This window comes from Rousettus aegyptiacus, unplaced genomic scaffold (assembly GCF_014176215.1).
Source record: "Rousettus aegyptiacus isolate mRouAeg1 unplaced genomic scaffold, mRouAeg1.p scaffold_m13_p_13, whole genome shotgun sequence".
Classification (NCBI taxonomy): Eukaryota; Metazoa; Chordata; class Mammalia; order Chiroptera; family Pteropodidae; genus Rousettus; species Rousettus aegyptiacus.
The window spans coordinates 32,306,864-32,359,763 of record NW_023416288.1 but is presented as its reverse complement, the minus strand read 5'-3'; the positions used below and the strand labels follow the sequence as shown (position 1 = coordinate 32,359,763).

The 52,900-nt window shown below is 38.0% G+C and overlaps 1 protein-coding gene and 1 pseudogene across 3 annotated transcripts; both read right to left on the bottom strand.

Moving 5' to 3' along the window:
* Window positions 1–2,680: 2,680 nt before the first annotated feature.
* On the bottom strand, window positions 2,681–51,940 carry KLHL7 (kelch like family member 7). Of its 3 annotated transcripts, none has more exons than XM_016159582.2 (11): window positions 51,666–51,940; window positions 33,630–33,732; window positions 32,698–32,791; window positions 32,307–32,431; window positions 28,545–28,720; window positions 26,080–26,254; window positions 22,075–22,217; window positions 10,061–10,301; window positions 7,847–8,048; window positions 5,127–5,224; window positions 2,681–4,107 (listed from the first exon to the last, which is right to left on the bottom strand). In XM_016159582.2, exons 1-11 carry the CDS (start codon window positions 51,783–51,785, stop codon window positions 3,824–3,826), a joined length of 1,761 nt encoding a protein of 586 aa, XP_016015068.1. In that variant the 5' UTR covers window positions 51,786–51,940; the 3' UTR covers window positions 2,681–3,823. The 3 variants fall into 3 exon arrangements, with proteins under 3 accessions (XP_016015068.1, XP_016015070.1, XP_016015069.2); XM_016159584.2 differs by lacking the exon at window positions 51,666–51,940 and adding an exon at window positions 51,030–51,502; XM_016159583.2 differs by lacking the exon at window positions 51,666–51,940 and adding an exon at window positions 37,591–37,856.
* Window positions 12,393–12,510, bottom strand: LOC118611147 (annotated as a pseudogene).
* Window positions 51,941–52,900: the final 960 nt, after the last annotated feature.

Here is a 52,900-nt window from a genome sequence, read left to right as displayed (position 1 = left end):
CACCCCCATGCAAGGGGCAGGAGTTTGTCAGATTGTCTTCTAGAGAATCAAACATACTCCCCAAAATATCTATAGATCTCTCATGGATCCCCAACAAAAACCAGTGGTCATTCTCTCATCATATGAAAAAGCTCACTGATAATTAAGCCCACCTTTGTACACAAAAATTAACTTTTAAAAAATTAAGTTTATTGGGATGACATTTGTTAATACAATTATATAATTTTCAGGTGTACATTATCATTTGACATCTATATATTCTATTGTGTGATTATCACCCAAAGTCCAGTTTCCTTCAGCTATCATATATTTGATCCCATTTACCCACTTCACTCTCCCTCTGCCTCCCTATCAACTTTTTAATGTCTCATTTTAAATATAAATACAGCCAGGGATCAGATATTTGAGGAAAGACTCCAACAGGAAAGAGCAAACAGAAAAAGAAATCAGAGGACACAAACACACCAAGAATATTAACAAATGTTAAAAGAAACTAAAATATCCTTAGAGAACATAACATGAAACAAGAACATGCTATATAAAAGAACAATCATGAAAAGAAAATGTTCTTGGAGATTAAACATAAATGGTGGAAATAAATTCAGTAGAGGGTTGGAAGATAAAGTCAAGGAAGTCCCTTATAAGAATTGAGTAAAATCAGGTCTTGATCACCATTTTACAGCTTTGTTATGGGAGGAGGCTTAAAGCTCTAGAAAATAAAGAGCTTTCTAGTTACTAAGAATAACACTTCAGACAATTTCCCAGCATGGATCTTTTAAAAATTTCTTCCAAAGTAGTTGGAATCACCTTGGGAAGGAGAAAAGTTAGGAAGATGAAAGTAGACCCAAGCTTTTCAGTTTTTTGAGGCAATTAAGAGAAAGGAGAATATTCAGAAGGTTTTCAGTGTAAATGATGTAACCTGTAAAAATGTCCTTTCATATTACCAAATTACTGCGGCTTAGTGAGAGCTGGTTTGGTGCCATGTTGGAGTGGATTGAATTATTGATGTATTTTAATAGTATTACCTGTAAAAAGCAAAATTTCTTTCAAATCTGTCCTTTATCCTGGCATATGTAGCAAATCCAAACTTTTTGCTGTTAACAGTATGTAAGGCAAAAGGAATATAGACTGCTTGCTTAAATAATTGTTTATTAAATGGCTCGTTTTCATGATTTAGAATTTTCTGTGAGACTGTCAGGTTTTGGAAGGCTAGATCATAATTGTAATAAAGTAATTATTGTTTTTTAAAGGAACTTTTTTTTCAAAACATTTAACTTTTTCATGTTGCAAGTTTCAAAAGTATAAACTAAATTGCTCTGTCTCCAAAATGGTGTCATTGCAAAGAATGTAACATTAATATATCACGTATCTACTCAAAAGAACATAGAATACTTTATAGAAAATTTATTTTTGGGGGGGGAGTAATAGAAAAAATACTTGCCAATATATTGTATTTTTACTCATTATCTTGGTGACAATTTTGTAAAATATTTCCAAGTCAGAAAACAAACACTAATTATGAATTACTAAGATTACTAAGAAAAAACCCCATCATTATAACCTACCTCAAACCTGTCGATGTATTTATTATAATGTACTCTGAGTTGAAATAGCCTAAAGAAAAGGCTAGTCTATTTAAAATATCTTAAATAGTATTATATATTCCATATGGTATTGCATTAAATTAAGCAATATAACCAAACTGTAGTATAATAAATGGATATTCTGTTCTCAAAAAAATCAAATGGGACATTTTTTCAATGAAGTAAAAACTTCGAAATCCAACATAAAAATGTTCAGAAGAGGCATATCTAGAGACAAAGATTGATAATTGCCTATGGCTGGGTTGTTTGGAGGGATATAACTGGGTTGAATAATGTCCCCCTAAAGTTCATGTCAACCTAGCACTTCAGAATATGATGTTATTTGCAAATAGGGTCTTTGCAGACACCACTAGTTAGGATGAGGTCATATTGAATTGGGGGGAGGGTGGGCTAAATCCAATGATTGTTGTCCTTATAATACCACATGAAGCCACAGAGACACACAGGGAAGAAGGCCCTGTGAAGACAGGCAGTGATTGGAGTGAGGCAGTTACAAGCCAGAGAAGGCCAAGACTGTCAGCAACCACCAGGAGTGAGGGGAGAGGCATGGGCGGTTTCTGCCTCAGGCCTCCAGAAGGAAGTAACTCTGCTACCACCTTGATGTGAGACTTCTGGTCTTCTGAACTGTGAAAGAATAAAGTTCTGTTGTTTTAAGCCACCAAATTCATGGTAATTTGTTACAGGAGCCATAGGGAAATAGTATGTGGGGAAGATGGGAAGTGACTGCTAATGAGTATGGGGTTTCCTTTTGTGGTGGTAAAAATGTTCCAAAATTGTGATGACAGCTGCACAATTCTGTGAATATTTCAAAGACTACTGAATGGTACACTTTAAATGGTGAATTGTTGGATATGCGATTTATATCTTAATAAAGCTCTATGTACATAAAAACCCAATGTAAATAAAATACACCATTATGCTTTTAATAATTCATTTTTCATTTAAACATTTTTAGGGTTTAAGATTATAATTTCCATATAAAGAAAACAATGAAAATTAAAATAAAAACATTGCTTCACAAGTTTTAAAAACAACCATCACCTGACACATTTAAAATAACAAAACTTAGCACTCTATTTTAAGTTAAAAAATATTTAATATTACCAGATAAAAACACTGATGGTGACAGCTTTATATGGCTCGTTCCATACATTCCATAATGTAAAAGGGCAAGACCTTACGAGGAAAGAAATGAGTAGATGGTTTTGTAAAAGATTTATTGACCACATATAAGCAATTAATACAAGATGACAAATATTCGAATTATTACAAAACTTTTAGATACAATGGGGTCAAATAACTCTGATGTCTTCCTAAGAAAAAGAAATCATGTACCTTTTAATCCACGAGAAGTTCAATGTCAACATTGATATTGTATAACTATCAGTGCTATCCTAGTGGCCTATAAATTTGCTATAAATAGATTTATTTTTTGCTCGTCAATCACTCTTACTATGATTGGATTTTAACAGTGAGGCCTGAAGAGGCATAATCATTTTTTAAGCACTGGATAAAAACGGTGATATAAATTAATGATGGGTGTTAGGCTTGACATTTGGTGTTCATACGATGTAATATATTTAATTGGAGGACTTAGGTACATTTTTAAGTCCCAAAATGTGTTTATAAAATATCATGAGAGAATATGTGTATGCTTTGACTCACTCTGCCTTGCTTTTAAAATGGAATATATTTGGCACTAAATTGAACAAATGAAGACCAGCAAAATTTTGTGAGACTAAGCTGCCCCATCAGAGTTGCTCGTCCTGACTTATAATTCATATTACTTCTTAGTTCTTGACTGAGCCAAAACGAACAGACCTAACTACATAGTACTTGTGATGTATGAAAACAGAATCTTGAGCTAAGAAGAGACTGCTTCACTGATGAGCCAATACCCCACTCCCCACCCCCCCAATCATAGTTACAAATGTGACATTCATTTAAGAATTCATATTTTCACCAAATGCTTATTTTCAAGTTTTCTTGCTAGATATGTTCTTGGTTATGTGGCCAGCTAAAATATGGTATTTGAATTAAGGAAATTCATATAAAAACATCTATTTTATAGGGATCTTTCTTTACTTTAAATTTCTTCAAAAAAGAAAACAAAAACAAAAACCAAACGCCAAACTAAAACTTTGTAACGAAACTCTGGGAACAAAGCACTGGTGGCCATATTTTTGAGTCTCCAGTGAGGCTCGAAGTCCACTCATTTTTCAAGTTTCAAGAGTTTCTTCATTTGCTCCACAAGTATCAACAACACAAATTAAACAACTCGTTACTGGAAAAGCTCGAACTTTGGAGTTGGCAACCCATTTGTCTGTTTCGGTATTATATTCAAGGATGTGTCCTAATCGACCTACACCTTGAAAACCAGCCAAGACATAAACTATAGAGCCAACTGCTGCACACTTCACTGTTACGCCCTTCCAAGGCATCGGCGAGACCATCTTCCATTCATTTAATTTAATATCATAATATTCCACATTGTCCAGACCACCTTCAAAAAAATAAAACATGAACAACTATATGAATAATTTAAAGAAGACTTCTTAAAGTAATAATTCTTTGCATTTTCTCGATATTATTATGAAACATTTTCAAGCATGCAGAAAAGTTGTAAGAAATTCACAATGAATACCCACATATCTACCATTTAAATTCTTCTCACCTTAATATAATAAAAAGTTACTTTTTATGTGTTGTTTTAGAATCACAAATGTTTATATTCTACATAAAAACATTCTGCTGTTTTGGAGAAATAAAAAAATCAACTGATCTGTGGATTTTCCTTCTGATTAACTTTGATTGTAATTTTCAAATGCTCTTTTTTGGCCTTCTGCTATTTACCCTTCAGCATTTTACAGAAAATATCAATGAGTAGAGGCAGAAGGGAAAGAAGTTATTTGTTATACTTATGTAATGCTTAAAGTTTCTGATGAAAATGAGGTTTGTGGACTATCTATACATTCAGTCCAGTTCTCCATTATTTAAAGCAATTGTTTAAGATTAGTATATTATTTAAGAAAATAAAAAGGTCAAATTTACTAATTTCAAAAATAGTAATATTGATTATTTTTATGCAATGTTTAAAAATGTTTAGGAAACTGCCATTTAGAGCCTGGATACAAGTCCTAAAACTTATATTTAAAAAGTTTTAAAAGTTTTTTTAAGATTCGATCAAATGTTTCTTTTATTCAATAGTTCTTAAACTAGTGTGGTAACATTCCCTAGGTGCTATCTGTAAATTTATGGAAGCCATCAGAGATTGTCACAATGACAGATGGCCATTACCCACATTTCATGAACAGAGAAATACTCCAATTTCATAAACTATGTTTAACACACCCCAGTGTTCCATAAAATATATTAGTCCACAGAAACTATAAAAATAAGTGTAATGATGTATGTTATAAATGCTTGTATCTAGATTTTAAGAAACATTTCAATAATTTAAGATAAAAAACATCAGCAAACTCATTGAGAAAGTTGAACACTGAATTAACATCAGAGAGATACCTAAGCCATTCTGACCGCCCACAGCAAATATCTTGTCTTTTACAAACACTAGTCCATGATTCTTCCTGGCCTCAATCATTGGACACAACTCAGTCCATCTGAAAAAGAATAGAAAGTTTTTAGTGTACTTGTTCACGGGCAGTAAAAGGATTCATACTAATTTATAAGAAAGGTCTGTTATCCCAATTAAGTGCTCATTTACCACTAGCAAATGTGAACACACACACGCACACACACACGCACACGTCCTGAAAGCTAGAAAACAAAAGCATAACAGTGGTTTTGAGTAATTTATTTACAGGTCGGGTTTTATTTTCTTTAATTCCTATAGGACATAAGATATAGAGGATAGCTGGAGACTATTAACATGTCTTTGGAAGAAATCCACTTCCTGTAGTTCACATTAACTTGTAAAAATGGTAACAAAAAAGAAGGAAAAGATACATAGAATATAAAGCACTAACACTGTCACATGTGGCATTAGTTAAAGACTAGCACACAGCTGGGCGTGGGAGAGCTGGACTAGGCCTCCGCTGCCTCTCCACACAGCGAGCTTTACGGAGTGAGCTGTCAGAGGACACTGAACGAAGCATTTGACTGGGAAAAATTTAATCTCCATAGCTCTCTCTTCTCCCATTATGCCCATGATATAAAGAGCACATTTTTACGTGTATCTAAATCTCCTGAAGGTTTTGCAAAACGCACTTCTTTTTATAGTTTGCATGCGGAGATTGCACTAGGTCTTGCTCTCTCCAACGGGAAGTTTAGTGTTTAGAAGCTTTCCTCAAAATTCTGACTGCATAAGCTTCATTTCTTAGCTTCCAATTAAACTCGTTCTAGTCATAAAACACTTAAGAAAACTGTCAAAACTGGGAAGAAACATTCTTACAAACTTGGATGGACTGATCACATATTAGAAAAGAAACCATAGTAATATGTTACATAACTTATTTTTCATTTTGAGATGTTTAATTATATTCACGCGAGTTTTTTTTTTTTTTTTTTTTTACTCAGGAAAATTTAAGGGCATTGAAGAGAAATAGAGAATTCAAATTTAACACATTAGCTCAATATATACAAAACTAAAGAAATGCTAAGTTGTGTTTTAAAATATTCCCCAAACTGAATATATGTGGCTACTTTTAAAAAATAATGAGGTTGAAGAATTCCTTTAATATTTTCTCTCTGCTACTATGAACAGAATATATTTCAATATCTCAAAATTTAGAAGCCTGGAGTTTATGTGGTATGAGTTCTACTTTAAGTGATTTTTTTAGAAGTGAAAAAAGAATTAGGCAGCAGGATAAAATAGATTGCAGTTTTCCAACTAGTATTGTGTAATACTTTTTGAGTACAGGGTTTATAGGAGGTAGAGACTGACTCAGGAGGGAGGACAGTAATTATACGCCCCCTGCTGTGGTGGGGACAATATGGGGTGGGTAGTTGACCTGATGGATGATAGGATGAGGATAAGGGGTATTCCTAGTGTGCCCTGGCAAGTAAATTTTGAAAGTTGTTGTAAATTTGAAGATTTCAAGAGATTTCCTAGTCTCAACATTTTAACAAAAGACAAGTTTCAAGATAAGCTGCTTTCACTTCTACTCCTAACACTGGTAAACTAGTTGAGCAAAGTATGAGAAAAGAACCACTGTTAACTGCATTTTTGTTTGGGAAAGGAGTTATTGATTATGCTTCCTTAAATCCTTTAAAAATAGGTGAGAAGCGTAAATAAATGAACACGAATTAAAAAAGGGCAACAACTGGAGTGGAAGACTTCTATGTTTTGTTGGTTGGCAATATTTCCAAAACATAAAATTTGAGCCCAAGAGTTCTGGTGCCGCTCTTTGGCATAACATTTAAATTGAATGTACTTAATCACTTGTTCTGATAAAGGAAGAATAATCCTTTCAAAAAGCAAGTGACCTTACTTAATGTAGTTCTCTAGATGTTTTGAGTATCAACAAAAAGTCTGACGAAATCATCTGTGTTCATTTCCTCATTAGTTTCATGTCACTGTGCTTACCTCTGTCCCCAGTGTCTGGTGACTCAGCGCACTTCCTTTGGCTACATTAAATGGGTTCCATCGTTAATTACGAGGTCAGAAAAACTGGCTGTTTATTTCTTTAGCATCTTGCCGTTTAAAAAGCAATTATTTACTCCGCAGTTGATTTAAGAATGCTTTTGATTAATAAATGTAAATCCAAACATACTTTGGTAAGCACCAACTCAGAAGACATTACACCTAGAATTATGACTTACTGATGCCACGAACCAATATACAATATTTCTAATTAAAGGGAAATTTATTACTGATCATAAAAATTTCCCCCTCCTCCCCTACATTTCTTGACCTCTCAAAAATATTTTATGAGTTTGATGAATCAGTCAGACTTGTCTCATTCATAGGTATTTATTGCACAAGCAGAAGCAGAAAGGGAGGGACTCCCATGGGTATAAGCTAAAGCCATTTCTTAAGGTGTTCAGGCTATAAATATGCCCCTGCCCTAGCACATGCAGAAGTGTATGTACTATACACCTGAAACTCATCTAACACTGAATGTCAACTGTAATTGAAAAAAGAAAAAAGTTTAAGTATATGTACATGCTTAATACAGGAACTAAATTCTTCCGTTGGATTCCTTCTGCCTCTTGAAGTCTTCTTCCACTGAGCTTATAGAATACAATTAACTTTGAAATAAGAGTTTTAAACTGGCACATACGTTTCTGTGGCAGGATCATAAACTTCGCAGGAATTCAGCACTCGCCCAGAAACGTTGTTCCCCAAACTTCCACCGCAAACGTAGATGAGGCCATTGGCTTCCACCATCCCGTGGCTGCAGCGCTGCGTGAGCATGCTGGGCTTTGTGTGCCAGCTTTCGGTTCTCGTGTCATAGCACTCAAATAAATAGAGAGCCGAGTTTCCTGCAAAACAAGAGGGCCCCATCATGCTTCATGTGGGCTTGGAGGAGCACACAGGAGAGCTGAGCTAGCGATTGGAGGGAAGAATTTAGGGTTGTTGTCTTTTCTATACTCAACCAACTACAACAGCAAAACATAAGGAAAGCTTGAGAAAAAGCTAAGTCTTTCGTATAGATTTTGGAAAATATTCAGGAAAGAATCTGTTGGAGAGACTTATTTATTGGTAATTAAACTTTAGAAAAAGAAATGGGTTTGCTCGTGAAAGAAAAATTAAATAAGAGGCTGTATGCATGTCTTCAAGCCCAGTTGTGCGTGACAGGAATTATCCAAATTTCAAATGTTTGTACAGAGGGGAAAAGCATAGCTATTTGCAGACAGTAAATCCATACCTTAAAGTATGAAAACTACTATCTGATAATATTCTGAGCCTTTTCGTTTAATATTCTATATCAGCCACTGCACCATTAACGAAACTACCCTTCCCGACTCATGGTATGTAAGCCTTAGTGGTGTGTAAGCCTTGATGTCAAGTTGGTCCATTCTTCAGTATAGCTCGAGGTATCACTGTATGTTTCTGGTACTTTGATGATATGTTTTAATGGCAAAACACACGTTCATTCTGTTTTACAACTTCTGCACATTATAGGAGCCCAATAAAGAGTTTTCAAAATGGTACTATTAAAGATCAGGTGCTTTTTTCCTTTCCAAGAAAAACAGAAAGTTAGAACTTTACTAAATTACTTCTCATCTCCCACTCTTCCAGACTTTGCGAATGCTTAAAGACCCCACCCCCACTACCACCCGTATCATACTCAATTGCAACCAAGGTCTATGAAAAGTAAAGACCAGAGAGTAACAAACAGAAGGAGCAACGGTCATGACTAACATCTTTTTAAACATTTTTAAACATTTTCGATTTTGTAGGTTTAGTTGGTTGATATTAGGGGGAAATATACAGTATAACAGTTATTAAAAAACAAGTCAAAGACAGAGTAAATGCTAAAGAAATGACGTTACCTACTACACTTTCTACAAAAAGCATATCTGCGTAAGTTACTTTCCACTATTTTTAAGATTTCTTGTATTTGACATATGCTGTATTAGACATTCTTTGAAGATGCTTTTAAAGAGGTAAAATGGTCATCTTGAGTCACATTTAGGAAATTATAATTTTTCTTTTATTTATTTGACAGCTAGTGTGGGCGATGTGAAAACTTAAAACAGATAAATATGCTAGACGAAAGTAAAACATTCTTTGGGCTAATATAAAAATCATCAAAGAAAATAAAAAAGATGTAGTTAACATTTAAATTCTATACCTTTGGTTTATTTGGTCTTCCTAGTTTTCTTTATAAGGCCATTATTCAGCTAAAGAAATTACTTGAAAAGATGAAAGCATATAAAAGCTATGATGTGTCTAGTCTTCACATAGAATATTCATTTAGAAAAAGACCACTTACTGGACACTAACTTATTACCCATCAGCAAGAAAGATTTTTACACCCACACCTACACCCCATTCTGATCAATAAGCATAAAATACCGCTGTCAGTCATTTTATTCTAAAACTAAAGAATAAAGAGATCGTTCTTAGTTTTCTTCTGATACAAAGAAAGATAATACAAAATTTAACAGCTTGAATGTAGTAAAGAGGTCTTTAAGGATCTATGAGTAAGCCACACTTGAAATCTTTAAAGTAAATAATATTATGTATCTAAAACAACTAACCTAGAACTAAAATCCAGACAGTGTCAACGAACACTTTGACATGACAAAACGTGTATAATTTACATAATCTAGGAAGCTGAATTTTTTTTTTTGTAAATTAATGATTTATAAAGGAGTAAGGTAAACTTGTAGGGAAATGGGCTCTAAAATGTAACATATGTATTTAAATGATGTCAAAAAATGCCTGGACAAATAACACCAATTGTTGTTTATTTAAATGGGAAAGCCACAATACTCAGCTTTAAAGCACGTCCCCCAGACACAATACCCAGTTAGTTAGTCCTTACCAACTTCGGAACCTCCAGATGTATAAATTTTGCCTTCCGCAGCACAGGCAGCAAGGCTGTCTCTAGGTGTTGGAGGGCCCAGTTTGGAATACCAGCTATCCTTCACGACATTGTAACAGTCCATTCGTTTTATGGGGAAAAGCTGGGAGCCACCCAAAATGTATACTACGTTGTCCCAAAATACGCATGCGGCATCTCTTCGTTTTTCAAAGGGGCAACGGATGTCTGTCCAGCTGTAATCCTGTAACAGGACAGGACAGGACAGGAAGCTTTCAGTAATAGAAAAATATAACTGGAAAGGATGAAGCAAAGATATAGTTGAGGTAATGCAAAATATAAGAATATGTTAACTTACTAGGGTACATATAAAAATGTTTGTTTTGAGACCATTATCTAATCTGTATGATTTCTTCAGAATGTTAGTTAGTTGGGGCAGAGGGCAAGAAAAAAGACAGTGGCTACTTCGGGTCTTTTCTGGCTCCAAAATAAATGTTAACACTTAGATGCATCACCGTCACCCAGTGTTCCATTCCTTGTTACTGAGAATACAAGAAAATTCTAAAATAAGTAGTTGTTATTTTAAAAAAGTTTTTTTTTTTCTTCAAATGTGAATATCTGCATCCCTTCTCTGCCAGGTGTAGAGAGTAATAATCAATGAAATTACAAAGCATAAACTGCCATTATCCAAAATAGATGTCTAAAGCTAGAAAGTAATTTGTGGACTTCTGTGAGATATTTTTTGTAACCATTCAGTTGAGCCAGTGTAGTCAGTCACACTCTTAAAGCTGTGATATTTATTATGAAATACTTGAGTACAGTAGTCACCCCTTATCCACGGTGGATACCTTCCAAGGCCCCCAGTGGAGGCCGGAAATTGTGGATAGTACTAAACTCTAGTATATACTACGTTTTTTCGTATACACACACACCTACGATAAAGTTTAATTTATAAATTAGGCACAGTAAGAGATTAACAATAACAATAAAATAGAATAATTATAACAACATACTGGAATAAAAGTTATGTGGATGCAGAGTCTCTCTCAAAATATCTTATTGTGCCGTACTCACCCTTCTTCTTGTGATGTGAGATGGTACAATGTCTACGTGATGAGATGAAGTGAGGCGAATGACGTAGGCATTGTGATGTAGCATTAGGCTACTATTGACCTTCTGACAATATGTCAAAAGGAGAATCATCAAGCCATAATTTATGAATTGTTTATTTCTGAATTTTTCCATGTAATATTTTTGGACCATGGTTGACCATAGGTAACTGAAACTACAGAAAGCAATAAGGGACACTATTGTAACCTGTTCTGAGTCATCTGGAAACTCACTTTTACTTCCCAATGATTAGACATGAGCAGCTATCACAGTGAGGGCTGTTCATAGAAGCACTGTTTCCTCAGGATGTCTGATGGCATCCAAGGATGCCTGTCCCCTTCTTCTATGCAAAGGTGTGGGAGAATGCAAACAAAGTTACAGCACCGTGGATTCTCCTTGTTTTGAGGAACAAAAATGGGCAAAAATAACTAGGGTCAGACAGAAATCCAAACATTTCCATCTCACTGAGCAAAGCAGTGTGTGTGATGATTAATGATGAGTTCCCTTTGGGAAAATGTCAACTAACATCTACCATGTTAGTGTTCCGTGTTTCAGGCAATCATCGGATTAGATCAAAGTATCACGGAAAATAAGGACCGGTCTCTTAGCAAAAAGAAGAGCCCCTGATGTAGAATACCTTGACTCCTAGTGATGATAAACATTCCGCTTTTTAGGTAACCAGAAAAACAGAACCTTAATCCATTTTTTATTCTCAAGTTAGGTTCTATGTGTCCCCCTGGGCTACTCTGTGGTATGCCAATTGGTAGGCACACAAACTACAGGATAAATGTAACATCTTCTTGAAGCTTCATTTTTACTAAAGAAACACTGAACATCTGAAGAAAAATGTAAAAAAAAAAAATTTTTTTTTCCTTATAGAAACTATACCACAGAAATAAAAAAAGAGATAAAATAAGGACCACGTTCTTCAGGGAGTCATCCCTCAAACCTAATGATTCTTTCACATATTCTGCAAATCTACTCATGAGCACTATCTCACTAAGTTCATTCGCAGAGAAATACAATTTCATTAATAGATCATTAACTCAGTGAATCTCAAGTCTTGTACTTCTACACCTAATTTATTGCTATTTACTATTAGAAAGCAATATGGAAACTTTTTCACAATTTCTAAAGATATCCTTAAGAACATGTTTTCATGCTCTTATTTAATTTCAGGATGAGAAAACTGGTCATATATTCTTTTTTTTTTTTTTTTTTTTAACGCCTACAGCACTTGGTCTTCCTAGGTGGTCTCCCACCCAAGTACTAACCAGGCTCAACCCGGCTTAGCTTCCACGATCAGACGAGATCGGCGCGTTCAGGGTGGCATGGCTATAGACAGCCATATAGTCTTTTAAATGATCTCCACCACCTGCTTTCCTTCATATGAAAAATAACTGCCCATGTTGAAACTGGGATTGAAAAAACAAATGAAATACTTTTTTTCTTTTAGCTAAATGAGCTTAAACATTGAGACACTAGGATATGAGGTTCCCAAGAATGAATTCCAAAGAGTTTGGTAACAGAACAGTTCTAATATCACTCAGGGATTAGCATAGGGGATAAGTGGGTGCTCACAGGTACCTATCACGTAGGGCTTGGCTAAAATTAATTGCTCTCTTGGAACTACAAGCCTAATGGAAAAATGACAAGTGTTTGTGTATGCAGTATGTGTGTGACACAGAACTAGGCACATGCTGCTACTTGCAATTTGGGCTACAATTTCTCTAGAAATCTTCACGTTTTAAAATCGTTTCCAACTTTGTCATTGGCCACTGTACATGTTGGACACTAAGCTTGATAAATACTAACTGTATATAAATTCTGCTTACTAGTTCATATTCTAGGCAGATAAGTGAAACGACCCTCAAAAATTTCTACCTAAAATGCAAAATGGACTTTATTTCAGATAAAATTTAATGTTTTACATTTGGGCTTATTAAATATACCTGTCGGTATTTTTAAATACAGCATATTTAAATATATTTAAAAGTGTTAAATACACCATCTGAACATATCTGGCTTTGGTTTTATCTATGTGTCAGGGGAGGGGAGCTTATGATGTTCTTTTCTGTGTGTGTTTGGGTAGACCTCCCTGGGAAGTCTGCCTAATTCCCCCAACCTACCTAATGCCACTCGCCTGAAATAAAGTACCGAGAAGGTGATTTGATGTTCGCCCTTCAGTAACTTGTTAGTCCACTAGGAGATAATGTGGATAGTTGATAAGCAACCAGAGGGGAAAAATCTGAATGGGAAGTGAGGCTTGTCAGCTCAGTGGGCATGAGTGCTGGGTCCTAGTGGTGGGACCACTCCCAATCCGGGGCCTGCAGCTGGAGAATTACTTAACAGCTCCCTGGACTCCTGGGCTACAGGGCAAGCTAGAGAGACATGAAGCTTTCTTCTAAGCAAGAAGGTGGATGACAAGCACCAGAGTCACAGTGTGTATACGTGTGTGCACAGAAAACTGTTACACTACAAATATAATTTAAGTCAGTTAAGTTTAATTGAGGGTTTTTAAGTTTGATTTTTATCTCTTCCATGAAAAGCATCTGTATTTAGCTGCTGAGAAGATATAAAAATGGGAAAACTGGAAAGCCTGTGAGATAGAGTTTTTACATATCATGCAAAAATGTGTCCACACACAAACACACGCAAGGTATAAAGTCCTGTCTTGCCTGGTCTTGGTTAGTCATAGTCAGCCTTTCTTGTCTCTGGTGTGATCTACCACATTCTAGACTTTTTCCAAGTTCAAGACGCCTTTCCTTTTCGTAGGCTTCTCCTAGTTCCCTTCTCTGAATCCCCTCCACACTGAAGTCTGGCCTTGATGACCGAGGACTCCATTACATCCTGTTCTGAGTGATTTTGCGCCGTAGTGCAATGCTACACAGGAGTAAAACACTTCTTGAGGTGAGGGGCTGCAGTACTCTCTTTAAATGCCTCAAGGCAAAAACATTAGTCTACTGTTTTCCTTGAGAACTGATTTTATATTATCTGTATTCTGAAAACACATAAATCATCAAATAATAAAACTACAAATGTAGATTTTAATAAAGACAACCAAAATCAAAAATGAAAGAAATACTTTTTATTTTTAAGACTTAAGAACTTTATTTTGGATCATACTGAAAGGAAGCAAAGCAAAATTCAGGAAGACAGGGTCTTAGAAAAAAAGGAAAGTAAAATTAAAATGAGAAAACCTTAAGATTCCTTGCAAAAACTTCGAAGAGTCAATTTAATCTGAGTTTAAGCACTTTCTTTAAGCCACTATCTGATTTATCTTAGTTTTAAGGGCTGTTAAAAAGAAGGCATGGTGACAATCTACATAGAATACAGGTTTATGTCAGATGCCAGAACATTCCTAGTAGTTTCATGAAAAATACACAGAAATACTTTTGGCTTCATTTATTTCACAAGGTCACAGAGAATATAGCTCTAAGGAGCTGGGAAACTGGGGCACTGAGCTAGGCTCTGTATGGAGGAGCTGTGGGTCTCACGTGACTCATTTAACCTCTCCAGGATGTTAATTTCCTTATTTGCAAAACAAAAAGACTGAACCAGATGATCTCTTAAAACATTAATTTCCTCAATAACCCCATGAGAGAATATCTTCACTTTACGGATAAGAAAACTAAATCTTAGAGATGTTAAGTATCTTATCAAAAGTCACAGCCTTTGAAAGTGGTGAGTGAATGAATCTACGATATGTCTAAATCTATCAAACTCCAAAGCTGTGCTCTTAACTCCTATATTGCCCTGCTTCTCTTAAAAACTTTCTTATATGGCCTCCTAGAAAGAATACTGGATTGGGAGTGAAGTAATCTGGATTCTTCTTGTTCCTGTAGTGTTTCTAGCTAAGTGACTCTGCGTACTTGACTTGACATTGAAAAACCACAACAGCCTCACACATAAAATCAGGATGCTGGTAGGATGGCCACTGAGGTCTTGTACAGCCTGCACACCTTACTACTCACAAACATAATGCTCAACCGCTAAAACCACAGTGTCCCTGAAAACAGACATTTTCCCTGTGTCTTTGTGTAGTATTTGGCCCAGGGCTTAGCAAGGTGAAGGGAATGTTTTTATTGGGTGACAGCCCACATCTGCAGAAAAGTATATCTCATCCAGCTGAGCCACCTTCATTTTTGACCTTCTGAATGAAGGTAAAAGGTTGTAGAAACGGCACTTGGCCCCTATTTTGGATCATGTCTCTCCGTCAGCACTATCCTTAAATTACACTGACTCTGTCCGGTGTGCAATTGTCACTACGGCTCCTGGTCCTGTGGAGTCTGCATCGCTAAGGAACAAGGAGACCTGTGACCGACTAACAAATAAGAACTGGGGTTAGGGACCAGGCTCTCATCTACTTTTTTTTGGGTGAATCTAAATTTCCCATTTTTATCCTTTGTTAGAGCAATTCTTCTTCTAGGGATTTACCCTAAAGGAAAATCTGGACAGCGTACAAAGTTGGCATATGCAAAGATATTTCACCGCAGGGGTATTTTAATAGGGAAAAACGGGAAATAGGACAAAGGTCAACGAAGAAGACAGGCATTAAATAAATTATGGTATATTCTTAGTGTTCAATAAATTACAGTATGTCCTTCTGATGGAATACTCTGCAGCCCTTCAAAAGGATGGTATTTTCACCAATATGAAACTACCTCCATAACATAAATGCTGGGAGAGTAAAAAAGGTTTTGCAAAGTAGCATGTATGCCATGGTCTCATACATGGAAAATGAGAGGGTTGGAATGATGTTCGCTAACTACTAATGACTGTCTTTTGATGGTGGAAACACTTCGGGTTTCTCATTTAGATCTTGCTATATTTGAATGTTTTACAATGAGCATGTATTATTTTTTAAAATAGAAAAAAAGTAAATACAACAAGGCAAATGGAATCAAAAGTACGGTGCAAGGAAAACAACCTCACAGTCGACATTTCTAATGGTGAAATGTTTTAACAGAAATGTGAAATTTAAAGCTAATTTATGGCTTTAAAAATTGAAAAATAAAGAGTTATATTAAGAGGCTGAATTTCATCTATAAATAAGAAACGGTCTCTGCCTTCCTTCCAAATAGCACACTTATAATAGCACACTCTAGTTTTTCAGAAGTGAATACTGATTGTGCCAAATAATTTCACAGGCTGTACTATTTTCAAATGCACTCATTTGCAATAGGCTCACACAAATATGGCTGGAAACATATTAACCTCCCAAAGTCCAGAAACGAATTTAACAATCAGCCATTAGGAGGAAATATTCTTCTAACTTAAGTTCTTTAAGGGATAGCATTTTAGCTGGGAAAAAGGCTTCGCAGCTGGGGGGATGGTAGGGAATGCCTGTGCTGTTGTAAGCTGCTACATAAAATTAGGAACGATGAACATATAAATGGACATTTCTCAGCGGTTAATGATTAGTTAGAATTAGGAAGGAGTCTGAAGGGAGGCCAGAGACCCGCTCAAAGGGAATTACTAAGAATCACTGCTCTTTATAAAGTCACAAAATGTTCTTCCCTTCCACTCTCAAATAAAAACCATATCACCAAAAAAGAAAACAAACAAAACAACAAAAAACTCCTCAAACCTGAACTAAGCGGAAATTTAAGTATGAAATGAAACTCAGTTCAAAAGTGAAACCTGGCATGAGTACGTGCTCAGTAGCGGCCGTTCTCCTCTGAATGGAAGATTAAGTAGCAGGGAAGGGCCCGCTGTGCGCGCCTGCCGGTTGTTTCAACACAAGATTTGGCTTTAGAAGAACTTTGACAGGTAGGCGTCGATTTTTGGCACGGGAAGGCATATTACACTTTAAATGATAACCTCGAATCTCGAAATGCACTAACATACTCACTGGACAAACTGTTCTCGCCAATGGGACAGACATCTCCTCTGTCTCAGATGTGCAGAGCACAGGAGATGCTGCGAATGACCAAGGGGTGTGACAGAGTGAGGGAGTGTGAGGAGAAGAACAGAATGGAGGGGAGGGTTAGCTTTTATTACATTTAAATATGGAAAAAGCAGAAAACCTGAGGATGGCAGGCAGAAACTGAGTAAATACAGATCGGCGAAAAGAAAACGAGGGAGTCAAATAAACATAAGGGATATTCGCACGATCCTGAGCTTTAAACTTGTTCTGTTAATAGATCAGAAAACTGAAGATTAGAGAGGCTAACTGAGTTGTCTAAGCTCATATCCTTAGACTTGAAATGATCTTTGTACAAAAGAGCTGCTTTCCTTAAAAGCAAAGCAAAGGACAAAGAAAGGCGTCAAAAAAGAAAAAAGACCAGCAGCCTAGTTCTTTCGCCTATAATTTCTTCTTCTTTTTTTTTTTTAAAGCACAAAGTTAAGTTAAATTGCATTCAATTAAATAACACTTTGGATGCTTTCATGAAAAATTTTAATAATCATACTTACTAAGCTAAAAAAAAATGCATTCATACTTAGGATTCAACACACTCTTGTCTTTTCTCTTTCTTCCTAGCCAAACTCCACCAATACCTGTCACTCAAGAAACCCCCCATGAAGCTTCCACGGACAAATCCAACCCAGGGCGATCTCTCCCATCTTCGGACTTGCAACTGGTTACGTTCAGCGGCTGCCGCCTCACCGAGACCAGCCTCTCTGCCCTCTAACTGCTTCATGCTTCTTTATACAACTCACGTACTTAGATGTGGAGGACAGGACCATGACATATGTCTCATTCATATTCCCTGCTGCTACTCGACCTACAAATTCCAAATTCTAGATAAACTGTGATACCGGTGATATGCCAAAATATTTGTTTAAACTATACTTTTACAACCAGCTAACTACAATATGCTGTCATAGCACATACAGCTGTTTATAACAGCTGAGGATAATTATCCCTTATACCCGATCACCAATTTTCAAAGAAAAAAATCACACCAAACCTAACTGAACATAATTTAATATTTTTAGAATGACAGATCTTCCTGTGTCTCTGGGTCATTATATGAACAATTACTAATGGTAGCCAACCATAATTTTCAAGTGACTCGCTACAGTAGATAGTGATAATTTATCTCCTTCTCTGTGGTTTACCCTCATCCTGACTTATCCCTTCAGCCCTGCGTTCATGTGGTTATTACTAACTAGGTAATTCCAGGATGGCTAGAGTCCCTTAAAATACCACCAGACAGAGACGCCATTCCTAGTTTCCTCATCACTCCCCACTGACAACCCTCAATGAAGTACCTGCAGCTCTGTTTCTTCTCTCTCCTGGTCTTTTCTTGGGGACTGACCTGTTCATTTATAATCATGCTGGATGTGGCTTACAGAGAATGAGTTTGATGGCATCCCTCCAATGGTTAGTGATTATTTTCATTGGAGTTTCTTGCAGACAGAGTGACTACACACAACAGGAAATAGATCCCTGAAGGTGGAAGCCTTAGCCAGTGCATCTCTGTGGGCTGCAAGGGGCTGTGAAGCTGATTTCAGAACAAAACTACAAGCAGTGTGTTACAAAGATGCTGGGAAAGAAAAAAACTGAGGCTTTTAATATTCCTATTTTGGAAGACATTCTAAGAAGACAGAGCACTCACTCTACTGAGAATATATCTCAGGATGTGTTCCAGTCTCCTCTATGTGGACGTGAGGACTACCAGTCTGACCCAAATGCTTGCAAACGAGCAGGCATGAGGAGCACGGACTGTGCCCGAGCTGCAAAGAACACTGATTTTGACCACCACCGGGTGCCTATAATACTGACGATGAAGGAAGCTTAAGACAACCCACACTTGCATTCCAGCGGTCTCAGTCCCTGGGTCACACAGCTATGGGTCCCATCTGCCTGAGATGACATTTGGTTCCTGTAGGTGCTCCTGGTCATTTCAGCAGTGCTCACCTGCTTACCTCAGTGCACTGCTTCTAGAGTATTCTTTTGCTGGTGGCAAACACTACTGATACACTCTTATAAAAAAAAAAAAAAAAGACTTGTTACTTTTTTTAATGTAACACCATTTTCCTTTAAGGTTTATATTTCTTTTATGCACATGTCTTTTAAAATCATATGCAATACACAATTGCTGATTTCCACCCGAATCACGGAGCGGCACTATCTCCTGGGTGGAGGTCTGCTTAAAGGGGAAGGGGGCCACAATGCTATGAGAAAAGGCAGTGGTACCTTTAACAAATAATATTTCCAACAGGAAAATCTGTTCTGAGTTGAAAGTAGCTTCGTTTCTTTTGATTGAGGGCCAACCTATATTTAAATCCAGTTCTATACACAAACTGACAAAATTGCCTGTGAAATGTTATATAAAGTTATACCGGCTCGATCACCCTGAAAACCTCGAGTACAGGCATATATATCTTGGAGATATTGTGGGTTTGGTTCCAGACTACTGTAATGAAGCAATTAAAAAAAAGAAGGCAACATCTGCACAGCACGATAAAGCAAAGAGCAAAAAAACCGAGGTTTGCCTGTCCCCACGTTGGGCCAGACATTAATCTCAGTGATGTGTCCACTTCAGAGTTCTGCGTGAGAAACTGTGCACCTTCCGGACCTGATGGCTCCATATAATGTGGCACCGTATGATATGCTGCCTTTGTGATTTGCAGGCTCGAGCCCTCACCCTGTGGTCTCACTTCCTTTGTGTTATTGGCAGGGAATTTCCTTTTCTCTAGCGCATAGTTTCCTATTTCTTTACCATCCGAAAACGGTGAGCTAAGAGCCTTACGAAGTTCTAAGCCCTCAAAGGTCATCATTTCACGGACAAGAAGAGTCTAAATAAAAACTGGTCAATTAGGTCAACTTTTATTTAGGCATCAACATCATAAGACATTCCCCTCCTACTAGTTGAGAACACCAATACTAATAGAACAGAGCACTGGATAGAGGTAAATTACTCTTTTAGTCATCACTGAGCACTTGAAAACTTTAAAAACAGGTACAGATGAGAAAGCTTGGCAGGCTTTATAAAAGGACCATAACAGGAATGATTTCAATTCAATACAGCAACCCGAGACTTCCTTTTCTGTCAATTCTTAGAAAAAAATACTAAGATTTTCTTTCTTATCACTTTTCAATTAGCAATTAATATACATATTTGCCTCCTGTGATATCCGAAGAATATCTAAAGATAACTGCTCATAGGGATATTGACTTAATTCTACAGGATTCGATTAAGTAACACTGCTTAAATTGTCCCCTTTGAAGGGGATCAGTTCAATAAAAATGATTATTTTGGGCTGGTATAGAATACACAGAAATGGGTCCCATTTAATGATAGGTAAAAAACCATTTTAACATTTATGAAAGTATTACATTTGAGAATTTTAAAATAAAACAATTCCTATATATAGTACTCCTTTTTAAGCAGTCTACTTGAATGGAATAATATAAATAATGTTCACTTTGGAAGATTTAAATAATTTATAATGAAATCAGCCTTCCCAATTATTTTAATATTAGAAATACAGACTAATCAACTCATATTAGAATGTTATATACAAACAATTAAATGGTGCAAATTTTTCAAGATGAAATTTTATAGCGACAAAGAATGGGCTAATACTTTTAATAGAAATATTTTATAAATAATGTGATGAGATTCTAATGGTGTTAGCTTCAGGGAATGAGATAATTGACAAAATGAGGATGTTTTTATTGGCAGAAATTTCCTCAATTAATTGAATTTTTCCACCGGAAGTCTAAAAATTTGTGGGTGAATATATAAAATAACATTAAATATGGGCCATTTATAAGAGCAAGGTATGACATCACATGAAAATTCTGAAGTTACAGTATCATTTTCAGGCTCGTGTAGAATATGAATTTCTTTTCAACTGTTTAACAACAACAACGACAAAAAAAAAAAAAATCAAAGAAAGTGTTAGAACTACAGACCATAAAACAAAGTCCTAAGAGTCACCTAACATTTGCCTTATTCTAGAAACAATGCTCACTGTCTCCTAAATGAAATCGGGATTCTCCTCGTCCCTCTGGATTTGGATTGGCCTTTGTGAGCAGTTTTGACACCACCACCACATATGTTTTCATAAATGCCTTGTATGTTACCCCTACAGTATTACATATAATGCCTCCAAGAACCCACTTCACAGAGAAAGTAGTATCAGACAAGTATCCTGATGTCAACAGGATGCTCTGGATTCATCAGCTATCTATTATCAACCAAAAATGGGCCTAAAAAAGGATGAAAGAGACACTTATGTGCTTAGATTCAACACCAGTTATGGATGTGCAAGGTCGGAGTGCTGTCTTTTAGGACTGTAGTATTTGCTCTGTCCCAGCAATACATACAGTATCAGCAAAATATGGTGTTATCTCCTTTACAGTCAAAAAACACAGGTCTAAGAAACAAGGGGTAAAAATGTGAGTAGACTCTCTTAAGGTTATAATTAATAATCTATTTTAAAAAATTGTGTTCCTAGACCTATGACCCAACTGCATAATACGTACTAGAAAACACATTAAAACTGGGGATCATTTCTAGAAGTTGAATTAAAATTTTATTTTTTTGTGATTTTCTAGGTTTTCCAAATTTTCTAGAACGATGATATATTATTTTATATTGAATCATAATTACTAAAAAAAATACATAGCTCCAGAAGCAAATTTGCACTAAAAGCGGCAGAAAGCAAGGAGCTGTCATGAATGCACGGAGTTATTAACGAAATGTGGTAAGACAGGAGAACTAGCTTTCCATTTTCTTTGATAATGGTTACTATCAAAGAGCAATTATGGAAACATTTGAGATTGGTAGACTAAGCCTCGACTTCCTTTTTGTACAATGAAAGCGATAACTATGTATCTCAGAAGGTATGTGAAAGAACGTCATAAACTGTAACATTAATACTGGTGGTAGGTGAGTGCCTATTTGCTCAAAGCTTTCAAAAATAAAACAAGAGTAAAAATGAGTTACCTTTGGATTAAAATATCTACAAGATTGTGGTTGGGAGCCTCCAAATAGGGCTATGCGGTAGTCATGTTTCTTTCTTCTGGGCCTTGTGCCTTCCACCAGTTCTTCTCGATCCTCTGGAGACAAAAGATGATACCTCATTCCACCTGTAGAAAAAAAAAAAAATACACGGCAACTCTCCAAGAACTTCAGGTACTTTAGTGCTTTGGAAAAAAAACACCCTAGATATAATAGTGCTATTATTTTCGTGACTGTTTTCCTATGATCTCTCTATAGCATTTAAGGGAAGAATGAGGGGAAAGAGGCAGGGGAAATGTATATAAAATAGCATTAAGTATGGGCCCGAGTCCTAACCAATTTATTATTCTCAATGATTGCCATTATGTTGATTGCCTCACCCACTGACTACACATCAGTGAATTATCTGGCTCTTCAAGCAACAGCTGCCAAAATAATTACTGCAATTCAGATCTCCTAACCCAGTGGTCCTCAATCTTAAATGTACGTTAGAATCACCTAGGAAATCTCTGAAACTATCTATGCCTGGACCCTACCACATACCAGTTGAATCAAAATCTCTAGTAGTAGGCCCAGAGACTGGTCTTGACACTTAAAATGTGGTTCTAAGACCAGCACTTTCAGCATCTGGGAGCTTATTAGAAATACTGAATTCCAAAATCTACCCTAAACCTACCGACTCCAGAAATCTGCATGTTTAACAAAATCTCAATGTAATTCAGATGCACATAGAACTTTGAGAAGTACTACCTTAGATGATTCTAAAATGCGGTGAGGATTCAGAACGATTGCTATCTAACATGATCTAGCAATTCCTTGATTTTGTCAAGGTCCACTTAATTAAAAACTTTTAAGGTGTTATTTCAAATCAGTGCGGGAAAGGTAGATTGTTCAATAAATAATGTTACACAATGGTAGGGAGAAAAAAATTTGTACCCCCACCTCATATTTTAAAGTACATTCCAAATTAATAGAATATTGAATATGCAAGTCTCATAAATATACTAAAAGAAATATAGGATAATTTTAAAAAATAGCTCAAAAATGGAGAAGCCTACGATGAAAAACACAGAAGCCATGAAAAAAATATTCAGACTTAACTGCATAAAATTTTAAGTTAGATTATAGCATAGCAAAAAAAAAAAAAAAAAAAAAAAAAAAACGGAAAATAAAAAAAAAATGAATAAGCAACAAGACCTCAAGAGCCTAATCCCCACACTTGATTGAATTTCTAGAATAATACTGCTATCCTGTTTCTAAATCAATTCAGAATCCGTGTAAGGACTAAATACTATATGTAACTGAGAATAGCTAATTGTCTTCAACAGCTTACACCATGTATAAACAAACAGGTGCAGCTCTCTGCCCAATGAAATGCTAAGGCCAGAAATATAACACGCAGTTTGAGAACGGAGGCATAACCAAAAACCCTGATATTAACATGTATGCAATCCAAAAGCTGAAAAGCCTTAATCTCAAAACATCTTCTTAGTCCTGATTTTCTTTCATCTCTCTGCACTTAAGAGACTAGTGGCCACTTATGCTCTACTTCTTAAAACTCTACACCCTGGTTTTCAAGACACCAGTCTTTGATTCGAATAGTTCAGTGAATTTTTTTCCTGGTTCTTTTCCTTGTACCACCCCTTGAATGTAGATATTCACAAGCATTTGTCCTTGAGTCATACCCTCTTCTCTTTTTCCCTTGACACCTTCACTGGATTCGAATATTTGAGTTTTTAAAAAATTTTTGCTTTTCATTTAACAAAAAGGTATTATATCATTAACTGGCGGTATTTTAAGCTTTTGTCACTTATGAAAAAACTTCCATATTATTCATCTAAAACATTTTTAGTAAATATAAAGCATTCCACTGTATGGACATATCAAAAAAAAAATACTTTTGCAATCTGGGGGACAATATTGGATCAACTTATCTAAAACTACAATAATATTATTAAGTAGTAGCTATATAATAAGTCTAATGGAAATTTTACTTACTTTCCAAACTAAGGAGCATTTTGACTTTTTTCCTCCTCTTCTCTTAAAAGCCATCCTCAAACAACAAAGAAACAAGAAACGAACACAAATTCTACCTTTGATAACAGTAGATCTGTAACCCTGAAATGCAGTTAGTGAAGACAGCTTGCAGATAGAGAGAATGTTAAACATGGATGGCTGCGGAAGGAGGCACCAATGAGAAGCAAGCCAAATGACCCTGCAGAACTCTGGAAAGGTTCCTAACTGGGGATACCAAGTACCCTAGAAGAGGGGGTGAGGGGTGAAAGTGATAACTAAAATTCTGAAGAAATGACAGTTGCACTGCCAGGTCTCCTACTGCTCAGTCAGGTACCTGCCACGCCTCCCACTGCAGGAGGGAGGAGGACTGGTCTCTGGAGGTATACCATCTGGTCACAGTTGTTCCAGACTCAGGCAATCACAAAGAGAAGGGTGTGAGACTGAAAACTGGATTAAGTGAAAGCTGCTATCAAAATGTTCCCCTACCTGGCTCCTAAATCCTTGTACCCAGCTACCTGAGAAAATATCCACAGATGCTGGCATGTGGGTATCCTCAATTAAAACACTGTCTAGCTACATGGATTACCCTACAATTCGGCCCCAGAACTGAGAAGCCCTCTCACATATACGGCCTTATCCTATCATTTTTATAACTTATAAATGATTCATAGTTCGAATCAAACACTTAAAAAAAGCTTTCGAGTACAAGAACAGGAAGAAAACAAAGGTAATACAGAAAATACAGACAAGAAAATATCGAATGCACTATAATAATAATAAGAAGAATATAAGAATAATAAAACAGACATAAAATAAGAAATTAGAAAATAAGTAAAAGCTCCTGGAAATTAGTAATAATGGCTGAAATAAGTGTTGAAGAAAAATTAACATTATCTCTTAGAACACAGAAAAATGAGGCAAAGATGGATAACAAGAGAAACAAGAAAAGATTCAGGGACTCAATCGCTGAAGAATCACACTACTAATGATAAAGAACTGAGAAATCTCTGGTTAAAAGGATAGAGAATAACCAACATGGTAACTTAAAAGCATCGCGTTGGTATCAGATTTCTCGAAAGTAACACAGGAAGCTACTAAATAAGGAAGCGATGCTTTCAAAATTCTAACTGAACATGATTTTTAACATAATTCTATACCCAGTTTAACTATCCTTCAACATTATGGTAAAATAAAGATATGAGATTTGTCAAGTCTCCAAATATCTACTCATTGTCTACTCATTCTCGGGGACTTTTGGGGATACATTCCATCAAATAGAGGGAATTAAGTAAGGGGAAGACCTGGTGTCCGGGAAGACAGCAGATCTAACACAGGACATCCCAGGATGGCTGGGAAGGAAAGCCCCAGGCATAAACTGTGCCTTAGTCCTGGAGAGCAAACGGTCAATATTGGAATAGGCAGAAGAAAGACTCTATGAAGGATGTTTCCAAGAAATAAAATAAAAGCAGCAGATTGTTTAATTGTACAATTTTATTAAGTGGCATTTTACAGAGGGGTTGGGACTTAGCCTGCAAGTCAAGAAAAACGAAGTAAATTAAAAAATGTGGCAATTATTAGCTCCAGGCCAAAAAAATGTTTTGTTTTTTTTTTTTTTTAAAAAAAAAAAAGCTGTTTAAGAAAGAAAATGTGATCACAGAATCTTATTTGGCTAAATAAAATAAAAAAGGAAACACTAGGAACAGAGTACATGAAAGCTATTGTACATAAAAGAAAACAAAGCACAAGGAATTTTTTTTTTTTTAGCTTCTATCACACTCGTCCCTATAAAGTAAGGATTGGGGAAACATCCCCTTCCAGGCAGACAGCTGAGAACCCCAATGGATTTATTATCTGGAAGGGCAAAGTCTTGAATGTTTCTCCATGGCTACTGACTCTGATCCATTCTAGAGGGTTTAAAGCCCACGAGAAACTGGCTACGTGATCAGGTTATAAATGGATATTAAGGCAACTTACTTATCACCATCTTAAGGCATTCGGGATTGTCTTGAATAAGTGGTTCAGCTTGTACCGTTTTACTTAAGAAATTCTTTGATATAAGAGGAAACCTGACTTTGGCAAGGATATCGACCATAAATGGCTGGCGATTAGGTTCGTCGTATTTCAACCACCTGACTGCAGCATCATACACCTACGGGGGGGAAAACAGCACAGTGAAGTCCTCAGATGGCGGAAACATACCCCACTGCCTACAATTACTCTCACATCGAAGGGGGAGAATCTCACAACCACTTATTCCTAATATTTTATGCAGATATTTGCTTTCATTCCCCAACACATTGCCTGTAACTTCAGAACAGTTTGTACGTTGCTCTAGGGATTTTTGTAGGTGACATGTTTTTTAGAACTAATTATTACTAATGTAATGACAGGGAGGATGTTGAATTCATGATTATTTGAAAACAAATTCTCACTTCCTTTTTGGAAAGAGATATGATACACATTTCTACTGAAAAAAATCTATTGGTCAATGATAGTTTCAAGACATGTCCATTTGGTAATTTTCGAAGATGCTCTCCATCCCTAAAGATATGAAGGTCACTTATGATTTTATTTCAATCTAATATTCCTGGATTGTAAATTGATAGAATTATCTGCTTTCCAGAAGCTTTATAATATACAAATTCTATATTTAAAAAATAAATTACAGGGTATTTATGAGAATTGTTTTCCAAAACAATGCTGTAGCAATCATAACTGTACCGAGCAAGTCCAAGTTTATTAACATAATCTGATTAAGAAATCAGTAGTTTAGATACACTGAAAACAAACATATTATTTCATATACATACACATCTACCACATAGATGTTAGAGCTAGTTAAATCAGTTGATTTTGAGTTGGTGTTAATAAGACCTAAGTTCTCATCTCCCTGTGAGTTAATTTTTATGGGAATTGGTCTATTTTTTTAAATAACCTTTTTTCTTTTGGAATAGTTTTAGAAAAGTTGCAAAGATAGTGTGGTGAGTTCCCAAATACCCTGTACCCAGTTGTTAAACTTGTTACATTAGCATGATACTATTATCACAACTAATGAACCGATATTGTCCATACTTTTAAACAGTTTTTTCAGTTTTTGTCCAATGTTCTTTTTTCTGTCTCAATCTCACAAAGGATACCACATTACACTTAGTTATCATGGCTCTTCCAGACTATGATAGTTTTGACTTCTGGTCAGATATTTTATAGAATTTCCCTCAATTTGGGTTTGTCCGATGTTTTCTCCTGGTTAGACTCGGGTTATAGAATTTTGGGAGAAAGATCACAGATGCGACGTGCCATTCTCCTTACATTATATCAAGGTTGCGTGCTATCGACATGACTTATCACTGATGATGTCAACCTGTACTCAGTGTTGGTCAGGTCTGACAGCCTGTAGGCAGTGTTTGTCAAGTTTCTTCAGCCTAAAGTACCTTTTTCTTCGTTTTCCATAGCGCATGTAAGTCAGTTAATTTTGATCATAGAACTGAGTTTTTCTTTTTGCCTAATCAGGTTCTCCAGATCCAACCTGTGAACTTGCAAACTAATATTTTGGGCCATGAAGAAAATTGGATGAAAGAACAAGGTTCAGTGCAAACCTTTTATCCTTAGAACAAAACTAACTGAAAGCCTATGATTTTACAATACCTCTATTACCTTCCTACCGGTGCTGTAACAAATTACCACAAACTTACTGGCTTAAAATACAGAGAAGGACGTGGGACTGAAAATAGGGATTAAGTGAACATCTGCGTATCAAAGGGTTACTCCACCTCGCCCCCGTGAGCCTGCACCCAATTTACACCTGACAGTTTATCTGACAGTTCTGTAGGTCATTGTCCAAAATGGGTCAAACTGGGCTACAATTAAAGTGTCAGCAGAGCTTCCTGAAGGCTCTGGAGGAGAAACCATTTCCCTGCCCTTTCTAGCATCTAGCAGCCGCTTGCATTCCTTGGTTTGCAGCCTCTTTTTCCATCTTCGAAGTCAGCAAGGGCCGGCTAAGTCTTTCTCACATCACATCACTCTAATACTGAGTCTTCTGCCTACCTCTTCCACATTTAAGGACCTTTATGATTATATTGGGCCCATCAGATAATCTCGAGATCACTAATTTAACCATATCTGCAAAGTTCCATGTGTCACGTAAAGCAACGTATTCATAGGTCTAGGGATTAGAGTATGGACCATCTTTGGGCCTTGTTCTGCCTGCCATGGTACCTAACAGCTTCATCTCTACAATGTAGCCTCTCTCCCATATAGCCAGCCCTTACTAGTACCCAAGACTTACTTTTCCTATGAAACAGACTCTGGAATGCTCTGCTTAATGCAAGAGACACATTCACTCCTCATATTCTTTTCCTTGCCATGTATCCAAACATGAAGCATGAAAAATAAATAATGACATTTTTACTAAGAAAAATGTGAGAGGGCAATTTAGTCACCTGATCCTCTGCTCTCACAGTCAGAGTGTCCTGGTTGAGGAGATGTGTAACTCGCTTGACATCAAGTTGTAGAAATTCATCAGTTTTGTAAACTTCAGTAAAATGCTGATGAATAAAGTCATCTGCAGTTGCTTTTAATTCGGGACAGTCCAAACACTCTGCGAGCACACTTATACCTAAACACAGAAAGAAAATGAATAGAAAATCACTTAAAAAAAAAAAAACAAACAAACCCAAGCATACACTAAAGCATGACCCCAGAAAAATGAGCCTGCATGAATTTCATAAATCTGGATTCTCTTTTGTTTCATTGTTTATTCTTATACCACCTTATGAATGGCCAGTTTTGATTATTTTGTAGGACAAGCTTCCTTCAAGGTTTTTAAAAACTTTTCTTGGCTACTGTTAAACATTTTCTCTTGGAAATTAATTTCAAAATGAGCTTATCATGTTCTACTTTTAAAAAACCCTGATGTGATTTTAATTAGGACTGCACTTAATTTCTGCAATCTGGAGGAGCTCCACTTAGGAACATGACACACACAAATCTCTACTCATTTAGGTTTTTTATGCTTGTCAATGTAATCACACGATTGTCTTCACAGAAACCTTATAGATTCCGCATCCAGCCTTTTCCGAGCTATTTTACTTTTTGTTCAGGAGGGAAGTTATTAATTGGTTGCAAATGTTCTATATGAGGACTCTGCAAATCCAGCCCACGTCCAGCTCTGGTGTCGGCAGCTAAGAATATTTTTCAGATTTTTAAAGAGTTGTGAAAAAAAAGGGCAAGGGGAGGAGGAGGAGGAGGAGGAGGAGGAGGAGGAGGAGGAGGAGGAGGAGGCGGCGGCCGGCGGGAGAAGGGAGAGGAGAGGGGAAGGGAGAGGAAGAAAATAGAAGGAAGAATGACAAGGACCACATGTGACACGTGGACCACAGAGCCTAAAATATTTACCATCTCGTCCTCTACAAAAGAAAAAGTTTGCCAATCTCTCTCCTAAATAAAACCATTGATCATTGTATGTGATCTCCCTTCAAAGTCATGAGATACATTTTTTTCAGTCGGTTATCTTTGGTTTTCCATGTTTCAACTTCATGCTATCTTTGGATAATGAATTTTGACGCTTTCATATTTATATCTTAAAGGTCCTCATGACTAATGCCTGCTAATGAACTTACTGCCATTTTCTAAATGTACTGACCAATGCCACGGCATGAGAGATGCTCACGGCAAGTGGTCTGCTATTTACACTCCCATCAGGGAGATGATGTTTTAAACGAGTTATGATTAATTTTTGGCAGTTGAATTTGTTGCAGTTATATAACCCAATTAAATATGATGCAGATTAATAAAATATAAATGTGAAAAGAAAGTAGTTTTCTATGAAAACTAATCTTATGGTTTAAGACAGACTTAAACAAAGCTCAGTTTAGGCATCACCAAGACAAATGATAAAATCCTGAAAAACACTGCAAAATTCTAGAGGGATTCTGTACTCAGAATCTCTAAGTTGTTTTTCCTCCATCTCTTCCTTCTGAAATTCCTAATTCACATTAGTGTCTCTGTATCTTTCTTCCATGTCTTTTTTTATCTTTTCACTATCATTCCTATTTCTCTGCATTCTTGTTTTGTATCATGAGGCAGTTTCCTGTTTGATCTTTAGTTTGATTTTTAGGTATATACATTCTCTTTTTCAATTCAATGGAATTTCATGGAAAATACTCCTTAAAATGCATCATTTCTATTTTAAGTTCTCTTCCATTTCTTATGTTAAGTTTGGCTATAGGAGCCATTCGTTTTCACTGTTTAGCTTGATTTTCTGTCCCTCAAACTACTGGGTTTCCTTTAACTTCATACATATGATCTTTGCCTAATGCCATTGGCTGCCAGGGATTCCTTCAGCATGCAAGGAAGTCAGATGGCTGGGATCTTTTGGGCAGCAGAGAATTGACAGGTGATGAAAAATAAGACAGGAATTCTCCAATTACCTCACAGGGAGAGCCATGTTCAGGGCTCAAAAAAAAAAAAAAAAAAAAAAAAAAAAAAAAAGATAAAGAAAGAAAAGAAAAGAAAATGCAGGCTGAAGTAGTCCCCGGGGTACCTAGCAGCTACTTGGCCCAAGTGACTGGGCCACTGTCTTTGCCCCAGGCTTAGCCTGAGAGTCAGGTTCCCTCCCTTTTAGGCTGCCAGGCTGTCCTTCCTCCCAGCTTTGTCTCAGATGACGACAGAAGGCAGCCACAGCGATTGGCACAAACCTGCTCCAGGTTCCACACTACACCTTCTACTGCCACGTCCTGTCTCACTTTAGCTGTTTTTCTTCCTAGTTGAATCACCCCAGTAGGAAATTTAGAGTGCTCGTGAGTTAGGGAACCATCTTTAAGGCATCGCCTTCCAAAAACATCTTAAAATCCCTTCTTATAATGAATTTTGTGAATTTATATAAGGGGAAATAAACTTAAATCTCAGGCACCTAACTCTTGTTCATGAATGGAGCGCCAGAGAGATGGCCCAGAGAGATGGAGCGACGCATCTCAGAGTGTTTCTATTGTGTAGATGGGATTAGAGGCTGGTCTTTTATTTCCTAATACAGGGATCTTTTCACTATGTAGACTGATGGCTATCTTGAAGAAAAATTCCATCGGTATATTCACCTGCATAGCTATTTCCCCTCCCGCTCTCATCTGCCCAATGCCTTTTCTGGACACCAGACACAATCTCATTCCCATCTCCTCTGCCTGGCTTTTATTCCTCCCTAAATTTGGTTTCATGTCTACCGGCCTTCTAAGATCTTCTCTACACTCATAGTGGAGGTTTTTCATAGAAAAGAGGAGACAGAGAAAGCCTGCAAAACTTCCCATGCATCTCCAGGAGTCCTCTCCTCCAGCTTTTGGCTTCTTGTTATCAGTACCCCTCGTCATCTCCTGTGGGTCAAAAATCAGCATTGGCTGGACTCCCAGGCCTCTCTCTTTCTGTCTTTGACTCCGCTTTCCTTCCTCCCTGCTTTCCTAGCACTCCTACCCTGACCCTCTTCTCCTCTGAATCACAGCAAGGGTCAGAAAATACAATTACAAAGATCTGGATGTTCATTCATGTGCCTTTAAGGATGATCTCACGGTGACAAGCATACCACGCCATACTCTGGAAAACTCTGATCAACTTTCTCTGCTTCTCCTTACACCAAATACACAATACTTTATTAGTGGCTTTAAAATAGAATGCTATAGCAGTGCTTTAATTAGTATCTTACTTGACAGCCTAGGATTTTTAAGTGTTCTCGTATTCGCCAGTAGGCATATCTGCAATGTAGACAGGCAGCACGGCATAGCAGTTAAGAATAAGATGACTTGAATGCCAACCTCAGCTCTTGCACACACCAGTTTTGTGACTTCAGCAAGTTACACAACCTCGGTTTGATTTTTAGATATAAAAATCTGTGAAGGACTGTAGTGATCATATAAGCGCTTCAACAAAAGTAAACATTTGTGCTATGTTATCATCAGTCACACTGCCACCACAGGCAATGCTTACTCCTTATCCTAAACAACAGTTCATTACTAAAGCTTTTTATATTTTGGAAAATAGTATACAGTATTTAACGAGCTCGTTGCTGCCCTTCCTAAGCTCTTCTTAAAATTATGAGAAAATTTTCTAGTGGACAATGTCTTTAAGGTTAAATAAGAATACTTACAATCACGCTTTTTTTCTTTATTAAAGCTTACATTAAAGGTTGTTTGTTTGTTTGAAATAGAAATCTGATGTCTTACCAAGACAGTTTGAAGCATCCACTTGTTCTTTCAAAAAATCAACACACATTTTTTTCACAGGTTCAATCTGGTACTGGTTTGCTGCATCTAATAAAGACTGAACGTTGTTGCTATTCACAGAAATTCTGCAAAAAAGTTAAAGTGAATATTAATTTCCTACGATTTTTAAATAATACCACTGTAGACTGTATCCTACTAGCCCTTGAAATTAAGTAAAAAATTAAACTTTTCAGTCCTTAAATTAGTACGGCACAGGATCCTCAGCCCTCCCCCAGCCCCATCATTGTTTTTCATTCTGGAGAATCTGGAACACATCACTTTGCTACACTGCTTTGCCCTGGTAGATCCTAACCTCACTCCTCCACAACAGAAATGATCTTTCTTAACTTACCGAGCAGTATACGCAAATTCCACAAGTTGCTCAATGATGTCAGGTTCAGCATCTTTGAGTTCCACTTCAAAGGACTTTGATTCCAGCATGTTAGCTAGAATGAAAAGAAGCATAAATGGCATGAGTGCTACCACTGGGGAACCATTTCGTTCCAGGCCATGGTAAATATAGAGAAGATAACAGGACAGAGATCTCTGTCCAGAAAGCCCAACATTCCTATAAAAAAAGCATATTAATTCTCCACACCACTTGAGATGTGCCTCGAATTAAAATAGTCTATGAAATTAGTGAATTGGCATACTTCTTAAAAAAAAAAAAAAGTCCAAATGAAACAAGAGACATAAAACTAGATTTAGTATCTTCCCAACTCCTAAAAATAATTCTGATGTAGCTAGAACAAACCTATGATAACAATGACAATTACATATATAGTCAGCCACAGCTGGCAAAGCTCTCATTCTTCCCCAAAACCTTCGCAGGTAGCCAGAGCATCAGAGAAAACTTGAGGCAAATACACTACATAACCTGATCAAGCACATAAAACAATACAAAACAGAGGAACCATGACTTGGACTCAGTTTTCAACTCCAAATCTAGGGGTCTTTCTAGTATGATATGTTGTATTTAATTTTTCATTTTTATTTAGTTTAACCTGTTAGATAAAATGTCATAAGAGTTGTCTGAGGTTAAGAAGAAAACCCAGGGCATTCACGTCGAAGCTATATCTCCATCAATAAAGACCTCAGGTCTTTAAGGCTAATGAAAAAATGTCTCCTTTGATTCATCATCACTATGATGACTTTTCAATCTTTTCACTGTTCCGTGGTCTTAATTTCTTAAGTCTTTTAAAAATTAGGGAAAATGGCAGATTTTCATTTAGACCCACCTCATTTTCACAGAATAAATAATGTCTTTGACCTTAATATACTTACTGGTGAACATCAAGTTAAAAAAGTGGCTGGCCGCAGCAAGGACTACGCGATGAGCAGGAATTTTTCTTTCCTGGACCATAAGGATCACATCACACAACGTTTTCTAATCGAGAGAGAAATAGACAAAATTAAAAGGGGGTCGTTGGGCCTCGCTTAGCAAACAGAGAAAACAGGTGCTTGGTCAAATGCTTTATCTCTATTTTCAACTTCAGTTTTGTTTTGTTTTGTTTTGTTTTTTTCCGGCACATAATTTGTTTAGAAGACTTATTTAGGAAGAACTTGCAGAGTTGCTGTCATGAGTTTATTGTATCAGAATCTGGCACTAAGTTTCCCAACAGTCAGGCAAATCTTCATAACTAGCAAAGTAGTCTACTAATCCTTCAGAAAAGCCTTTTTTTTCCTTAAACAAATTCTAAGATATTTCTCATGATGAGATTTTATGGGGACATCAAATGACATAATGGCAGTGTCCTTGAGTTTTTTGAACATAATAATCTTTTTTTTTTTTTTTAAATATCTATCCTTGATAAAATCCAGACTGTTCACTGCATTTCCCAAGAAAGTAGCCTTCATAGATCTAACGTAAAACAGACACAACTAAGCTTACAAAGAGTGGATGAACCAACGTCCATTTAACATTCTTTCCTTATAAATAACACTTCTCCCAAATGCATTTTTGACAGGAGCCAGATAGCAGCCACTTATAAATTGTGATTTATGACCAAGGGCAAAATCATGTCACTCTAGATCTTAAAGGTAGAACTAGATTAAATACTTAAATGCTGGGAAAACAGAACATTAAAGAAAAAAATTTAAAGTTTGTTGGAACCTTTAGAGATGATTTTCAAGTAAAACAATGAGTTTTGTCATATGAAATTTCAATTTCTTAATAAAGTTAAAAATATCATGTACAAACAATGCTCAAAGAAAATTTAGAGCCTATGATATAGTAAGCACTCTTTCAGGCACTGGGAATATGAAGCAAATAATATTTTCTGAGTGAAAAAAATCTATTACTCACAAATCTAAATAATTGCTTATTAGCTCAGAGGATATGGCATTTTGCAAATTTTTAGTATTTTGCTGAAACTACTACTACAGTTTCTGATAGATAAATCACTGCCATTTCCTACTTTATTACTCCATGAATAAAAATTCAAATAAGATGGTAATGCTTAGAACAAGAAAGAAGATGGGCCCCCAAATAATGGGCTAAAGAATGTAAAAAATTTCACTTTACAGCACATCGAAATATTTTTTAAGAAAGCTTATAGACTATTATTTAGAAATTATATGCAGATTACTTATAGTTAAAGCTATTGTTATCCCAACAGTGTCTTGAATTTTTTAATTTTTTTCTCCTTTTATTTGGGGAGGGGATTCAGAGTAGGCATAGCTCTCCAATGCTTTTGCCACTTACCACACCAAAAATACCAGGTAGCAAAAGCAAGCCAACTATTTGGTTACCACCAAAAAAGCTGATCAAGTAACTTAAGACAAAGAACGAGAAAAAGAAAGGGAGGAGGGAGGAAAGGATGGAAAGAAAGGAGAGAGAAAAGGAAAAAGAATGCTCAAAGCAAGCAAATCAGTTAGAGGAGGGACCTATGGCTGCTGATGGGAAGTTCCAGAAAGCATAGAGCTAAACTGAAGTATAATCCCCCAACAGGGGATTTCAGTGGAGCGAATTTAAAGGCACTAAAGGAAGTTAGAGAAATCAGTGAGGTTTAGTATTAGTCTGAGATTAATCTCCAGCTGGAAATTAATGTTGTGTGTGTGTAAGGGGGAAAGGAGGTAGAATGGGAGGAATCTTTCATATCCAAATGGTACATTTATTTGACTGTACTACAACAGATCGGTGGGCTTCGACAAGAGATGGGAGTGACCTCAAGAGAGAGGTCCCTCCTGCTATCAGTCCTCTGGGGAAGAGGTGCATCCACAGATAGGAAATGGGAAGAGACAGAGACCCTGGTAACACGAGAGGTAACAAGTCCTAGGTTGATTGAAGAGAAACCTAAAACAAACAAACAAACAAAACTACCTCTTGAACAATATGTGTTCACTGGATAAAACAAGAAAAATAAATCTTGCAATTTCTCTGTTTATGTCCCCCCATATTAGTCATACTTTCGTATTTATTATTTTCAGCTCTTGAATCTTCAGTCTCTTATAAACAGCATAGATTTTTGTGTGACTGACTCTAAAGTTAGCACCATTGAAGATTATTTTTAGTAGGGTTTAGTTTAATCCTTCATATTTATTACTGATTACTTACGTTTCACCTTACATATGCCACATTTTTTACGCTATTTATTAAGCTTCCTTATCTTTTTTCTTTAATTGCCAGTTGCTGTTTTGGTCATCTTTTCTTTGTACTTTTTTCTTCTTTAGGGGACTTACTTATAAATCTGTCAAATATTTGCAAACTGAATTCAGCTGAGTATTAGTCAAATATTGTTCTAGGAATGCAAGAGGCATTCAAGAAAAATAAATCTATTAATGTAATTCATCGCACTGACAGAGAAAAACTTCCTGCAGAAAAACTGCTAAGATGGCACAAGGATTTGATAAAATTTTTAATTTGATAAAATTAAAAATTCATTCCCTGAGGACTCTTTAATAAAGAAAATGACATGTCTGTAAACTGAAAGTCATTCATCAGAAATCAAAAGCAAACATCACATTTAATGGTGTAGCAGGAGAGGCATTCTCGTTTAGAGTTTGAAACAAGATATACATATCACTACTATTATTCAACATTGTTCTGGAAATTTTAGCCAAATCAGTAAAAAAAGAAGATAAATCAACTTAATACTTGCAGAACTAATATGAAAAGTCAGTAAAAGGGCTGGCTAGATACAAATAAGAAATATGAAAAAGCAATTAGCTAATCTACATATCCCATAAAGAAATACGAATGAGGAAAAACCCAAGTCACATCAGCAAGAAAATACTTAAATGTTGAGAAATAAACCTAAGAAATATGAAGGATCTACATTATGTGGGAATTTGGTATATGATAAAGATACAATTTCAAAAATGTGGTGTGAAGATACAGACGATGTTTAGGGCAGTAAAACAATTCTGTATGATACTGTAACAGCGGATACATGTTATTACACATTTGTTAAAACTCATAGAATGTACAGCACAAAAAGTGAACCCTAATGTAAACTATGACTAATTATAATGTAACAATATTGGGTCTTCAATTGTAACAAATGCACCGCACTGATGCAGGATGTTAATAATAGAGGAAACTGTGGGAGTGAGGGGGAAGGGATTAATGCCAACTCTCTGTGCTTTCTTTCTGTTTGATTTTTCTGTAAACCTCAAACTGCTCCAAAAAAATAAGGTCTGTTAATTTAAAAAATGTAATGAGAGATGAGATCATTGAAAAAAAATATGGTACTGGGATAACTGTTATACTTCTGGAGAAACATTAGATTTCTGGCTATTACTGTACTTCCTCTTCCTCTGGGGAAGGTAGTCTCAGTGCCTTTCTCCATCCATCATTTGTGGAAGATGAGAACAGGGTGGGCAAAAGTGTGATAGAGGTCACAGAGCCAGGCCTCCTAGTTCATTCTTCTTCCACAAATCTGCCCTCAAAGTGGAACGTAACTCCTTGGGGGAAGGCTTGTCCCCAGAGCAGGAGAGGGCTGACAAGTCCCATTCTTCAGCTGCTCTGCCTCAGATGGATGGGTAAATTTAATTCAGGGGAGAAAAAATTCAATTTGATGCTCAGGTTCAAGCCATGTTCTCCAGTCTGTTGTTATTGTTAACTTATCTGTTTCCTGTGCTGACTTCTCAAATGTTTAGAACCAGCAGTGGAAGAGGGCCCCTCAAGCCCATACACACAGATGCTCACAGCACCAGAGAGGGAGCAGAAACTTGGGTGCTGCTTTAGTGCCTGCAAGTATTAGGGATGTTTGAGGAAAGAGTCCTTTGGTTAGGAAAGACTCACCTCAAAACAGGCAAGCATTTCAGGCATGCGTTGGTGCAATGAACTTTTGCTATTTACGAATGTGCCAGAAAGAACTGCAGAAGGCAACTGTAGGTTCCGCACAAGCTCCATAGGACTGTAAGAGGCTGCAGCTGGCGTTGGTAGGCGGCATGCGATCAGCCATCCCAAATTCTACTCTCCATTGTCTCTCAAGGAGAGGACTGAGGGATGACTAACCGTTGGATTTACACAGCTGGTCGATGAGGTTCTGCAATCAGGCCCTCCCTGCATGATTTCGGGTTGGCCTTGGGTATAAATGCCTGAGCAGATGACAGATTCAACTATAGTTGAATATAGTTGGGTGGTGAATTTAAGTCACTGAAAAGGTAAAGGGAAATGGAGTCCTTACATGGGGGTAAATCATCTTCTTGGACTGAGATACTAGAAAAAGTCTCAACAAAGCCACAATAAACCCAAAGGCTAAGAGAAAACTTAAAATGGCCTCTTTAGGAATCATGTTTGTTCAGAAAAGAAAAATAGCATCGGACTTAAAAATACATATCATCACAAAAAGACAAGTAGGAAAATGAAAAAAAAAAAAAAAAGGAAGACACCTACATTAATAGAGGAAAAAACGGAATTTCCATCCTCAAGGGAAGCGTGAGATGAGTTAGGTCAAACAGCTTTGAAAGAGAAAGGGAACACACTTTGGTATAATGGCTCTTTAAAGATGGTACTAGTGTTGTGGTGTGATCAAATCTAAGACCCATGGAGCCAACTGAGATGAATTATTAATCAGCCTTAATTAGCCAGCCTGCAACTGACTGACTCTCCACCACACAGGGTCAGAGAATCAGCCCCGCAGCTTATAAAGCCTAAAACCACATCAAACAAGCAAGCGGGTTTACAGAAGCAAAAGATGGCCATTAGCATATCTTTGCACAAGACATCTCCTAGAACCACGCCCTGGTTAACATTAAACAAGATTACAGGAGTGGAAGTTGGCCACTTGAAAATTTTCCATCCTTTACACTAGGAAAGGAAGAGTTATTTTTACTATTTATTCCAGGAAGGTGATAATGGATCAAAGAGATGGCATGGAGGAAGAGAAGATTAAAATGGCTGTCTCAGAAAGAGCCAGTCCCTAGGAAAGTTTTGTAAGATTCCTCCTAAAGCTAAAGGTAAAAAATCAAAAATAATTAGAGGACTACCCTTAAAGACTGGGACAGTTGTAATAGGTGATTATAGTGAGTTCAGACGGATTCGAAAGGTAAGAGTAAGATCAGCAATAGACTATTTCATGAATTTGTTAAGTAATTTGCAAGGTCCTATGGGTGGGGAGACGGAAATGGTGCGGGCCGCAGGGGGACTATCTGGGAAGTCTGCAGAAATAAGACGCTGAGGGAAGAGTACTGGGTCCCACTGAAGAGAAGCCAAGTAACTCAGACACGGTCCAGGCCTAAGTTAGATGCCGGACTTCCTCATAACTGGAATTACCTTACTGCGACTGGTTAGGAGCGGCAGTAACTGAATCAACTTGTTCTTTCAAATAATCAACACACATTTTCTTCACAGGCTCAATCTGGTACCGGTTTGCTGCATCTCATAAAGATTGAGCATTGTTGCTATTCACAGAAATTCTGCAAATAAGTTAATGTGAATATTAATTTCCTACATTTAAAAAATAATGCTTCTGTAGAATGTATCCTAATAGCTCCTGAAATTAAGCAAAAAAAAAAAAAAAATTAAACTTTTCAGTCCTTGAATCAGTCTTGAATACACAGACCTCTTATTTTTATCTATGGCAAAATCTACAAAAGAAAGGCACTAGAGGAAGAAGTATATTAGCCAAACAAACACCTGGGCCCAAAATGAAAAGCACAGGAAAAGGAAGGAAGGTATTCTGATCTAAACGAAGATGTTAGCTCTACATGACAGACAGGAAAATAGTCAACTGAAGCAGGTTAACAACTCAGTTGGGGCTGCCTAGAAAGAACAAAGGGACATGGCCTATTTTGACACAAGTTGGTACCTGAAGGAATGCACCTTCTACCACCAAGTTTCCAAGGCCTGGAAAAATCAAATAACGAGGAAAGCAAGGTTTTGAGGAGCCCATTGCAAGGCATATTGGTCTCTATGGGGACCACAGGCCTCAGAGCAATCTGCTAAAGGTCATTCTCCAGGTGAGACACATAGAGCAGAAAAAAAAGACTCTAAAAGATAGGATTAATTGATATAAACAATTTAACAGCAAGACAGATCAAAACGGGGTCACAGGGATGCAGATCAGAAGGGTTAGAACTGCAGAGAATGCACGGCCACAAACTCTGTTCCTTGCCTGCTACAAATGTGACTTGCTCTTCTCTCAAGAGGGAAGACTTTGTCACTAGGCAGAACTCAATCATTTTAGCACTGGTAAGCCAGGAACACAGGGTAAGAAAAAGAAATAAAAATTAAGCCTTAAATAAATGTGCAGGATAAACAACAGGGCAAAAAGGGAAACTCCAGGAGACCCAGCAGCTGAGTAAATCCCCCTGGCAAATGTGTAACATTTTGCCCAAGAAAAATAGTATGTCCTATGCCAGTGAAGCATTATTATGCAGAGATGACAAGTCCCTTCTCTCTATGGTAAACGCAGTGTCCCTATTAGCTTCTTGATAAGTGAGTCTTCCCAGATGGATTTAGTCTTAGGGTCTGTCAATTAGACTGGCAACTTGTCAATACCAAAAGCCAAGAGGTTTTCTTTTGTTTTCTTTGATAATTCTGTTCCCCCAGAAACTGGAGTTTCTGTTCTGCTTTAGGCTGGGAACAATAACGTGGGTGAGGACTATATAATAATGCGTCAACATCTGCACTATTAGAGAGACAGGAGATCTGCTTGAACCTTTTCAGGTTTGTGGAGGTGGGGATCATGCTGTGCTTAAGAGTCCTATGGTCCCTTTGACATACTGAAAACAAGTAGTACCCACTACCCTTGAGTTGGAGAAATTCAGCTTTGAGGTGCTAAACTAAATCTATTCTAATGGAAGACAGTCCACACTGCACTTGCTGAAGAAGCTATCCCGACTCTACCCAAACACTTAAGCTAACGCCTTACACTGAGACTCGGCAGTATAAAAAGCCAGGGGGAGCAGACGATTGCAATTGCTTTCATTTTAATTTACAGAGAGATCAGAGATGTGGGAATTTAATAATATGAGGGTTCATTAGAGTCAAATTTGGGGGATTTTATATTGCTAGTATGGAATTACAGAAAGTACTTTAAGATGTCACATGGTTCACTGGAGACAATCTAGAATGGTGTGTATGAATGACATCATGGTTGAGAAAAATTTGAGATGGGAAATGGAAGTGAACTTTCAATCTGGAGTTAACTATATAGATATCTTGTCATTTCAAAGCTATCTGGAGCAAAACTTAGATTTCTAAACTGGTCTTTAGAGAATACACGAAAGAACAGTTACTGATAGAGGATGCCTCATCAGCATTTAAGACAGAGCAATGCATTCCCTGTGCCAGTAAACAGAAAACCAAAAAGACAAAGTAAACTTGGAAATAAGAACTTACAGCTAGCTACTTCTGTTGGGACAGAGATGGGGCTTTGGGTTCTGAATTCTACCATTCAGCCCTCTGAGGTTCTCAACTCAGGGTGTTTACATAAGGATCAACATCCAAATGAGATACAATAGAACATAATAATATTGACAGCCGGGCAAGTACTTGGTGATCCCCCATATGCAGGGCTTCTCTAGTAAAATAAAATTGAAAAATGAGGCTTTGTTTGAGAAGCCAACATAGGCCTTTCTACTCACCTGTGCATACCCCAATAACCTAAATTTTGAAATCTGCATATTTATACATCCTGCAAGGAAAAAAAAAAAAGATGGCTGCTGGGTTCAAATCTACTTGATGGAGTCCACCACAAAACATACCTTACCTGTTCTGCTTAGAAGATAGAGACTTTAAGTAGAAGTGAGTCTCAATGGAGTAACCTCACCATTAATAAAACAGCAATGTCTTAAGTTCTAACTTAACTAGATAGAAACTTCTCTCTCATTGGACAAAAAAGAAGAGAGATACGAGCTCGAGAGGCCTTATTTCCTTTCCTCTGGGTGAGGTGATTGTCAGAAATGTTCACACTCCCAATTCTCAGTTCCTCTGCCCACTGTTTTCAACACTACACAGAGACAGAGACAGACAGAGACCAAGACACACAGACACACACACACACTCAGTACATTCTCCTTTCAGGGAAAAGTCTTATATTAGTGGTTTTCTTTTTTTTTTTTTCTTTAAGCAGCAGAATCCATTTTCAAATGATCTGATTTCATAGAATTTATACAGACAGAATGGTTTCTCTGTAGCCACAACTTGCCTAGCAACCAAGGGATAGAAGAGGCTCCCCTCACTATGATGCTTAATGATTCACTTACGAAAATTTGTTTCTAATCTCAGCAAGCAGTTTTTTTTTGTAGGTAGGTTCTGCTAGAGATTTGGGAACCCAAGAAAGAATGATTCAACCAAGTGATATAACAATGTTTCCATGGAACTGGAAGTTGCAACTAAAACCTGGTCATTTTGGCCTTCTCACGTCACTGGGTAAAAAGAACAAAAGTTATTACATTTGGCTAGGGGCCTGACCCTGGCCATCTGTGGAGGGGAGGACGACTGGAGCTCAGTGGATCCTCTTGGGTACCTTCTGGTTGTTGGGAGACACAGTACTCTATGAATTCCTATGTGTCTTCCTGGACATGCCAAGAATGCAAGGCCCTGCCACTCTTTACCCGGGCCACTATATCTCAGGGTTGTTTTGACAGCGAGTGACTGTAAGAGACTGAGATAATGTCTCACCTCCTGGATAAAGACCAGGTTTGTTTATGGCTTGCTATAAAAATGGCAGATTCCTTAAGCTCAGTGTTCATTCCTTAGCTGCAACACAAACCCACTGTGTATATGTCCACCATGTCACCTTCGTAGTATTTGTGGGGCAAAGGGAATGGAGACACACATTCTGACACTCGTGATGCTGTGCTGTGAGTAATCAAGTCTGTTGTCTCTGATGTAGGAGTCTCACATCTTCTGCCAACATCCATTAACTAGCAACAGGCTAAGCAGGTTTAAGCAGCATAAAACTGAATCCCAGACTCAACTCTGGTACTGCCAAATCTAGTGGTAAATGTTAATGAAAGACTAAAGTAACTCTCTACAGGCAAGACCAAAGGCTCAAGATGCCTAGGACTAAAGGATCAGGTCACTCCATCAGATAAAGAACCTTGGGGAGTTAGCTAAAGACAAAGAAAAGCAATAGGCAGTGAAAGAAGTCATAAATAATAAAATAGGAATGAATAAATAATAATAAACAATGAATGTGGCTTCTACTTTTATCTTCATCCTTGTTCTTATATTTACATAAGTTTAACCACTTTCCTTTCTTCTTTTCCATACACAATCACATGAAGAGTTTATTACTTAGCCCTTGAGATCTTGAAATGATTACAGAAGGAATGGATATCACTAAGAGATCCTGAACTTGGGGTTAGATATCATGAGTGAAAAAACTTGATTGGTGACATTTTTTAATTGTAGGAGTGAGACTAAGAACATTCATGTTTGTACTGAACAGGCTAAGGTGTAGACTATAGTGGACATTTGTGGATTCTGGCAATTCAGCATCTAATTTTTCCTGCTTATTAGAACCTCAATCATCCATGTCTGGAAAAATTCCTCATTATGAACTATCTTGGAGAGAGGGCGATTCTGAGTCTGCCTCACATTATTAAAGCGGAAAGTCAGATATTTCTTCTACTCACTCCTTAGCAAAGCCCCAAGCTGGCAAACAATATAAAGACAGCTAATTAGACACCTACTTCCAGGATTTTAAATCTTGAATGATAGATGGAGGGAAAAATCATCTTTATGGCAGCAGCAAGTGATCAAGACTGTTTTTGCATTGTAACCTTGACCCCAGGGTCAGAGAAACCCTGGTTCCTGCTTGTTTGCCATGCCTGCTCATCTTCCAGCCTGTGGTCAATGTTGTATATCTTCGCAATAAATTATTTTTACTTTCTGTTGCTGGTAACAAGGAATCACAGAAGATTCACTGTGATAATAACAATACAAACAGTATTTGTACTACACTGAATAATTTATCAAGAGTTTTCACATTCCTTCTCTCATTATTCCCAACGTCAGTTAGATGGTTTAGTATGATATCATGATCATTGTTGTACAGATAAGAACATAAAAGGCTCAAGCTGTGACCTGCCCAATGTTATACAATTAGTAAGAAGACAGAACTAAGATTCAGACCCAGGTCTGTTTGATTCCAAAGTCCATATTATTTCCACTATAACATGCGGTTTCTCAAAGCAATGAGTGACTAAAGACAACATTACTCAAAGAATTTTATAGAAGACACAAACCTTTTAAAAATAATTGTTCATATGAAAGCTTACAGTATATTAAATTATGATTCCATTGAATTTAATTCAAAGAAAAGGTCTAAGAAAGAACTCAATTCTGGCATACTGTTTTCCAGTAAACTAACATGAGATATATAGAATTTATGACAGCCTAGATGGCATAATTTCAAGACTGTCTCTCTTAAAAATATTAATCAGCTACATTTTTGACAGCTCAATAGAATGTAACTAAATTATATGCTGTATTATGTACTATTTCACTGATGTGAATCCTTGTAGTAGATGCCCACTGGAGTAGCTACCTGACTGACAATTCCCCCTTCTCAAGGAACGGCCTGAATACCTAAAATGGGTCTTTCGAGATCATGTTTGTGCTACATGGCTCTGTTCTCCTTCGTATAGATACTTTATGCAAAGGATTAACATTTAATCAAAACTAGGTCTATCAGATCCTCTCTCTCTAGGATTTGAAACTCTTGAAGAGAAACAGACTGAGAGTAGTTGCCATTGGGGTGTAATGAAAGCAGTGTCCTAAAGAAAGGCTATGGGACTTTGGGACATGTCTCCCTTAAGATGTGCTGCTGTACTCATTCATTCAATACACGTGTGGTGTGTGTCATGAAGGCTGTGTGCACTAGATACTACTGGATTTAGGGGAGGAACATTAATCCCATCCGGGAAAGCCTGGGCCACACAGGAGGTAGGTTCCTCTCTCTGTCCTCACCACTCTGTCTCTCCTCTGTCCTTTAAATTCTGTTTTCCTCCACTATTCCATTAAAACTTTACTTGCTAAAACCTTCCGTTTTCAAACGCTGTGGACACTTTATCTTTTTCAGCCTCCCTATAACATTTGATACTCCTATCTCTTCTTCTTTGTAACTTATACCTTGAGTTCGATGACATTATTACTGGCTATCTTTCTTCTGTCTGCCCCTTAATCTCCAAAACATTCTTTTTCCTATTCTTTAAAATGTTGATGCTCCCCAAAGTTTCATTCTCTGTCCACTTGTCTTCTTACTGTGCCTTCACCCTACAGGTGTTATCAACCGTAATGATGACATCAACTATTAACAAATATTTGAGCACGTATATGGTAGATGTTGGCGTTACAGCACTGAATAAGATAGACACGGTCCCTGCTATAATGGAGCTTAGAGCCCAGTAGTAAAGACACACAACAAACTATAAAGAGTGTATTGCTTTTACAGTGATGAGAAATGCATGAAGAAATTGAGTGTTGTGTAAGGTCTATGAAATAGAGGGCCTTAACGTAATCTAGGGCATTCAAGGAGGAAGTGGCATTAAGGTAAGAACTGAAGCGTGAGTAGGAGGGGACGAGAGGAGAGTCACAGGCACGGGTACAACATTTTAGGCTCTGAAAGGAAGACAGGTGCCTGGAGCGAAATGGCTAAGAGACAGTGGTAGGAGATCTGACTGGGGAAATAAGCTGGTATCAGATCAGACAGGGCTTTGAAGTCCAGGCAGAGGATTAATATTCATCGTATCGTCATAAAAATTAACCTCAAAAAATCTTCCAAAACACCTGCCTGCCATCATACTATTCCCACTTTTTGCAAAAGCTTTCCTCAACCTCCAGCTTCATCTTCTTCTTCCTTCATTTTAGCAGATGACCTCATCTATTTTTCAGAGAAAACAAAAGCCTTTGGGCAGAAACCCCTTCATTCTCCAGATTCCAAATATACCTACCTACCGACCCTCTCCTCCTTCCCACTCTTGTGGAAGAGGAACTGTCTTCCTCCAATGTGAGGTCAATCACCTTGACTTTGGATCTCATCTCAGGAACCATCTAATAATTACCCATTCCATCTCATATATTCAACCTCTACATCTCACTAGTTTTTAAACACACTTACATATCTCCCATTTAAGCAAATAAAACCAAACGACCTTCATTTGACTCTCTCACTTCCTTCAGGACCAAATTTCTCCAAAGAGCTGTCTCGATTTTCTCATAACCTGTTCGCTTCTATTCATGCTAATCTGACTTCTCTGTCTCTCCATCAAAACGACTCTCACTACATTCAACAAACCCCTCTGTGTTGCTATATCTTATGGGCATTTTTAGTTCTAACCTTGCTCTGACTTATCACAGGCTTCAAAATGTGCCATCCTCCTTCTGAAACAATTTCTTCTTCGATTCTCAAAACTCATTATCCTCCTACTCTGGCCATTTCTTTTTTGTGTCCTTTATAAGCTCATCCCCTAGCTTTTATCCTAGACACCTGATTCTCCACAGCTTCAATCAAGAAGTTACCTTCTTTCTGCAGATAATTCATAAATTTACAATTCTAACCCAAGACTCTCCAGACCTGTCGACTCATATACCTCAATGTCTCATGGGCCTCACAAACCACACATACGTAAAACACAAATTACAACCCTTTCCTCAAAGCCTTGATCCTTTTCCAGTTATCACCTCTTTAAGTGATACATTCTAGAACTGCAGAGGTCATAAGTGACACCTTATATTGAATCCCTCGGCGCCCAGTCAACCACCACTATCACAATAGCAATAAAAATAGCCAATATTTACTGAGAACTTACTCATTATTAGGTTGCGTTTTCAATTATCTTATGGTTATCTAATTTAGTCATCACGACCACATATGGTAGTTACCATCACCAAGTCCTATTGATTTTACTCTCTTTTTTTTTCATTGATATTACTGTTGCTGCTACCAACTTAGTCCAAAGGACCACCTCACTGGGCTACTCCTGCAACAACTTCCTGTTTGGTCTGCAAAGCAACTAGTCTGAGAGCTCTCTAATTTATTCACCACAGAGCGTTTTTTTGTCTTTTGTTTTATTTTTTTAAAGAAAAACAGATAATACCCACTGATTCCTCCTCACGCACACACACATTTGACAGAGTTTTTACCCCTAATGTGACTTATGAGGCAATGCACACGTAGGTCTCTGGCTAGTTTTTTCCCAGTTTCATTTGGCACCATCTTTCCCCTTATGTCTGCGCTCCAGCCACACTGGCCTTTAATCAGTCTCTTGTACTTGCCATTCTCTGGTAAGTAGTTCTCCAACTCAGGGCCTCTGCCTAGTTGTTCCCTCCACCTCAGAGGCTCTTCCTGAAGGTGCCTCATTAACACCTACCTTTAGTTCAGCTCTTAGTTCAATTACCACTTACTGAGGAAAACCTTCCTGATGGTCAAATCATCTATCCATATGCCTCAATGTACCCTGTTCTTTTCCTTAATAATACCTACCGCTGTTGCAACTTTACATTTTTGTCTGTGTGTGACTATTTGACTAATATCTCACTCTCTCCCTAGACTATAAACTGCATGAGGACAGAAATTATTAGGTTCTACTCACCATTTCAACTCCAAAATCTAGCAAAATGTCTTGCACACAGTGGGTTCTCAATAAGTATTCATCTGAATGGATGAGTTAGAAAGGCAAACTGAGGTAGGATAATAGTGAGCAAAAAGAGGCAGTGAAAACTTTTTGGTTTTAACAAGGGGGAGAGAGATATTATTTAAAGGGAATACTGAGACTAAGAATGGGTGGATTGGTTTGTTGGTTTAAAAGCTGGAGAGGTTAAAACGTGCCTAAATGCTGATGGCTAGAATCCAGCACAGGAGAAGTTAGAGATGCTCAACAGAGATGGAATAATCAATAGTGTAACTTTTCTGACCAGACTAGTACCGAGGGAGTCAAAGCCCAGGTAAAAGGACTTGGCCTCAGATGGAAAAGAGGCAGCTTCTCAACTGCAGCAGTATAAAGAGAGTAAAAAGGAAAGTGTCAAAACAGGTTTATAAATTTGGTGGTGGAAAGTTAAAAGTTAGATAGTTCCAGACTAATGCCTTCTATTTATTTGTGATGTTGAAAGAAGGCTGATGATGTACTGAAAGTGAGGATACAGAGAAAGGATTCTAATTAGAGGATCACTCGCCAGTACTGACAGCCCAGCTGAAGTCAGGACTTACCTGGCAGAGGACTGCCCGGTAATGGCATATTCTCCAGCTGTGCTTGGAAGTGTTGCACAAAGAAGGTAAACAGTCGTTAATGCTTTTTACTAGATGGATGTGACAAAAGAACAAAGGGTTAAGAAAGCTTGAGACACTGGAAAGAAAGTGAAGAGAAAGTGATAGCTCCTAAGCTGGGCAGACAAAAAGAGAAGACAGAGAGTTAAGAATAGAAAGGTCTGGATGAGGGGAGTTGTCAATGGAGTTATGAGAATAAAGTGAGACAGAGCATGTAAAACACTGTAGAACGGCTCGTAGAGAATAAGTGCTCAAGAAGTGTTCCACGAGGGACCCTAAAGATTAACAACATGTAGTACTTTACTGTCTTGGAGAAGCAGAGCCATTTTAGTGAGCCCAGTTGTCGGCACAGTATTCAATCCTCAAATCAGCCTTGTGGTTCTCTCATATAACTCTCAACAGACCTTTAACATAAGCTTTCAAATTCCAATTACGATTTAACTCATTTAAGGTGAGGGAACTGTAAATGATAGTGGTATTTAGGAAGGTCTCAAAACATCTCTCTCGAATGTTAAGGGTCTTCAGGACTTCAGTAACACAATAGCAACAACTGGATGTGTGCAGTAGTGACTATGACCCAGTCTTGCTTTGCATAGTCCCTTGTAGTGCATCAGGTAATAAAATTAACATAAACAACAAGTTAAGGAAATAAATAAAAAGATGCACAACCCAATTAAATAAGATGCCACTATACACCCACCAGAATGGCTGATGTTATGAAGAGTCAATACCAAGTATTGAAAGGATGTAGAGGAAAAGCCTCTCTCAACACACAGCTGGTGGAAGTGTAAATGGGCAAAACTTTGGAAACTGTATGACCATACCTATTAAAGCTTAATGTAGCATAACCTATGATGACTCAACAACACCACTCTTAGGTATTTCTCAACAGAAGTGTGTACACATGCACATCAAAAGACATGTACAAAAACGTTTGAAATAGTACTATTCTTAATGGTCCCAAACTGGAAATAACCCAAATGTCTATAATGACAGAACGGATAAATTGTGGAATGCTATATACAAGGAGGATGAACCAGAACTCTACACAACAACATAACCTCATAAATGTAATGCTGACTTTAGGAAACCAAGACACAAGAGTATACAAGGTATGATTCCATTTATATAAGCTAACAACAACAAAAAACACCCAAATCTATGGTGAAAGAAGTTAAAATAGTGGTTACCTTTGATGGAGCAGTGACTGAAAAGGGCATCAGGAAGGACCTGGTGTATAATGTTCTATTTCGTGGTGGTGGTGTAGCCACTTTGTAATAATTCATTGAGCTACGCAGTTATGATTTGTATCCTTTTATGTGAATCCTCTACTTCATTGGAAAGTTTACTTAAAAACAAAAGGCTAGAAATGACTTAAAGGATGATGGAGGAAAAGGGTCCATAAGACGCTGAAGTTGCTGGTTCTGCAGAACCTCTTCACCATTATGTATAGGACTGGCTGACTATACATAATATGCTATACATAATATAGTATACATAATATACTATGCTACGAAGAGATAAAATAACCTGAATCATTACATCTAAAATTAGAAAACTAATTAATGGTAGAGTATGAATTGGAATTCAGGTGTTCTAATTTTGCAGTGTTCTCACATTCCAGTAGAAATGTTTCTAGGTACAGATAGAGGTATCCTTGTCAATCATGCATTTATTATCCTGACCTCCAAAGCAATGAAGTCATAAGAAGCAAAAATAGTTACAACAAAAATATTCACAAAAGAACAAGAACACATAAAATTTGTCGTCAGTCCAACATTCCTCCTCTGGCTCAGTCCAGCTTCAATTTCTGTCAATTTCTATCAAGTGACCTTGTCAGTCATTCTTGGTGAGTCTCTCCTGTGTTACGATGTTAAACAGAACAATACAAGTATAATGTAAATCAACTGCAAAGTGAACCTGTGCATCTTGCAAAAGACGCAGGATTCCATGAAGTTGGTAAAAGTGCTTTTAGAGGAATATCTGACTGACATGCAAAGCCACTAACAACAGAAGAATCCAGCATGTTAAGGTCAGTTAACCATTGCGGAAGAGATCCCTGGTTGCCACCCAGCATCCATGTTTCCTTCCTACTCTGTAACGGAATCCTGATTTCAGGAACTGTATTTCTAGTTTGACATTAAATAAACAGACGTTAATATAATCTAGAGCTAGGTTTAAGAAATGGCTATGAATCAATTTTTAAACCCAAGAGCTAAAAATACAGTCTCAGACAATCTCCTCAAGGAAAAAGCTGATGCTGCAGCCCAGCTGCCCCTTATCTATCTAAGAAATGAGGCAACGCTTTACAGTGCTGTAGTCCACGGAGGAAAATGCACATTTTGGGGAGTGGGAGGTTTGTTGGAAAGGAATCTGAGCACTGGAAAACCTGGGTTCAACTGCCATTTACAGGCAGACACTAGTGAAATGCACCAGTGCATTCAAAAGTCAGTGGTGCTATAAATATAAAGGTTTAAAGTAACATGCATGTAACATGTAAACAGATACATGAAAATTACATAAAATATTGAACCCAGACGTTCACAGGTACTTCAGCACAAAGGGCAGGGAAGATTCAAAGGCCTCCCCACAGATATCTACTGCATTCATGCACCACGCACAACGCCAGGCGCTGATGAACAAAGACAAGATCGCAGTGGTCAGAATTCCGTTAAAGAAACCAAAGTTAAAATCTTCATAAAGATCTTAAATTCTTCTTACTGCTGTCCACATTCTCGTCAAAACCACCAGATAAGCAAACCAGGGTTAGCAGTTACGCATACTCACAACCTGCTTTTGTCCTCTTGAAAAACAGGGCCACTGTCACAAAACCGGAACATTCCCACAAAGCTCCTTGGATGCGTGGTTTTCCATGAATAAAGCTTACGAAATGAAAAGGTAACCGAGTGGCTTTTCTATGCTTTATTGGCACAGATGTCATGGGATTTAAAAAGAAATAAATGAAATCTCTCCGGTTTACGTCCCCCGGCGTTAAAAATCCATTCTTTTCCTAACCTACCTTTCGCGGACGCGCCGAAGACTTTCGTTAATGCGCCACACGCCGAAGACAGAACAAAGAGCTGCTCGTAATAACAGAGGCGCACGGTGCCCTTCGAAACACGGCGCGGTATTTATCGGTGACAGTTTCTGCTCTACACTAACGCGTACGGGAGGATTTGCCTTCGACTAGCTCCACCCGGGTACCACGGAAGGGGGCGGGGATCCTTCTTTAAGAGTATCTGGTTTCAGGCCAAGCGGCGCTGCTTGTTGCTTCGGGGGCTTCGGGCTGGGCGGTGCCAATGGGCTTCTTCGCACGCGCTCTCACGACGCCTTCGAACTGCTCGCCGAGGGAGGGATCCTCGCCTCCCAGAGGGAACTAGGGCAGAGCTGTTATACAACGGCCACCCGACGCCGAACGCCGGCCCGAGCAGGCGCCCCGGAATCCGACTCGGGAGTCGCGGCGCCCGCCGCCGAGGAGGCACTTCTGCGCGACAACGGCCCAGCGCGACCCTCCGCGGACAGCTGCTTCGCTTGCGGGCGGAAATGGAAGGGAGGGCGAGGACACAGAAAGAAGGGGGTCGCGACCCCCCCCCCCCGGGCCACCCCCCCTCCCCCCTCCCAGACAGGCCGGCCGTCCCTCCCACTCAGGCGGTACCTGTTTCCGCATGTTATTCATGACGCCCATGAAGCCTGCCAACAATTTGGCTTCTTCTCGAGCAGCAAGTTTCTTCTCCGTCTTCTTCTTGCTGTTCTTCTCCACCGCGGAGGCCGCCATCCTCCTTCGGCTCGGTTCACGCCGCGGGCTGGCCGGCTCGGGCGAGCGGCTGCACGCGGAGGCTTCTGTGTGCCGACCACGGCGGCCGCGACTGCGGCTCCAGCGACCTGCTCCCGAGCCGGGAGGCGGCGTCGCCGGCTGGGCAGCGTCGCGTGCAGAACCGGAGCGGGCGGCGGAGCCTGCGCACTGCGCCCGTGGGGGGGGGCGGGGGGCGGGGTCGCTCCGAGGGGACGGGGCGGGGCCTGGCGTAACCGCCGCGCGCCGCTCCGCGGGACGCCACGCGGGGGCGCCGTCCCCGCCTGCAGGGGGCCCGGCTTTGACTTCGCGCTGATTCGAGGGTTCGCGTGCTCGACCCTTTTGCCCAACACGGATTTTACAAATTTAGGTGACTCAGCGAGATGAGCTTTTTTTGTATCATTGGGCGATAGGACACATTATAGAGTCTCCCATTAGCATAAGCTTCAAAAGAACAGAGCTGGCGCTGTCTTCACTGCAGTGTCAGAGGTTAGGAGACAGTAGGCGCTTAATAAATACTTATCACATACTGAAAGTTAAAGGAATACGTAGACCACAAGATTTGTTTGCTTGGGATTCACAAAGCACAGTCGCATTGGTGCCCCCTTTATGCAGACTGCCTGTCCGCTTAGGCTGGTTTACTCCGCAATGTGTGAAACGAAGATCAGGTGTGTGGGCTTCAGTGAGGCTTCCCCAGGTGTTCTGTGGGAGCACGAAACTCAGTCACAGAACTGATGAAAATGCTTTTGTAACTATAATAATTTTTTTCTTTCTAGTGTATGGTAATATACAGGGTTATTTAAATTTTTACATTATATTCTGAAGTTTTTACAGATCCCTTTAATATGTTTTATGTAAAATAATTTACACCATTGAGGCATCATGCTTTCTCCAGATGAGGACAAACAATATAGTATAATTAATTCAAATGAAAGAGCAAGTGCCATAGAGGCCTTCACTTTTAGAAGAATGAGACACTTATGCCTCTGTGCAGTTTATCTTTTTTCTTTTAATCTAGAGGTTCTCAGATAGTCTTCTATTTTATCTAGTTAATAATTCAAGGTTTTAACGTGGACCCTAACAATAGGAACCTTTTATTC

Coding starts and splice junctions, on each gene's coding strand:
- KLHL7 (XM_016159582.2), bottom strand. CDS start 51,785: ATGGCGGCCTCCGCGGTGGAGAAGAACAGCAAGAAGAAGACGGAGAAG. Junction 33,733..51,665: donor TGAATAACATGCGGAAACAG/GTACCGCCTGAG, acceptor TCTCTCGATTAG/AAAACGTTGTGTGATGTGAT. Junction 22,218..26,079: donor ATGCCTTAAGATGGTGATAA/GTAAGTTGCCTT, acceptor TTTTTTCTACAG/GTGGAATGAGGTATCATCTT.